At 42.9% G+C, this 53,457-nt stretch overlaps 1 protein-coding gene and 1 non-coding gene across 2 annotated transcripts; one reads left to right on the forward strand and one right to left on the reverse strand.

The window, feature by feature from the left end:
• Positions 1 to 2,162: 2,162 nt before the first annotated feature.
• TBX19 (T-box transcription factor 19) lies at positions 2,163 to 36,377 on the reverse strand. Its single transcript, XM_050784821.1, has 8 exons — positions 32,783 to 36,377; positions 22,610 to 22,874; positions 21,069 to 21,203; positions 16,356 to 16,417; positions 13,748 to 13,809; positions 11,670 to 11,858; positions 7,979 to 8,114; positions 2,163 to 4,174 (listed from the first exon to the last, which is right to left on the reverse strand). The coding sequence occupies exons 1-8, from the start codon at positions 32,983 to 32,985 to the stop codon at positions 3,880 to 3,882; spliced, it is 1,347 nt and encodes a 448-aa protein (XP_050640778.1). The 5' UTR covers positions 32,986 to 36,377; the 3' UTR covers positions 2,163 to 3,879.
• A 14,406-nt stretch (positions 36,378 to 50,783) lies between these two features.
• On the forward strand, positions 50,784 to 50,886 carry LOC126944491 (U6 spliceosomal RNA). Its single transcript, XR_007722072.1, has one exon. It is a non-coding gene; the product is annotated as a U6 spliceosomal RNA (small nuclear RNA).
• The last annotated feature ends 2,571 nt before the right edge of the window (positions 50,887 to 53,457 follow it).

Here is a 53,457-nt window from a genome sequence, read left to right on the forward strand (position 1 = left end):
GAAGGGTGGGGGGTTGGACAGACAACACCATAGATGTGTCTATAATGATGATGATGGAAAAGTTTTGGTGTCTTCAGACCACAAAGGCTGTTCCTTTATATCTTTTTTGGTACCACATATCCCTACCTTAACCTCTGTTCCAGGATGCCCATATTCTCTCTGTTCACCAACCTGGCCAGTAGCCAACAATTGGCTCAGTAAAGTGGGAATGGGTGGAGAAAATAAACAGGAAGGAGTTGAAAGAAGTGCCACCTGAATGCGCCAGTTGCCATCCCCTACTTTGACCCATGATTTCCACAAAACAGAATTCATATTCTTCACAAATGTGATATTTTAAGTTGCTGATATTCACTCAAATCTATTCTAGTCTTGGAGAAAGTGGCGAAGACCTGCCAAGCTTCAAATATCCTTTACTGAGTTTTTTTCTTAATAACTTAGGTGATGAAAACATTCCTTCCCTGATTTGACCACCTTTCAGTTCTGGGGAGTGTCCACCAAGTGGCACGAAGGGAATCAGCAGTTTCCCATAAGCATCTGGCTCAGCATGGTGGGCAGAGGTGGTTGGTAATGACGCTGGTTCATCCAGGGAAGGGAGGGCTGGTGAGTGGGTGTGTGTTTAAGAATCACAGCAGGTTCCAAGCTGAGCATCCTACAAGACTAAGAGACATGATCACCCCAAATTCAGCTAACGCTCATGTTATCACGCTGCAGAGGACCCCATTCACCTGAGCAATATAATTGAAAATATAATGGAGGTTACGAGCTTCTTTCTGTTCTGTGCCCCTGGGCCCCAGGTCTTCTGTCTGCTCCAGGCTAGGGGAGGTGCAGGGAGGGTGAGACTCATGGTGGGTTTTTATTCCCTGATTACACTTGCTGAGTTCTTGGTACAGGACATGCGAAGGACTTGGTGCCAGGACTTGCTGCAGTGACTGGTGAAGAAGCCTTGGACAGACCTGCTGGGGCAATTACAGGCCACAACAGCCTAAAGTTCTAGCAAATTGAGAAATAACCACCTGTTATAACTTACCAAAATACTGTCTTGCAGAGATATGAATATATTCACACCTCAGTGAGCTCTAATGGTATTGTAAAGGGACTGGGACACAGGAACAATGCTGCCTTGGGGGCATGCTGACCAGACAGCTTTCCAAATGCGTGGATGCATTGTGCCTTGGCCACTCACACGCCAACTAGTGGCCCAGAGCTCTGGCCAGGCAACCTGAACTCAGGTAATGTGTCTTCCCTGGACACCACGTAGCTGGAGTAGTTTTGTTTCCTGAGATGCAAAAAAACAGAACAGCACGGAAATATTGGGCAGTGACACCAGCTGTGACACCATAGCATGTTAAAGGGCCTTTTGCTGTCGAAAGAGCCAACAACTCAACAGTGCCATGTTTGGACCCCTCAGACTAAGCCTTGGAGTGTGCTGGGTTTGCACAGGGTGAGCTGGTGGAACAGTGGTGGAAGCAGCTGAGCCAATGCTAGGCTCCAAGTGGAACCTTAGACTCCTCAAGTGGCGGCCCTGAGAAGGGCTGCTTAGTCAGTGCAGTCTAAAGTCGATGTTTGGAGAACTGCTCAACACCCAGGTCTGGAAACCTCGCTCCCAGGGTTATTAGCACATCCAGTAGTAGGTAGAAAAAGAAGAGGAAGACTCATGAAACTGATTCTGCTCACTGGTTACAGCAATGACCTTGGCTTGGGCAGAGGTAAAAACTCATCTGAAATAAGGTTCCTGGAGTATTTATCATTCTATTTCTCTCTTCTAGGCAAGGAGTTTCCAAATCTAGCCCAGGGCCAATGCCTGGAGCTCTTGTTTGAAATGCAGATTCCTGAACACCAGCCCCAAAGATTCTGATCCAACAGGGGTGGGGTATACTCAGGAATCTGTATGTGTATCAAGGGCCCTGTTCCAGGTGATCCTGACTTAGGGGATCCAAGGACCAGCATTTGGGAAAAACCACTCTAACACACCCCATCTCCATATATTATTGTTATTCACTGAGAATTGGTGGTGCCTCAGATGAGGAGCCAGTGTAACAAACAGCCAGCATGTTCCTACACTCCCGCACGGACGCACCTATGTGTCACGGGGCATGCGTCTCTGAGATCTGCCTCCCAGCCACTTCATACCATCCTTGTGGCACACATGCACATTACACCGATTCAGTTCAGCAAATGTTTATTGGGTACCTACAATAGGCAAGGCACAGTACCAGCTGCTGTGGGCTACAAAGACAAGAAGGCTAGGCCTCACCCTCGAGAGGCTTACAGTCTAATAGGGAGAGATACACTCACAGTAACAAAAATACAAGGCAAAATGAGGTGAGCTCTATGGCAGAGGCAAAAACAACGGGAGAACAGCGAGCAGGGATATATCAGACATATCTCAGCCGATCAGATGTTGGATGCAGGGAGTGGTGTTTCCCAGGCCCCGGGAGGTGGGTCGGGTTCACACAGGTGAACTGGAAAAAGAAGCACACTCAGGCACAGGCAACGTATAGAGGTGGGAAAGTGCAATGAAATGCTCAGAGAACAGAGATGCCTGCCTTGACCAAAACACAGGAGGCCAACAGGATAACAGAGGACCTAAGTTGGAGAAGTGGTTTCAGGCCAGATGGTGGGATCGCTCATAGTAGGATTTCATTCTTTTTTTTTTTTTTTTTTGAGATGGAGTCTCACTATGTCGCCCACGTTGGAGTGCAGTGGCACGATCTCGGCTCACTGCAAGCTCTGCCTCCCAGGTTCACGCCACTCTCCTGCCTCAGCCTCCTAAGTAGCTGGGACTACAGGCGCCCGCCACCACGCCTGGCTAATTTTTTTGTATTTTTAGTGGAGATGGGGTTTCACTGTGTTAGCCAGGATGGTCTTGATCTCCTGACCTCGTGATCCGCCCGCCTTGGCCTCCCAAAGTGCTGGGATTACAGGCGTGAGCCACCCTGCCCGTAATTTTTTTTTTTTTTTTTTTTTTAATGAGACAAAGTCTTGATCTACCGCCCAGGCTGGAGTGCAATGCCACAATCATAGTTCACTAGAGCCTCAGCCTCCTGAGATCAAGTGATCCTCCTCCAAGTAGCTGGGACTACAGGCACATGCCACCACACCCAGCTAATTTTGTGTGCATGTGTGCTTTTTGTAGAGACAGGCTCTCACTTTGTTGCACAGGCTGGTCTCAGACTCCTGACCTCACACGATCCTCCTCCCTTGGCCTCCAAAAGGGCTGAGATTATGGGCTTAAGCTACCACACCCAGCTATAGTGAGGAGATCTGACTTCATTCCATTGGTAATGGTGAACCATTGAAGGTTTGTGAGCAGAGGAGTGACACGACTTCATTTCCACAAGTCTGGGCACACTGCTGTGAGTAATACGTGATTAGCTTTATTCTTTTTGTTAACTTTACTCTATGGCTTACACTCATGCCTGGTCTCAAAGCAGAAGTGCAAACCTGAGCCCCGTAACCACACGTACTTTCCAGGCTGCACAAAGCAGGAAGCAGTGGCCTTAGCTAGGTAAACTGTGGGCTCATTTAACAGCTTTGCACCTTCTCCACAGAAAAGGAAGTGAGGCTTTCCAGAACGATTTGAGAGTAAGGGGCAGAGCACAAGGACGGTACTTCACAAACTTCTGTCACCTAAGCATGGCAAGAATAAGCTGCAGAGAAAATGGGAGTGCAGAAGAAAATGGTGGAGAGATGCAATTGATGTAACTAGCATCATCCAAACTGAACCCTTTCCCAGTATGACTTCTGTAATAACTCACCTCCGCCTCCAGCTAGTGGGAAGGGAGATTCCACAGTCTGACTCACTAGATCAGTAGATGGGGTTTCTAAGCGCTCTACACATAGAAGGATCTCTGTGGATAGAGGCTCCTAGGATCCTGCTTAACCATCCAATGAGGAAGGAGAATGGTGCCCACCCGCTCCTGGGCCACCCCAGCCCGCGAAGGGATGCGAGGCCACTGCTGTCCAGGTGGACACAGCAATGCTGGTTAGCGAGGGCTCCCCCAGAACCTCCACACCAGCCGAAGTGGGTGCTTGGGTGGAGAGCACAGAGGGGGGTGAAGTCACAGCTGGGTTTCCGAGGAGAAATGCTCCTGGGGCGCTGGCATGCACCTCCGGGCCTGGCCCAGTGGGGCCTCCGGCACTATTGCTGATGGTCCACAGGCACGGATAGGGGCTGCAGAGACAGAGAAAGAGGGGAAGGGAATGTTCAATGGCACTTCAAGGAAGGAGTGCCGCCTGACAAGCACGCACATAGCACTGAGAAGTTACAAGAGGGCTTCTGGCCATGGCTTGATTTGTAGCTGTGACACAGATTAGTCCTGTTTCTGCAGAAAAGCTAAGAGAAACAGCAAAGTATGGTGGAATGATGATAACATTAAGTAGTACTGGCCCTGCCACCAGTGAGTTATTTGGTTTTAGACACAGAATTTCATTTATCTGGGCTCCCTTGCCCAGATTTCTATTGCCCTGCCTATGTAAAATTGGCAGGGCAATAGAAAAAAGGTATTAAAACTATATGATTGCTGCATCTGATCTCTCCCTGGCCAATGTGGCATAATAACCAGGAAACATCACTGTCAGAAGACTTGAGTTTAAATCCCAGCTCTACCACTTATTAGCTCTGTGGCCTTGGCTAAATTATTTAACATCTCTGAGTGTCAGTTTTCTCATCTTCAAGATGTGGTGTCATAATTTTACCTACCTTACAGAGATTGCTACAAGGATTAAATAGGAGAAGAATATGGTCCTTAGCATGTAGTACTCAGTAAATGGTGGTTGTTATCATTATTTCTTCCATTCCTGGTCTCCACCTGTGATCTCTGGTGCCTGGCAGAAAGGCTGAGAGCTAGAACACTCTCTTTGCCTTCTCTAGTTGTATAGCACTGGTTCACACACATGGTTGCACATTCGGCACACTGGAATCACTCAGGGAGTTTTTAAAAGTAATATTGCTGCCTGGGTCCCACTCTCACCCCACTCCCTTGCCCCAGAGATTCTGATTGAACTGATCTGGCATGCAGCCTGAGTATGAGGATTTTTTTAAGTTTCCCAGGTGATTGTAATTTACAGCCAAGCTTGCACCTTAATATAGATGCAGTTGGAACAGGTGCAATGATCCCAATGTTTTCAGCCTTTAGTCATCACTACATTTCTTACATTTCAGAGTTTCTGCATTGCCCAATAATATTGCTTGAGAATGGGCTTATTATCCAAAGGCAATATTGAATACATTTGTTTTGTTTTGTTTCTAACAAAATATTTATGGAGTCAGGAATTAGTTAAACACACCAACAGAGAAGCCAGAGTTGGCAATGCCATCATTCACCTGGTGCCATTTTTCAGTGCTCCAGGCCTCCTTGGACCATATGAAACCTGCAGTAGCCCATCCTCTGAGCTCTCTCTGAGCTAGCTCAGCTTATGGGGATTCTGGCCCTAATCTTCAGAAGATGCTCTTCTACATTATCTCTTACAGACCCTTTCTGATGCCGCCTGGGCCAGTGGGAGAACCATGGGCTCTGAGCTGTACTGCTTACTGCTCATAGTTGTCTTTGAGTACTACAGATGACTTATATATAGATGACTTATATATATGTAAGTATCCAGTATACAACTTGGCACATGATTATTTAATATCTTCAGGAACCCTCATCTTCATTTTCTTTTTCACTTTCTACCACAGCCCAAATCAATCCTTTTCCCTCAGATCCTCTAGATCAGTGTCAAATACAAATGATGCTCTAGATCAGTGTCAAAATGCAAACCATAAATGCCAGCTGCATATGTAAGTTTAAATTCTCTAGTAGCCACATTTAGAAAAATATTAATAAATTTATTAACATTTTATTTAACCAAAATATTCCAAATATTATCATTTCAACATGCATTTGATGTAAATATATATATTATATATGTATATATTTATATCACAATATTAACATAACATCTATATTTACATATACTATATTTTATATATTTATATATTTTTATATTTTAAATATAATATATATTAAAATATATCTTATATATATAAATTATAAATATATATTAAAATGTATAGTATATATTTTATATATGACATATATAAAATATAAATGATGTTTTTTATATATAATATATAAAACATATACTATATATTTGAATATATTCAACATATATTAATATACATACTATATATTTAAAATATGAAAATATATAAAAATATATAATATAGTAGTATATATTGTATATATATAAAAAATTGGGATATTTATTCTTTGTTTCACACTAAATCTTCAAAATCCTGTGGGTATTACACTCACAATGTATCTCAACTTGGACTAGCTGCATTTCAAGTGTTTGACAACCACAGGTGGCTACTGCACTGGACAGCACAGCTTTATACCCTGCTATATCAGCAACACCCAGGAACTTGGTAGAAATGTAGAATCTCAGGCCCCCACCCAGACCTACCAATCAGATTCTGCATTTTAACAACAACCCCAGGTGATTCTAAGCCATCACATTCTCCTTATTCTAGACTTACAAATCATAAGTCGTCTGATGTCTTCCCAAATCCAATCCTTTTTTTTTTTTTTTTTTGAGACAGAGTTTCACTCTTGTTACCCAAGCTGGAGTGCAGTGCCTCAGCTTAGTGCAACCTCTGCCTCCTGGGTTCAAGTGATTCTCCTGCCTTAGCCTCCCAAGTAGCTGGGATTATAGGCACGCACCATCAAACCGGCTAATTTTTGTATATTTAGTAGAGACGGGATTTTACCATGTTGGTCAGGCTGTTCTCAAATCAGGGGATTCACCTGCCTTGGCCTCCGAAAGGGCTGGGATTACAGGTGTGAGCCACTGCACCCAGCCAAGTCTCATCTTTTAATTTTGATTCCACTTTGGACCTTCTCAAAATTCTGCATAACCATATTGAACATAATAGCTGACATTTACACAGAATGTTACTGCTTACAAAGCATGTTAATGCATTTTCTAATTTCTGCATTTGATGCTCATGGTAACTCTACAAAGTAGGTCATATTATTTCCATGAAAGAAATAAGAAAGCTGAAGCTCAGTAAGGTTAAGAAAATTGCCCAAAGCCACAAAGTCACTACTGAGGTAGAACTGGGACTCAAACCCCTGCCTGTCAGACTCAACGAGGCCTTCTCTTCCCACTTCACCACTCAGATTTCTAGAAGTCAGAACTTAATGCAGGTCGCTGGTGTGAGGACTAAACCATGGGGTCCTCCATGCTACACTTAGCCCTCTTACCAGGGTTGTGAGACCAGGCATCCACAATATGTCCCCCTTTTAGGATGGGTGACTCACGGGAAAGTGGACAATAGTGGTTCTTCACTTCTCAGTGTATGTTTATACTTTTCCTCTTCAATTCCTCTACAGTCAGTATCTATTTGCTACCACCATAGTTTAACGTGTTTCTGACTGGTTTAAGACAAATGATCCCAGGCCATAATGTCTATCCTTTTTTTTTTTTTTCTTTTTGAGACGGAGTTTCACTCTTGTTGCACAAGCTGGAGTGCAATGGCGCGATCTCAGCTCACTGCAACCTCCGCCTCCTAGGTTCAAGCGATTCTCCCGCCTCAGCCTTCCGAGTAGCTAGGATTACAGGCACACACCACCATGCCCAGCTAGTTTTTGTATTTTTAGTAGGGACGGGGGTTTCACTATGTTGGCCAGGCTGGTCTTGAACTGCTGACCTCAGGTGATCCACCTGCCTCAGCCTCCCAAAATGCTGGGATTACAGGCATAAGCCACCATGCCCTGGCTATCCTTTTAAATATAAGAAATGGGATACGACTGAGCTGTTTCTCCAATTATGAAAGAACTCCATCCTGTTGCCACCTTGACTTCTTAGTGGTTTACAAGTCAAGACAATAGGTTAGACCAAGCCACCCTAGGAAATAGAATGAACTTGAGTCCCCAGTGCTAAAGTAAACCCCTAAGACCACCAATGAGCGAGCTGATGGTGTTGGTCTTACCTGGGACCTGGATTGATTGGTCCGTTGGTGTGGGGTACAGACAGGATGCTGGCATGAGGTGTGGAGGATAAGGATGTCCAGCTGTCAGGTCCCGAGAAAACTTGCAGATTATTGCTTGAGCTTTCTATCAAATTCACTTTGGGGAAATAACAATAGTTGAATTGATAGCAAATGTAGAAAACATAAAGATGGTGACCAGTGACATTATCCTAAGGCAAAATATAACCATGGCTTGCACCACAGGCACCAACAGTTTGTTAGTTCTTTCTCAGGGAAATAGAAAATAAAAAGAAACATAGGTTTCTTGAAGGTCGACCATATGCCAGGTGTCATTCATAGTTTAATCTTCACACCAGTGACTCCTTAACTCCATCTTATAGATAAGCCTCAGGGTGGTAGGATTATTTGCCCTGGGTATCACCGATCTGTCTAACTCATTTCACCGCAGTCACTCTCTTTTAAGAAGGGACCATACCAGCCTCCCCTCAAGCTAAGCCTAAGGGCCACCAGTGCCCCAGATGAGATTTCTGAGGTCCAGGAACTTATTCTTCTCAACCATCCCCTAGAAGGTTTAAATATCTCAAGCACAGTGCCTTTTGACCAGGTGTGGTGCTCACACCTGTAATCCTGGCACTTTGGGAGTCCAAGGCAGGGGGATCCCTTGAGCCAGGAATTTGAGAACTTTCTGGGCAACACAGAGAGACACCATCTCTACAATTAAAAAAAAGAAAAAAAACATACCTTTTTATAAAAAGAAGTAGATTGTATGATCTCACTTATATGTGGACTCTAAGATTAAAGTTGAATACATAAAAGCAGAGAGTACAGCAGTGGTTACCAGGGGTGGGAAGCTGGGGAAATGAGATATTGGTCAAAGGATGTAAAATTGCATTTATGTAGGATGAGTAAGTCTAGAGATCTAACTTACAATCTGAAGACTATAGTTAGCAATACTGTACTGTGTACTGGAAATTTGCTAAGAGAGTAGATTTCAGGTGCTTTCATCATGAAAAACAGTAACTATGTGAGGAGATGGACATGTTAATTTGCCTGACAGCAGTAATCACTTCACTATGCATATTATATCAAAACATCATGTTGTACACCTTAAATATACACAGTTTTTATAGAGGAGAAAAAGAAGAATGTCTTCCATTTCTTTGAATCTCTATTTGCATAAATAGTGTATATATAAGAGAGAGGAAGAAGGCAGAGGGAGGGAGGAAGGAAGGGAAAAGGGGGAGAAAGGAGAGAGAGGAGGAAGATTCCAATGTCTATCTCTGGTGCTATGGTTTGAATGTGTCCCCCATCGTTCATGTGTTGGGAACTTAACTCCCAATGCAACAGTGTTGAGAGGTGGGGCCTTCAAGAGGTGATTAGGCCGTGGGGGCTCTACCCTCGTGAATGGGTTAATGCCAATATTGCAGGAGTGGGTTTCTGATAAAAGGATGGGTTTAGCCTCCTGCCCTCTCCCCCTCTCTTTCCCTGACTATCTGTGTGAGGCCTTCTGCAACATTATAATACAGCCAGAAGACCCTTACCATACACTGGCACCTTAATCTTCAACTCCCCAGCCTCCAGGACTATGAGAAAATAAATTTCCACAGCTTATAAATTACCCTATCTCAAGTGTTTTCTTATAGCACCACAAAGGGGACTAGGACACCTGCCCATGTCTCTTCTTTTTACGATCTGGCACTTGCAAGCTCTCCAGCCCTAACTCTTGCATTTTCCATCTGTCCGCACTCCCCCTACATTCTGCTCCAAAGCTATTCTCAGACAACCTAGGGTCTCTCCCCCTTCTGTGTCTTTGCTCAGCCCACTCTCTCTACCTGGAATGTCCTGCGCCTCTGCCTGTGGCACAGGCCATCCTCCACCTTTTACCCCTGCCCACTCTCACTCTGTCCTTTTCTATTCATCTTTCAAGGCTCACTTTAAATGTTAACCCCTCTGGGCAGCCTTTGCTGCCCCACCAGGCATATCCAGCTGCTCTTTTTCCTTCATTCCCATGGCACCCTGACTTGTGTGTTTTGTTGGCTGTTTCTCAAACTCTAGAGCACTTATGAATCCCCTGGAGATCTTGTTAAAATGCAGACCCTGATTCAGGAGTAGAGCCTGAAAGTCTACATTTCTGACAAGTTCCCAGGTGATGCTTCTGCATTATATTAGGATTCGTTATTTACATATTTGTGCAATCCCGAGCTCCTCCAGGGAAGAAGCTATGTCTTTTTTTTTTTTTTTTTTTTTTTTTGAGACGGTATCTTGCTCTTGTTGCCCAGGCTGGAGTGCAGTGGCACGATCTTGGCTCACTGCAGCCTCCACCTCCCAGATTCAAGCGATTCTCCTGCCTCAGCCTCCCAAGTAGCTGGGATTATAGGCACCCGCCACCACGCCTGGCTAATTTTTGTATTTTTAGTACAGACGGGGTTTCGCCATGTTAGCCAGGCTGGTCTCCAACTCCTGACCTTGTGACCTGCCCGCCTCGGCCTCCTAAAGTGCTAGGATTACAGGCGTGAGCCACCACACCCGGCCCTGAAGCTATGTCTTAATCACTTTCCTATCCCACTGCCTAGAAGAACATGGTATGCAGTAGGTGCTCAGAAGATGTGATTTGATGCTGACCACAGGAAAGAACAAGGAAGTAGAGCGAGCCACAGATCAGTTTCTGCTACTGATAAGCTACATAATCCCCCCTCCTGGCAGCAATGGTTGAGGTTGCCAAGGGTAGCAGGCTAAGGGACACAGGGACAGGTAGCTGGTGACCAGGAGGACCCTCTACAAATGCAGAGCTCAGGGTGTCACCGAGGAAGGAAGGAGGCTGGAATCCAAATACTCTCCACTATCTCCCATGCCATGAACTTTGCTTGTTTTATTGAGTGTCAATCTCTTCACATTAGTATAGAATCTCCATACGGGCAGGGCATGTGTCCGTTTCATTCCTGTGCTTGAAACAGAGCCTGGCATATAGTCGATCCTCAATAAATATTTGTTGCATGAATAATTTAATGAAAAAAGTAACCATTGTTTTCATTTCTCCCTTCTTTCTACAAATCTAATAACCAGGCAAGGACTGGGTCTACATAAGACAAAGGTGGAAAAGGCAGTAGTCAATGAGAAAAAAGCACACAAACAATACTGCTAACTTAAAAAAACAGTCGGACAGCAAAAATTATTTTAAAATATTAAGGTTGGGTTTGCATGTCTCCAACTGAATCCATCTAAGGCCTGAACATACAGGGATCCAGCTCCCCAGAGACCTTCCTAGTAGCTCCCTAACACTAGACTCAGTATTCCCTGAACTGAGCCATGAATGCAACCATAGAAAGGAGCCACGTGAAGGTGATGAACTGTGTTTCAGACCCACACAACTTGACGTGGCTTTTAGAGATCTGCCTGAACTGCTCAGAACACCAGTGTCCTGGCCTTTCATGCCCATTAGAAACCAGAAGACTGTGGGTTTTATGAAATAACTAAAAAAAAAAAAAAAAAAACTAAGATTGTTATACCTAGTTAATCAAATATTTGTACATAAAACAACAAAAAAAACCATAAAAACAGTAATATCATAGATGTATATTAGATGAAAAGGGTTCCATCTTTAGCTACTCCTTTTCCTAGCTGTTTATCCATTTCTCCCGGCTGCCCCGGCCCCAGCTCATACCCCAAGAGTTTAATCAGCAGAGTCACAGACCTGAGGGAGAATGGTTTCTATGCATGTATGCAGAAGGGTAGGGAGCCTGCCGGTGTCCTCGGAGGCCCGAATAGTGCTCACAGCCATGGTGGGTGTGGGGAGCAGGCAGAGGCAGAGGAGCGGCATACTGGTAATTGGAGTTTCCTGCTGTGCACACTCCTTCCGGATTGGAAAAGATCCAGCCTCCCACTAAAATAGACAAGAGGAAGACACCAAGACTGAGTCTGTGAACTCCCACACCAAAAATCAGGTGACCAGCTACTTTATACAACTACAATTCTTGTAAATGACACTGATGCTAGCCTGTGTGTTGGTACCATCCCCCGGCTGCCACTGCCCTTGCCCATGAGCAGGTAACTTGGCTTCTCTGGAAATGCGTGACCAGAACCGCTAACTTTGCCACATATAACATACACACGTCAAGAAGTTTGCTGAGAAGATTGCAACACATGAACTTTGAACTCCAGTGGTTCTGCACATGGCCCTAACCTATACAACAAGGTTTTTATTCCAGTTCATTCCACCTAAAGGAAAAAACTGACAGGGAAATGATAAATGAAAAATAGCTCAGAGCAGTCTGAGTTATGTGAGGCATGCAAAATGTATCAGGCCCAGAGGGATGTGAGTGTGAGGAGCACCTTCAGTCAAGGGCACCCCCTGCACCCATGCCCGGGGGCGATTCTTTAAAGGCATTTTTGTTCCTGACTAGCTGCCTCACCCATTATCTTCATGTTCCTGGAATGTGTGATACAAAGAACAATGTATAACCAATCAATAGCTCATGTTACGGTAAACAGTTTATGAATCGTCTCTTCTTTTTCCTTTAAAAACCCACTTGTAACTGCTGCTAACCCAAGCATATATTCAGGGGAACTTGAATCTATGCTCCCAAGTTGTAGTCCTCAAACTTGGCCCAAATAAACTTTCTACTTACATTAATGTTGCCTCAGTTTTTTCATTTAAGTTGACAGTCACTTTTAAAGAGTGCTTTTCGGCCGGGCGCAGTGACTCACGCCTGTAATCCCAGCACTTTGGGAGGCCGCAGCAGGAGGATCACAAGGTCAGGAGTTCAAGACCAGCCTGGCCAATGTGGTGAAACCCCGTCTCTACTCAAAATACAAAAATTAGCCAGGCGTGGTGGCGCGTGCCTGTGGTCCCAGCTGCTCAGGAGGCTGAGGCAGAGGAGTCGCTTCAACCCCGGAGGCAGAGGTTGCGGTGAGCTGAGATTGCGCCATTGCACTCTAGCCTGGGCAACAGTGAGAGTCTGTCTCAAAAAAAAAAAAAAAAAAAGAGTGCTTTTCTGAGAGCTGCTTCTCTTTATGCGGCTATACTCCCAGGTCTGGTATGGAAGGTGCGCTAAGATTGAAGGGAAGGAAGAAGTAAAGAACTCCGCAGCTGGCAAACTGCATAAGGGTTCTTTGCAAGCCAATATAATCCGAATTAAAGAGGGTTTCAGACACCAGGGTTAACTTTCCTACTCTGATGTCACTGACCGTGGGTTGCATTGCAGCTGCAGAGGATTCCCTCCGCCATCCTGGGACATGGACAAGGTAACACGCTGATGGGAACATTCAACACTCCCTGCAGAATCCCAGTGATATGACTTTACCTCTTCCTACAGCCTTCCAGCCCTCAAATAAAGACTTCCCCACGGAGGCTACAGCCTGCGTGACACATTGCTATGGGGACCAACTCCAAAATTAGCAAACACTAAGAACAGCAGAACTCCAAAACACCAGAGTGGCGAGCATAAAGTTAGGAGGCCAGCCAAGGACACACTGTCGAGGCTTCAGCGCCTCACTGACATGAAAACCAGAGTCTAAGAAATCCATCATTTTCATTCTTATCTCCTGCCTAAGATTTTTTTAAGATCCTTAAGCCTAGGACCATTGGCCCTCTCTCTGGAAATTCTGGAAAGGGCATAAATTTGTCCTTAATGGAATAAACAGTGTGTTGAGTTTTGATTTGGAAGAGACCTTAAGCAGTCCTGACAGGCAAAGATTCTGAGTGTGGAGGGAATTGGCTCCAAGTACAGCCCCAAGTACAAGAACCTCCTGCCTCGTGTACACCAAACTCACAGTGAGAACAGGTCACATGCTGGCTTTCAGAGAGAGCCTCCGGTACGTCTCTTAGGTGATTTCTGAAAGAGGAAAGAAAATGCACCACAGTTGTCCAACTTATGTGTGTCCACCATAAAGCATACCCAAAATTCTCCTTGAAGAGCAATCAATTTCTTAGAATAAGAAAACCAAACACCTTTTTCCCTATGCTCCTGTCCTTCCCCATTCTCCTTCCTTCAGGGTGCTGTCTCTACTTGTGCAATTGCTCTTGGAGTTCCAGTTTTACTGTTTACCCCTCTTTACCATATTAACAGCTATCCCTGTTTTTTGTTTCTTGGTTTTTGTTTTTATCTGAATAATTTGGGGATATTGTTCCTGACTGACAAGATTCAAGCAATAATAACAGCACAATTCCAGGGCACAATTACATATGTGATATGCTAGATCCACCAATGACTCTGTGAGGGAAATATTAACATATTTTTCTAATTTTGTAGATTAGAAAAGTGGATCTCGAGGAGGTAAACTGACTTATGCAAGAAGAAACAGCCAGTAAATTACAGAGCAAGGATTCAGTCAGGACCTCTTACTCAAAGTCCCAAATTCTTTGTATTATACCATGCTACTGTCACTTTGAATCTAGATTCTGTCATGTCACATGTCAGTTTATCCTTTAGGCCTTTTGTTAACTGAAAATGTTATAAGCGTGTCTTGTATATCATCATAATTTATTCCAATATTGGAGCTAGGCACAGTAACTCACTCCTGTAATCTCAGCAACTAAAGAGGCGGCGGCAGGAGGATCACTTGAGGCCAGGAGTTTGAGACTGTCTGGTCAACATACTGAGACCCCCGTCTCTTAAAAACAAACAAACAAACAAACAAAAAACAAAACCACATAGCCAGGCATGGTGGCACATGCCTGTAGTCCCCACTACTTCGGAGGCTGAGGCAGGAGGATAGCTTGAGCCCAGGAATTTAAGGCTGCAGTGAGCTATATCACACCACTGTACTCCAGCCTGCATGACAGAGCAAGACCCCATCTCTAAAATAATAATAATAACGTATTCAAATATTGGACAGGACAGGGTCCTGTGATGCATCATTATGAACATCCGTCCATTCATGTAGAGCCTTATCAGAGCCTTTAAGGTGAACAGGAAAGATTAGACAGTTTTTAAACTATTTAAAAGATTTGAAACTCAAGCAATAAAATCTGAACATTAAAAAGATAATCATATTTATACTGTAGGGTTTGTCAATTAAAAAGTCAATGATGAGCACCATAATCTTCTTTTTCCTGGGATGGAAAACACACAGAGGCTGAACATGGTGGCTCAAGCCTATAATCTCAGCAATTTGGGAGGCCAAGGCAGGTGGATCTCCTGAGGTCAGGAATTCAAGACAAAGCCTGGCCAACATGGTGAAACCCTGTCTCCACTGAAAACAAAAAATAAAAAATTAGCTGGGCGTGGTGGTGGGCACCTGTGATCCCAGCTACTAGGGAGGCTGAGACACGAGAATCGCTTGAACCCAGGAAGCAGAAGTTGCAGTGAGCAGAGATAGTGTCACTGCACTCCAGCCTGACTCTGTCTCCAAAAAAAAGATAGAAGGAAGGAATGAAGGAAGGAAGGGAGGGAGGGAGGAAGGAAGGGAGGGAGGGAGGGAGGGAGGGAGGGAGGGAGGGAGGGAGGGAGGGAGGGAGGGAGGGAGGGAGGGAAGGGAAGGGAAGGGAAAGGAAAGGAAGGAAAGGAAGGAAAGGAAGGAAGGAAAGGAAGAAAGAAAGAAAAGATATAGAGATGGCAGGTCGCTGACCCAAAGTAGCAGAGTCATCACTCATACCCCCAGAAGTCTCTGACTCCTTTTCTCAGCACAGGAAATGTGAACCTCTCCCCATTTTTCACTTTTCCTAGGCTAAGTGTAGTTTTTAAAAAGCAATGTATTAAGCCATGCTACTCAGAAGTAATTAGGAAAAAGGCAGAGTGAATTATTATAAATCTAAATCATTTAATTTTTTTAATGTGATTGTGCTACTTTCAAAAATCTGTAGTAAAACAGGTCTTTAAAAAAAAAAAAACACATTGTTAGTTAACAGTTCTCCTGGACCCCTATTATAAGGAATAGATAATTATGATTTGAATTTTCTAGATGTTGTTGAATATTGAATTGAATATTGGAAGCATATTTCTACATTCTTTTTTTTTTTTTTTTTGAGACGGAGTCTGGCTCTGTCACCCAGGCTGGAGTGCAGGGGCACGATCTCGGCTCACTGCAAGCTCCGCCTCCCGGGTTCATGCCATTCTCCTGCCTTGGCCTCCCGAGTAGCTGGCGGCCTACAGGCGCCCGCCACCACACCCGGCTAATTTTTTGTATTTTGAGTAGAGACGGGGTTTCACTGTGTTAGCCAGGATGGTCTCGATCTCCTGACCTCCTGATCCACCCACCTCGGCCTCCCAAAGTGCTGGGATTACAGGCGTGAGCCACCACGCCCGGCCAAGGAAACATATTTCTATCAAAGGTAATGCAAGTGCTACTGGTCTAGTTCCTTTCAAGATAATCATAAATTCCACATTTGTATTTGCATAAACCATTCATTAGAAGATTTCACTAAAATTTCTCTACTTACCTTTCCTTGGCATCCAAGAAGGCTTTGGCAAAAGGATTGTACTTGATTTTGAGAGCTGTTATCTTGCATTTACAAAGACAAGAAGTGTTAGTAAGAGTAGGATACACATAGGCAGACAGAACCCTTTGTCTTCTGTAAAACCAGGTTAATTCCCCCTCTTTTCCTTCCCTTTCCTGCCAGGCATGGTGGCTTATGCCTGTAATCCCAGCACTCTGAGAGGCAGAGGCCCTTTGCACCTTTGCTTACTCCAGCACTTAATCACCATTGCACTGTCTCTGGCAAAGGACATTTTATCATTGCATGTGGTGAAAATGCTAATGCCATGTAAAGTGAGAAAAGAAAGGGCAAAGCACTGGAAATAAGCAAAGCCCTGATGTGTGAAGCCTAGCATTCATTTTTTACTCATTTATTTATTTTTTTCAACAATCCTTGATCCCCTACTACATGTGATTTACTTATCTAGTCACTTGGAACACAGTGGAGAGCAGCACAGGTGTGATCCTGGCCCTCTGGGAAAGTGCCATCTAGCATCGAGTCCCTTATTCATAAATAACAGCTTACACATGGGGCCGTGTCAATGCAAAAAGCAAACTATCACCCCCATTCACTGTCACTCCCTTTATCTGCCTTAGCCTGAGCCTGTTTCATTTCTCATTAGAGACATCTGACATATAGATAGACAGTCATCGTGATAGAGATAAAAGAGATAGAAACAGAGAAATATTTATTTTTCATCTCTCCCCACTGGGATGTAAGTGCCTTGAAGACAGGGTATTCATCTGTTTTATTCATTGCAGTATTTCCAGCATTTAGAACAATATCCAGCATGTATTAAAGCCCAGCAAATATTTGTTGAGTAAATAAATATTTAGAGAATAGATATATATTATATATATATATTTAGATATATATATATATATATATATATATTTTTTTTTTTTTTTTTTTTTTGAGACAGGAGTCTTGCTCTCAGGCTGCAGTGCAGTAGCTCCATCTTGGCTCACTTCAACCTCCGCCACCTGGGTTCAAGTGATTCTCCTGCCTCAGCCTCCCAAGTAGCTGGGATTAGAGGTGCCTGCCACCACACCCAGCTGATTTTTATATTTTTAGTAGAGACAGGGTTTTGCCATTTTGGCCAGGTTGGTCTTGAATTCCCGACCTCAGGTGATCTGCCTGCCTCAGCCTCCCAAAGTACTGGGATTACAGACATGAGCCACCATACCCAGTATACAGAATATTTATATCAGCAAGGATCTGAGACTTGATGGAAGAAGGAAAGCAAAGACAGACCCAGATATGGTTTGGCTATGTCCCCACCCAAATTTCATCTTGAATTGTAGCTCCCATAATTCTCACATGTTGTGGGATGGACCTGGTGGGAGATAATTGAATCATGAGGGCAGTTTCCCCATGTTCTCATGGTAGTGAATAAGTCTCACAAGATCTGATGGTTTTATAAGGGGTTTCCCCTTTCTCTTGGCTCTCATTCTCTTTGCCTGCCGCCATGTAAGATGTGTCTTTTGCCTTCTACCATGATTGTGAGGCCTCCCCAGCCATGTGGAACTGTGAGTCCATTAAACCTCTTTTTCTTTAAAAATTACCCAGTCTCAGGTATGTCTTTATTAGCAGCAGGAAAATGAACTAATACAGCACCCAACTCCTTTTGGCCCAGAACTTGTGAAGAGAAATCAGGAGAAAGAAGAAAAGGAGGTATGGGGTCAGATAGGTACAACCTAGTCTTTCTCTTGGCTTAAACCTGGAGAGGTAGAAAAGCATACATGAAGCTAGCAGGGGGTGCAGAGGAGACATTGGCCTCCTTCACCCACCCCCACACCCACTCGCCACCCGGGATGCGTCTGCGTGGACTTGGCAGGGAAGCTTTGTTGACAGAGGGAGGTGCTGGGGCTAGGCTTTCCAGAGCTTGATTGCCATGGGGCATGTTCAAGACCCAGAAGTAACAAGTCAGGCTGAGAGATTGCTGGATGGGTCAAAAACGACCAGTCAGGTGGTTCAGAGAGAACTGTCCCGCACCTGCAGCCAGGGAAAGCTTCTGAGGGTTCACCAAGTCAGCAGCCAAATGACAAGTTCCGCACACCACCAGCTAAGCCAACAGCACACAAGTGGGCAGGGGCCTTGCCTGAAGACCAGAGGAGGTTAGGACATAGTCTCCAACTCCACATGCACCCCCGACCACCCACTTCCCAGAGTTACAAAGACCCAGTTACAAAGACCCACTTCCCCTCATAGACCCAGATTCCAGCCCAGGGAGAAAAGCTGGGAGAGAGGGCTATCTGCAGAATGGATTTACTTTATCATCAAAAGACTGGTCACCAGTTGAGGGACTGTTTACGTTATTAGCTAGTTCATTTCTGTTCCCATTGGCCAGCTGCAGGGGCTCTGCCAAGAGGCCAGTTTACTTATAGAAATGACATTTTCTCTGCACATCTGTGATGTGAGTTAAATCTGCAACTTCATTTCACCTGTAGGCACTAAGACAGTAGTTTCCAAACCTGGATGCTCAATAGAATCCTCTGGGGAGACTTTAAAATCTACAGATTCTGAGCATCATCCTTGGAGATTCTGACTCAGTTGGCTGGGTGGGTGTCAGGCCAAAATCTGTCTGTAAAGCTTCCAAATAAATACAGATGGAAGCAACAACAAGATCTCTTTTTTTCTTTTTTCTGAGACCAAGTCTTGCTCTGTCACCCACGATGGAATGCAGTGGCACAATCTCAGCTCACCGCAACCTCCACCTCCCAGGTTCAAGCAATTCTCTTGCCTCAGCCTCCCGAGTAGGTGGGATTACAGGTGCCCGCCACTGTGCCCAGCTAATTTTTGTATTGTTAGTGGAGACGGGGTTTCACCAGGTTGGCCAAGCTGATCTGGAACTCTTGATCTCATGATCTGCCTGCCTTGGACTCCCAAAGTGCTGGGATTACAGAAATGAGCCACCACACTCGGCCAAGATCTTATTTTTTTAACCTATCAGAGTGTCAAAGATGACAAAGATTGATAATAGTGTTGATCATGGTGTGGGGGCTATAAATAGAGATGCCGTTTTGAGGGAAGCAATTTGGCCACATCTATCCGTTTCTAGGTATTCACCCAAGCAAGCAAATGACAAATGCACCAGGATATTCATTGCATCATTATTTATAATAGAAAATAAAGGGCTAGGTGTGGTGGTTCACACCTGTAATCCCAACACTTTGGGAAGCCGAGGCAGACGGATCACCTGAGGTCAGGAGTTCAAGACCTGCCTGGCCAACATAGTGAAACCCCGTCTCTACTAAAAATACAAAAATTAACCAGGCATGGTGGTGCACGCCTGTAGTCCCAGCTACTTGGGAGGCTAAGGCAGGAGAATCGCTTGAACCTGGGAAGCGGAGGTTGCAGTGAGCCAAGATCACACCACTGCACTCTAGCCTAGGTGACAGAGCAAGACTCTGACTCAAAAAAAAAAAAAAAAATTAGCCAGGCGTGGTGACAGGTGCCTGTAATCCTAGCTACTCAGGAGGCTGAGGCAGGAGAATCGCTTGAACCCAGAAGGCAGAGGTTGCAGTGAGCCGAGATCACACCGCACAACAAGAGTGAAACTCTGTCTCAAAAAAAAAGAAAAAGAAAAAAAGAAAAGAAAACAGTTGGAAACAACTTAAACGTCCATTGGTGGGGGGCTGATTACGTGAAATAGTGTATTCATACAACAAAATATTCTGCAGGCATTACAGAAAAGGAGATATATGTAAGCATAATTACATAGAAAGGTAATCATAATACACTGTTAAACTGGAGAAAAAGAAATTTGCAGATTAATAATATATACAACATGAGCCAATTTATGTGAGGAAATCTACATTCACATATATATTTACAAATACATAGAACATATATATTTACAAATACATAGAAAATTTGTCAAAAAAACACACTCTAAGTTATTCTTCATCATGTCCATGGGGAGTGAGATTCCAAAACTGAAGAAAACGGTACAGCTACCTTATGGTCTTCATGTTTACTTTATATACTTCTGTACTGTCAGTTTATTATTGTTGTTAAATAAATAAATATTATCTTTAAAGAACATTTTTAAAGTTTAATCAAAAAGAATTCAACCCTCTCTGGGTTCTTCTGATAATCATCAAAGCATGTGAACAGACCCAAAGCAGCTCACAGACAGGCCGGACGCTAACCACTCAGCCCTCACAGCCAGGCGGCTCAAGTCACTGGGCAGCAGCAGACTTAACTGTGCTCAGATATTGAACATTAACAAGCAGGATTGATAGCATAACAAAACCCAAGGGAGGGTGCACGTTTGGATCACTTGCTACAGACTTGCTTCTAGAGCAGGAGATCCGACAGCCCCTGCCCAGTTGTACCCACTCAAGACACACTCAACTCTGCACAGGCCAAGGGCACACAGGGGCCTGACAACAAAGACTCCAGAGTTTCAACAGAACTCAGGCGTTTCATGACAATACACAGCTGTGCCTTGTTGGCATCAGGAGAGCACATGCTGGTGAGCCTTTAGCAAACAGGCAAGAGGGAGGGAGAGCAGCTACTCCATTGTTTAACTTCATGTCTGCTGAGTGTATCCAAATCCTGGAAAACCTACCTTTCATCTAAAAGGACTCCCCCACCTCCCATCTTGCCATGATCTCCCAGGTGACAGTTACACACACACACACACACACACACACACACACACACACTTACCTCCTCATTCTGATAGGCAGTCACGGCTATGAACTGGGTTTCAGGGAAGGAGCAGTTCGTTACCATTCGATGGGCACTTCCAACACGCACTATGTGAACCTGGGGTTCATACTTATGCAGAGAATTCAACATTATCTGTTGAGGCAGGAGAAGAGAAAGAGGAGAAAAGCAAAGCCCCGTGTATCGCAGGTGATAAACAAGCCAGCATCTCCAGTTGGTCCCAAGCTCAGCACCACCCCAGTTAGGGACACACATTTCAAATCCTAGATTTGAAGCCACCTGAGCTGCCACCACACCTCTAAGAATCAAATGAAGGGAATTTTCCAGAAGCTCCAGGAAGCATAACATTGAAGCCTTTACAAGGGTGAGGGGTGGGTTGTCAGAGAGGAGTTATTCTTAAGAGTTTTCCGTTTTCTGACAAAATCTTGGCTTCCTTTTTTCCTTCCCCTATTTTCACACAACAATGTGGATTTCAATCTATCAAAATATATTGTTTGCCTTTTTTTCATTTGAGGAATCCTAATAATTCAAAATGCTGACAATGGGTGCATTTTCCAAGTGACGAAAGAATAGTGAAATCTGACATCTGATGGTTACACTCTCTATGAGTCAAATGAAAGGTGTATGACAGTCTCCTGCTGTGAAATCTGGTAGGCAGTAACAATTCACTGTTCAATTTTCCGTTTTAATAAGGAACTGGAAGCTTCTGAGTACCACACAGACTCAGGTAGTGTTACCTCTGGACACATGAACTCCTTTGGTCCCTGCCATCTAAGCACAGAGATCAGAGAAGGGCCACATGGGCACAGGGTGGGAGGCTAAGGGAAAATCAAACACGCAGGTGGGGAAGAGAAGAATCCAGACCCTTTCCTCCCATCCGTGTCTCCAATCCCCAGAAACCGCCTACATTATAGAAAGTAACTAACAACCTTCCATAGCAGACTAGTATTCACAATCCTAACACAGAAAACAAGACGAAAAAGCCCCAGATGCTTGTTTACTCTAATTGGAGACCTGAAATAAAACCTTCCTTGTTTAAGAAAGGTTTGTTTTGATTTTTTTTTCTGAAAAACCAAAGCTGATTCAATATTCTATTGATAATTATCATAATGCCCAAGTGGAGGTAGTAATTATTTCATTTAGAAGCAGCTTTTTATGAAGGTATTTGTCTATTGCCAGCATGCCACTTATACTAAAAAAGGGGAGAGGGACTAACAAAACCCTAGTACCCACAAACATCTCCCTCTCAGAGCTGGGTAAAAAGCACAGCACACAAGACAAAACTCTGAAAAGGGCCCCAGTGATTAAGTAAACCACTGCTCTCTCACTCTCTTAACATCAGGAAGTCCATTAAAAACTGAAAGCACCAATTAAGAGCTGTTTATTCTTGTTTACATTTGGACTCCAGGGAATAATTGGCTTCTGTGGGAGAAGAGGCTGGTGAGGACACCTCTAATTGCCTAAATGCACCCTTGATATTTCTTGATTGGTGTTGTGGGGAGGCTGGAGCGGGTGGCCAGGCCTGCCCGCCTCATTCATACCTGCCCGCCTCCATTGAGCTTGTTGGTCAGCTTCACTTTGCTGAAGGAGATGGGAGCTTTCATCCAGTGGGCCCCAAAGTTGGGGGAGTCCGGGTGAATGTAGACGCAGCTGTGGCTGGAGACCTCTGGCTTGCCAGCGGGCACCCATTCCCCATTGACATACTTCCAGCGGTGACTGTCCGTAGGGACAAAGTCCAGCAGGAGGGAGTACATGGCATTGGGGTCCAACCCTGTGACACTAATCTTTAGGACTGGAAACATCCGTCTAAAAGGAAAGGGAGAAACTTAGCCACAGGAGGGACGTTAGAGGAACTCTCACCTTGTCCAGGGACCTCTCAATACTGAGGCCTTCCATGGAATGCCCTGTGAGGAGGCCAAACAAACAGGGCCCAAGTCCACAATCCCAATGCTACTGGAGCTTCTTTTTATAAATGAATTTAATACTGAGATTTCACTTTAAAACATGCTCCATTTTAAAGTCTGAAAACCACTGATGGAGTCATTTGACACAACAGGAACCTGAAGCCCAAGATGTATCAAAGGCCACATCCCCACATAAAGCTTTCTTCAAAGATTTCCCACTGGTACACTGATGCCACGGACCAGCCCTTCCCAACCTCATAAAGAACACTATTCCTAAATAATAGTAATCGCATTTGTAGCAAAACATGCCAGCCTGGGCAACATAGTGAGACACCCCCATCTCAAAAAAGAAAAAAATTCGCTGGGTATGGTAGTCCTAGTTATTCGGGAGGCTGAGGTGGGACGATTGCTTGAGCCCAGGAGTTGGAGGCTGCAGTGAGCTGTGATGGTGCCACTGCACTCCAGCCTGGGTGACAAGAGTGAGATCCTGTCTCAAAAAAAACAAAAACAGGGTTACATGGTAAAGTAACTGAGAGGAACTCTTAACTCTACAAAGTGAGACCAGTTCTTTCCTCCAGGATGCCTCAGGGCCTTTAACATCCCCTTGTACACCATGGGACTTTGAAGAAAGTGTGGGAATGTGCATACCCTAAACATGTGTGACAGTGGGATTATCATTTAGCTAAGCATTTTATGAGAATTTGTGTCCAAAGAACACACTTTGAGACATGCAGATCTAGATTCATCGATCCTTCTTCTACATGCTAGAATAATACAAGTTTAATAGTTTCATACAAGAACAATACAACAAGTTTACCCTCACAAATATTTGGAGAAACTATCCAAGTAGCTGGCTTATAAGTCTAGAACATTTTCATCATCCCAAAAAGAAACCCCATGGCCATTAGCAGTTACTCTCTATTCCATTTAGACTTCTTTTTTTTTTTTTTTTTTTCAGACGGAGTCTCTGCTTCCTGGGTTCAAGTGATTCTCTTGCCTCAGCCTCCAGGAGAGTAGCTGGGATTACAGACGTGCGCCACCATGCCTGGCTAATTTCTGTGTTTTTAGTAGAGACAGGGTTTCACCATGTTGGCCAGGCTGGTCTCAAACTCTCAACCTCAGGCAATCCACCCGCCTCAGACTCCCAAAGTGCTGGGATTACAGGTGTGAGCCACGACACCTGGCCTCTATTTAGACTTCCTATCACCAGAAAAAAAAGCAGAGAGAAGTAGTTTCTGCCTGTTAGGCAGGAGAGAGGCAGAGTTGACGTCTTTTGTGCTTCCAACTCTAAAGTCACTGCCTAAGGTAAGATTCTGGAGCCAAAGCAAAGCCAGGCCAGCCGAAGGGCTTGGGTATAATGGTGATACAGCCAACAGTTACAGAGCACTCACTAGGTGCCAGTGGGAATAAGCACTTTACATGAACTAACTCAGTGAGTTCTTCACAACAACTTTATGAGGCTGTGTTGGTGTGTTCAAGGAGAGAAAATTAATTTAAATGGGAGGCTAGGACAAGTATATAAATAAAGTAAAATTTCTAGGGAGAAAAATGCATCAGATGATGCATTCCAAATCCAGGTCTTCACTGAGAACTTCATTATCCACCTCAACACTCCTCGTCCCTTAATGAGATGATTGCACTTTTACATTAACTAAAATGATACGCCTCCTCTAGGGAGGCTGCCTGTGTGATGTAAAATCTTTATGTTGCATTTTCTTTTGTTCTTTCTTCAATAGAAGGATTATTGTCTTATTTTCTACTACTATCAGATTAAACAATTCCCTTTTACGATATATTTTAATGTTTTCAGTTATCTTAATAATATTGGCCAAGTGTAGAAAACAGAAGGATCCTGAGAACACAAATGCCATTTGCAAAGAATCATAAAAGTGAGTATCAGAAATGATGCTAGGGATTCTATAGGGTTCTTCTGACAGCCAGCAGTCAGACCTGTTTATAGGAGGTATACGGAGACACGGTCTCTGTGTTCCGGTCCAGTGCTTCTTCTGAAGTACTAAAGTTTACTTTTTATTTTATTTTAAAGAAAACACAAGAGTGGCATGTGTATAATTGTCATTTTGCATACTAAAGTTAAAAAGTACCAAAGGAGTTTAAGACCAGCCTGGGCAACATGGCAAAACCCCATCTCTATAAAAAATACAAAATTTAGCCAGGCATGGTGGTGCACATCTGTAGTTCCAGCTATTGGAGAGGCTGAAGCAGGAGGATCATTTGAGCATGGGAGATCGAGGCTGCAGTGAGCTATTATCACACCACTGTACTCCAGCTTGGGTGACAGAGTGAGACTGTGTCTCAAAAAAAAAAAAAAAAAGTACCAAAACTTTTCTCAATAAGACTATATGGTACACATAAAAGTAAGAGAAAAAACATATAATGTATTACTCATGCACTAAACTGCCAGAATAATGATGCAATTGTTCAAGCATGAGAGCATGGCTGGTGTCTTCATGATAAGAAATGTCAGGACGTTTCATAAAGTTCTGACTTATGATTTAAGAAATTACTTAATGCAAGACACTTTCATTTGTTTTATTTTTATTTAAAAAGTTTCTGACTGTGTTGCCCAGATTGCTTTCAAATTCCTGGGCTCAACTCCTCCCTCAGCCTCCTAAAGTGCTGGGACTACAGGTGTAAGCCACAGTGCCTAACTGCAAGATTGTTTTTCTAGTGATAATAGTTATCATGTACAGTCAGGCCTCCGCATTCCCACGGTCTGCATCTGTAGATTCAACCAAATGCAAATTGAAAAATTTGAAAAGAAATAATACAGCAATAAAACATAATACAAATAAAAACAATACAGCATAACTATTTACATAACATTAACATTGTATTAGGTATTATAAATAATCCAGAAATAACTTAAGCATATGGGAGGATGTGCATAGGTTATATGCAAAATATTCTAGTTCATTTTATGTAAAGAACTTCAGCATCCTCAGATTTTGATATTTGCAGGGGCCTGGAACCAATCCTCTGTGGATGCCAAGGGATGGCTGTACTGAGTTCTACTCTGCACCTAGGACTTTGCGTAGGTGAATATTTCACTTAAGTGAAATATAACTTAAGTCTTACTTCACCCACAAGGAGGTTATTATGCCAGTTTTATAGATGAGGAAACTGGGACTTAGAAAGCACACATTACGTTACATTCACCACTCCTTTTTTTTTATTTTTAAACTCTGTTTTCCTTTCTTATTAGCTTCTCAAAGGCTAACATGGTTGAGCCACAGTGAAAGGAAAAGTCCCCCTCAATGTTTTCCCAAATCTTAATACCTAATTAGAGATTTATCTGCCCATTTGACAAATGGTTTTTTAGTACCTGCTCTATGCTAGGAACTGTTCTAGGTGGGGATTCAATGAAAAAAATTGCAGACCCAGTATCTTCTTGCTCATGAAGCTTACATTCTAACAAAGAAGTCAGGCAACAAAAATGTCAATAAATTTTTGTTGTTTCTTTAATGTATAAGATCATTTGGGGCTGGGTGTGGTGGCTCATGCCAATAATCCCAGCACTTTGAGAGGCCAAGATGGGAGGATCACTTGAGGCCCAGAGTTCGAGACCAGTCCGGTCAATTTAGCAAGATCCCTATCTCTATTTAAAAAAAAAAAAAAAAAAGATCATTTTAAATTGCAAGAGTGCCATGAAGGAACTAAAATGCATTATGTCACAGAAGGAGACTAAAGGATGAGAAGCTACTTTAGCCTGATCTGAACAGGAAGTGACATTTGAGCTAAGACCTAAATAATGAGAAGGAATGACTCATGCAAAATGTTAGAGGAGGCGCACTTAGAGGCAAAAGAAATAGCAAGTACAGTGGCCCTTAGATTTAAATAGCCCCACTCTATTCAGAAACTAAAAGAGAAGACCAAAGTGGCTGAGGCAAAGTGAAGGGAAAATTCCAATTATTAGACTCACTGCTAATAGGTTAGAGTGCCCTCTTCTTAACTCTCTCAACTATATTATGTGAGGTCTCATAAAGAGTGTAGCATGACTTTTCATTCCAGAATAAGAAAATGTGTAATGGCTTTCCATCTTTCGTGCTATGGTCAGAGCTGTACCTGATATTTCAAAGAAGCCATGATCAATGAAGAGATGCTTAACATCATTAGCCATTAGAGAAATGCAAAACCCAAAGTACAGTGACATGCCACTTCATGGACACTAGGATGACTGCAATACGAAAGGCAGACAATAAAAAGCATTGGTGAAGATGTAGAGAAATTGGAATCCTCATACATTGCTGACAGGAATATAAAATGATGCCGCCACTTTGGAAAATAGTCTGGCAGTTCCTCACCTGGTTAAACATACAGTTTCTCAATAATCCAGCAATTCCACTCCTAGGTATATACACAAGAAAAAATGAAAACATCGTTCCACGCAAACATTTGTACACAGAGGTACATAGCAGCATTATGCATAATAGCCAAAATGTACAAAAACCCAAATGTCCATGGAGTGATGAAGGATAAATAAAATGTGTTATATCCATATAATGGAGTATTTGTCAATAAAAAAGATGAAGTGCTGATACACGCTACAACATTGATGAACCTTGACAACATTACACTAAGTAAAAGAAGTTGTTCACAAAGGACCACGTATTGTATGATTCCCAGGATATCAAATGTCCATAATATGAAATAGGTAACTCTATAGAAACAGAAAGTAGATTAGTGGTTGCCAGGGGCTGAGGAGGTGATGGCTAAGGGCGCAGGGCTTCCTTTTGAAGCAATAAAAATGTTCTAAAATTAATTGTGGAGACGGATGCACAACTCTGTGAATTACTGAGAACCACTAAACTATACACTTCAAATGGATGAGCTGTATGGCATGTGAATTACATCATCATAAAGCTGTTAATAGAAACAAAGAAGTCACAGTGTCTTGTCTCTTAGAAGGAGGACATATCTGGGAAATGGCAGAATGATTAATTGCTCTATTTTCTTTAGTATTCCATTTGCCAAAAACTTTATAATTTTTTTGTTTTTATCACTACATAAATAAACTGAGAAGAGATATGTATTTTTAATCCATTCCCTATTTTAATACATTTTTTAATACGTTCCCTATTATGGCAATGAGGAATAAATAAAAGTCAGTCAACTTGCCTAAGGTCTTGTAACTGGGACTGGAACTAACCCTGCCTCCAAGCCAAGTTCCCCTCCTCCCACCCTACTTTCCCCTCTTTTGTCTCACAATGACAGGGATGCATTATCTAGGGATCCAGTAACTAACTGATCTGTGATTACCACTCATGATCCGGCTTTATTTTCAGGAATGAACTGCACTTCCCATCAAGGTGATTTTTTTCCCCATTGTTTTTCCTAGATGTAACTAACATAGAGAAACCCAGAGTCTGAGGGATAAGAAATATGTAAATCATCCCTAAGTAACAGCATAACTTCGCTTAATCAACCCTGGAGAGAAAGCCTCCTTGGAGACAAAGAGAGGAAAATGTGGCAGGGTAAATAAGCACTCCTCAAGAAAACGACACCTGAAGAACCACAGGTGGTTGGGCTTTGCCCATAAACTGTTTGGCTTTTATTATGGGACCAGCTTTCCAGTTTTATTTCACTGACAGGGAATCTCCAGAAGCCAGTGCTGCTGGAGCAGGCTATGAGAAGTGAGGTTTGCAGGAAGAAAGGGGGGCAGAGATGAGGCAGATTTTACAGGTGGGGGAACAGCAGAGATGGTTAAAAGCAAATTCAAAAAGTTAAACTTGTAAACACTTTCCTCCATCTCTCCACAAAACTCTACTATTTATCAAATACTCATCAGAACTTTGAGGGGTGTGTGTGTGTGTGTGTGTGTGTGTGTGTGTGTGTGAGACACACATGGTGCATGGATGCTGACATTTATATGAAGGTGAGCAGGCATAAAAATAGCAACAGGTGTCAATTAAAGATAAATAAACAAAGGGAAAAAAAGAACAGCATTAGGGAAGCAAGGTGGCCCGGTTAGCGGCAGATTACATAAATGCATATGATCTTCTTGAGTTGTAATTTTAAAGTTCAGAGAAAAATACTCATGGGCTATAGGGACATGGAAATGTATTGGCCTGATGTGCAACCTTACTTTTCTCCTCTCTTGTACTGCCCTTACTGGAGACTATGACCATCAACTCGGTGGCACTGCACCAATACCCCTTAATCACTGAAAATTTAAACTTAGTAATTCCCACCTCTTATTTTATGATAACAAGAAATATAGCATTTTCGCCTTACGTGAAAATGTTACAAGTAAAGAAAACAAAAGCAAGAGATTTGATTTTTTTTTTTTTTTTTTTTTTTTTTTTTTTTTTTTTTTTTGAGACACAGTCTCACTCTGTTGCCCAGGCTCAAGTGCAATGGTGTGATCACTGCAACCTTGACTTCCCCAGGGTCAGGTGATCTCCCACCTCAGCCTCCCAAGTAGCTGGGACTACAGGTAGGTGTCACCATGCCCAGCTAATTTTTTGTATGTTTTGGAGAGACAGGGTTTCTTCATGTTGCCCAGGCTGTTCTAAAACTTCTGAGCTCAAGTGATCCACCTACCTGGGCCTCCTGGCTAATTGTTTAAATTTTCTGTAGAGAAGAGGTCTCCCCACATTGCCCAGTCTGGTCTCAAACTCCTGGGCTCAAGCAGTCTTCCCACTTCAGCCTCCCAAAGTGCTGGGATTACAGACATGAGCTGCCATGCTAGCAAGCAATTTAATTTATTTACCTCTGAAGTCTGAAATGAATTCTTTCTGCAAACTAAAGTATAAGTTTCCAGCTTAAAGGATGGACATGAAAGGAAATACTGGCTGGATACACTAGAGATGACTCAAATGAGCTCTAAGGAGGTCTTATACTTATTACTGTTATATCTAAAGGACTATTAACTACGAATAACTAAAAGTTTTCCATTTTAAAAAGAGAGGGAGGAAGAAAAGGAGGAAAGGGAAAAGAAGTAGTAGAATGGGGGAGGGGAGAGAGAGAAAGAAAAGGAGGAAGGGAGAGAGAGAAAGGAAGGAAAGAAAGGAGGCCAACATCAGGATCCCAGTTTCTGGAGATAATTCCATGTTTATCAGGGAAAAGCTTTTCTCTTTACAGCTTCTGATCAATGTCAGAGGCAAGCTTCCTATTTATATATATGAAAGTAGATCTCCACTTGACAATGAGTCTTGTCACTCATCAGCCCATCTTATGCTATTGCAAGATTTGCTATTTTAATGCAGAACAATGACACCTCAAGTGTACAGGAGTTATCACCCCAAACGATGCTTTTTTAAAAAGTCAAGGTGACAATGTCAATGAAAAAGGGCCCAGGTCACAATGTGAATGAAAAAGGCTAGGACTGGGTAATCATACCAGGAACATTCTTCTCCACAGGGAAGGGCCACAAATCTACCTGCACCAGGCATGGGAGTCGATGTGGAGGGCAAGGATCTGAAGGAGACACAGAGAGTCTATAGATATAGGAGAATGAGTAGAAAGGAGGCATTGAGGAATAAATGATTAGGGAGAAAAGAAAGAAGGAAGAAGGGAGTAAAGAAGATGAAGCAAGAAAGATGTCTATATTCACAAAGGTTAAGTGTGACTAATGGTTTAATCTGAGAAACTAAGAAGTTGGGAGTAATTTCAGACCAAGTTCATTCATTATTAAGTACATCAATTTCTTATGGACTTGTCTTCCCTTCTTTAATCAAAGTATAAAGGGAACTTTCTATCTCCTGGCAAAATCTTGACCCTAAAGGGCTCAGAGAACTTAGGAGAATTTAAGAAAAAGTTTTCATTTACAGAAAGAGGGGGAACACAGCAGGACATCCATAGATAAGAACAACCAAGTTCACCACAATTAGACTTCATTAAACTTCTTCTACAAAGAATATTGTTCATGTAGCTAATATTAAATGACTTTAAAGATGAAGGATTTTGTTTTGCTTTTTAAAGACAGGGTCTCACCATGTTGCCCAGACTGCTCCTAGGCTCAAGGATCCCTTGCCTCAGCCTCCTGCGTAGCTGGGACAACAGGAGCAGACCACCATGCTGGGTTAATGTGAAGTATATTACATTTTAAATATAGTGGAAAATTATATAGGCAATAAAAGGCAAGATAAAATTTTTCTTAAATGGTAAAAGTGCATTCCAATGTAACATATTAAATTGGAATTTATAATGGTTTCAGAAACTTTTATTATTTATTCCTTATTGAAATAGATGAACCATATATTTACTTGGTGATTGTACTTATTTTTACCATAATATATGGCCAATTTGACAGCCAAATCAATAGCATGAGGCTAGGTATTAGTGTAATTAGTATCCAGTAATACAAAGAATAATAAGCAGAATGTTCTACCTATTGTCAGATAAAATAAACTTTTTACAGTTGCATCTCTGCCCATCTTTAAAGGGCAAAAGATTAAATCCAATTAAGATTTGGGGTAATTCTGTGAAATTAAAAATATGTTTTATGTTTTCTTCTATGAAAGAAGCTAAAAATAATGTGTAAATACAGGTCAAGAGAAGGAACAACTATAATTACAATAACAAATATTAAAAGCAATAAATTTATATGAAATAAGTATGGAACCCATTTTGAGAAAGAAAATGTAAAAATCAAGCAAGGTTGATATTCCTGCTACTGGTATAATCGCAATTTCTTGAAATGTCCTAATTCAGGTATGGCTTTCATTTTAGAACACATTTTAATGCCATGTAACAGTTCCTGAGTTCACAACTCTCCAAGATTGACAAGAAATAGTTCATTTTCTATACTGCGCTTCATTAAAATATAGAAAACCAAGATATCAGGAATGGAAGCATTTTGCACAAGGACAAAAGCCTGACAGAAAGAAGTTCAGATGGCCTCGGCTCTTCTTTATTATCAGAATTCTTTCGAGGGTGTCATAATTAGAGTTCAGCCAAAACTAAGCCTACTGAAAATGCCTTTCAGCATTTTGTACTTTTGTGACCATGTGTATGAAAATATATGTGAACATCAGCTGAATGTTGGAGCTAGTTTGGCCAAGCTGCGAGCAGTGAGATTTTGTTTCAAAATATTTGCATCTCCTCTACGAAGTGAAATCTTCTAATATTACCTTGACAGCCCCTTAGCAGACTAGGTTTAATAGAATCTGAGAAATGCCAGCAGAGATCAGTTTCAGTTAATCCCTCAATTTGTTGCACTTAGAGGAAAGAAGGCATCTTCGCTTCTCTAAAGCAGTATAATATGTTTTCATTCACTATTACTGCAACAGCTTTCACATCATCACAAACACACACAATCTCAAATGAACACTCACCACAGACACACACGGGGAAGCAGGTGAAGTGATAGGCAATAGTTTACATTTGCCCGTTTGCTTCCACTCTTCAACTAGTCAAACATTTCTGGCAAGTTTGCTGTACTTAGGAGGAGATCATCCAGCTTCCAAACAAAGTTGTCTTTCACCTTATCTGGACGGAGTTGGGGCTCAGGTCTGTGATAGGGTTTGCAGCTAGTCACAAATTAATATTATTTTCTGACATTTGAGTCCATTTTCCCATCCCAATGGAGCATTCCCCCCACTTTAGGGTAATTCCCCAGAATTTCTCCATTTAAAATGCACATAAGACAGGTGGCTTCATCCTCTGATGATCTCAGAGAAATTAATTAAGTTGGCTGGAGGAAAGCCACTGGAGACAGTCGTTCCTGTAAGCATGTTTAATCAGATCCCGCCGCCTCTGAGTGAAGAGCGGCAACCTCTTCAATATTCAAGGGGTCTCATCTCTCCTGCCAAGCCCTGCCAGCCCACGCAGGGCGGCAGATAAACTCACCTGCCATTCTTGGTCACAATCATCTCATTAGTGACTTCCTTGAATCTCTGCCAGAGAGGTGCATCCTCCAGGATGATCTGAAGTTGCTTCTCCGTAGGGTCGCCTTTTTCCCTCCCTGCCTGAAGCTCGCTCTCCACCACATTGAGCAGATGAGAAACAGTGCCATCGCTGGGCTTCCGAGTGCCCAGCTCACTCATGGCCATAGGCACTTCTCGAACTTTGCCGAGAGCTGTTACCTACCTTGCCTGCTTCTAGCTTCTTCCTTCCCTCACTTGCCTGCTTTTCAAACCCACTTGAACAGGGCTTGGAGGAGTGCAGAGAAGACACCCTGGCTCCTGCCTAAGCTCCTAGGATGGCACCCCTTAAAAGTCTCCACATTATACCACCAACCTGTTAAGCTTTAGTTGGGGAGCGGGGTGGAGGGAGGGGAGAGGTAGGGAAGAAAAAGCCCTCTCTTAATTACTCATTGGATCAGGTGGGAGAGAGCCTGGCTTTCCCATTGGCTGCCGTGCACAGAGTAGACATTTAAGAAGAGTACTCCATCCAAATTATCAGGCTTTTATCTTGTTGTACCTGAAGAGGTCTAATCGGTGTATTGAGGACCATTTTCCCATTAATTAAAATTATTCCAGGCCCAGACTGCACTGTCAGGCAAATCATGTTTGTGCATAAATCATGACATGTGGCACCTATAAAGAAAAGGGTCCTGGGGAGAATCGACAAACTTGATGCCAACCCAGGCTATAAGCTACTCTCCAGCGTCTTAGACGAAGGCTCTGGAGAGAAGCATATATGGAAGGTCCAAGGCACTGTGCCAAGAAACATGACTACTGCACCAGAGAATAAAGGAAGACACTCTGTGTGCCACTGCTCAAGGGTCAGGGCTGGGGAGAAAAGAAAAGAGCTCAGGACCTCTTTCTCCCAGGGTGTCCCCTACTCATCATCTCTCTCCTGAATGTCCCAGACTTGCTCACACCCCACTCATCTCAAGGGCCCTGCTCACCTCCTACAAATGGAGCTTTGAATGCTGTCCCTCCTCCCTAGAGTCTAGAACCCCAGTTTTTTGTTTATCTCTAGCCTTTGCCAGAGGGAGAGAAAAAAAGCAGCTAGTATCATATTAATCTCTCTAAGGAACACTCTGCCCCCAGTCAGTGAAAATAAGCTTTTTACATTATTATGCAGAGCAATTTCTATCTTTGGTCCAAAAAGGCATTATTGTTTTCTCTTTTGACAATTCATCCTTATTTTGGCATTCCAGGATGAATCCCATATTCCCTGGGAAGAAACAGTAGTAGAAAGCTTTTCTTTTGCCCTCAACACACAGTACTAATGGCGAGTGAGTGCGCAGTGGGTGGAAGGGACAAGAGCAGAGGAAGCTCTACCTCCTCTAGTCCCCAGCCTTGAGTAGAGCCTGGGGATTGCGAGTTTTTCTCATTTCAATACAAAGTAAGAAAACAAGAACAAAAGGAAAACGAACCCAAAAAGGTAAGATAAAGTCAGGGTAAGGATGACAGAAAATGTATTCAGGGCCTCCTAGTGCTACATACCTATGAAGCATCACATACAGCAAGGAACAAACAGAAACGGCCTGCACCTTTAGAGAATTAACCATCTGATGGAGAAAATAAATGATATAAAGTAAACAACAACTAAGTAATTATCAGTAGTGATAAGTCTATGAAGACTACATAAAAGGGTGAAGTGGTCGAGAAAAATTTGTGCCCAGCAGGGTAGGGAACTCCAGTTAGGGAAGCTGTGTAGAACAGCTTCTCTGAGGAGGAGAAATTTCAGATGAGACCAAAAGCTCAGCAAGGATGTAGTTGGGGAAGAGTTGGCAGAGTGCCAAGCTGAAGAATAGCATGTGAGAAGCATGGCTTGAGCCAGGTAGAAGTCTCCAGGGAGGCCAGTGTGACCAGAATGTGGTGGTAAAGAGAGTAGAATGAGATGTTCTTTAAGAGAGGGCCAGGTCAGATCACGGGGCCTTAGAAGTCATGATGAAGATTTTGGATTCTCTTCAACATGAGATAGGAAACAATTGGAGAGTATTAAGTAGGAAAACAGCATGATTTGCTTTGTGTTTGCAAAAAATCTAATTGATTTGTGGAGAATAGAGTAGGAAAGGGCAAGAGCTGAAGTAAAGGACAAATTAGAGGCTATGATAGCAGTTCAGGCAAGAGCTGGTGATGGCTTAGCCTAGGGTAGTGGCAGTAGCAAAAAATGAAGTGTATAGGTTCTAGATACACCTTAGAAGTCGATATGACAGAACAACATGAGGGACTGGATGTGGGGGTGAGGGAGAGCAGAGAACCGTGTGTCTGATGGGAACAATTATTAGGTGGCAGGGCCATTTACTGAGATACGGAAGGTGAGGGAGGTGGAAGGGTAGGCAGAGGTACAATTTAGTTAGGAGACTCAAAAATTTCCATTTCATACAGTTAACATTGAAAATAATGTGGTAGGCTGAATAAGCACCCCCAGTAAAAGAGGCCCATTTCCGAATCCCCAGAACCTGTGAGTGTATTACCTCATATGGGAAAAATTGACTTTTCAGATGTGATTCAGTTAAGGATCTTGAGATGGGGAGATTATCCTGGGTTATCTGGTGAGCCCAGTGCAATCACAAAAATAAGAGGGAGGCAGGAGGATCAAAGTCAGAGCAAGAAGATGTAAGGACAGATGCAGAAGTCAGAGGGGAGAGAAGATGCTACACTCCTGGCTTTGAAGATGGAAGAAGGGGCCAGAAGACATGGAATGTAAGAAGTCTCTAGAAGCTGGAAAAGATAAGGAAATAGATTATCCTCTAGAGCCTCCAGAAGGAACATAGTCCTGCCAACACCTTGGTTTTAGCCCAGTGAAACTAATTTTGGGCTTCTGATTCCCCAAACTGTAAGATAATAGGTTTACATTGTTTTAAGCCACTAAGTTTGTGGTAATTTGGTATAGCAGCAATAGGAAACTCATGCAAAGACTATTAGGTATATAAGTGGAGATTTTGAGAAGGCACTGCTTAGAACTGTGATACAATTGTGGCTCTGAGCTTCCAAGCAGCCAATGCAAAGTGGGGGAATATAATCTGGCATACATTAAACTGTGTCCCTAAAATAAAAGCAAGCCTTGACCTGTGAGAAATTTCCCCCATAAGTCTTTATAAAGAAAACACTGTGAGATACAGTGAACAATATCTCCCCAGTCTACCAGTAAGATAAAAATCCTTCCTTCAAATAGTTTTACAATCTAGAAGGGACAGAAAGACATGCTTGAGGAATTCCAATACAGAAATGTGAAGTGTTCTGAAGCACCAGTAGGGGAGAAATGAAGAAAAAACAGAACTAAGACTGGAATATGACAAGGATGACCACTTACACTACTGTTATTCAATATAATACTAGAAGTTCTAGCTGCAGCAATCAGACAAGAGAAAGAAGTAAAAGACATCCAAATTGGAAAGGAGGAGGTCAAATTATCCTTGTTTGCAGATGATATGATCTTATATTTGGAAAAAACTAAAGACTCTAACAAAAAACTATTAGAATTTGTAAACAAATTCAATAAAGTTGCGGGATACAAAATCAACATACAAAAATCAATATAGCACTTCTATAGGCCAACAGTGAACAATCTGAAAAAGATATTTAAAAAGTAATCCCATTGACAATAGCTGAAAATAAAATAAAATATCTAGGAATAAACTTAACCAAAGAGGTGAAAGATCCTGAAAACTATAAAACATTGATGTAAGATATAGAAAAGTACATTAAAAAGTAGGAAGACAGTCCATGTTCATGGATTGGAAGAATCAATATTGTTAAAATGTCCATACCGCCCAAAGCGATCTACAGATTCAATGCAAGCCCAATCAAAATATCAATGACATTCTTCACAGAAATAGAAAAAAATCCTAAAAATGTATATGGAACCATGAAAGATGCAGAATAGCCAAAGCCATCCTGAGCAGAAAGAAAAAAACTGAAGGAATCATATTACCTGACTTCAAATTATACTAAAGTGATATAGTAACCAAAACAGCATGGCACTGGCATAAAAACAGACACATAGACCAATGGAACAGAATAGAGAACCCAGAAATAAATCCTACAGTTAATTCATTTTCGACAGAGGTGCCAAGAACGTACATTGGAGAAAGGACAATCTCTTCAATAGATGGTGCTGACACAAACTGGAAAACCTAAAAGAAATGAATGAATTCCTGAAAACATACAACCTCCCAAGATTGAACCAGGAAGAAATTGAAAGCCTGAATAGATCAATAACAAGTTTCAAAGTTGAATTAATAAAAAAATTTACCAACCAGAAAAAGCCCTGGGCCACATGGATTTACAGCTGATTTCTACCAGACATATAAAGAGCTGGTACCAATCCTACTGAAACTATTTCAAAAAATAGAGGAGGAACTCCTCCCTAACTCATTCTATGAGGCCAGCATCATTCTGATACCAAAACTTGGCAGAAAAAAGAATCTTCAGGCCAATATCCCTGATGAACATACATGCAAATATCCTTAACAAAATACTAGCAAACCAAATCCAATTCACCACAATCAAGAAAGCTTTATTCCTGGGATGCAAGGTTGGTTCAACATACATAAATCAATAAATGTGATTCATCAAATAAACAGAACTAAAAACAAAAACCGCATGATCATCTCAACAGATGCAGAAAAGGCTCTTGAATAAATTCGACCTCCCTTCATGTTAAAAATCCTCAACAAACTAGGTATCAAAAAGGAACACATCTCAAAATAATAGCCATCTATGACAAACCCACAGCCAACATCATACTGTTGGGCAAAAGCTGAAAGCATTTCCGTTGAGAACCAGAACAAGACAAGGATGCCCACTCTCACCACTCCTATTCAGCACAGTACTGGAAGTTTAGCTGGGGTAATCAGGCGAAAGAAAAATAAAAGGTATCCAAATAGGAAGAGAGGAAGTCAAACAATCCTTCTTTGCAGACGATATGATTCTATACCTACAAAACTCCACAGTCTCTGCCCAAAGGCTCCTAGATATGATAAACAAATTCAGCAAAGTTTCAGGACACAAAATTGATATACAAAAGTCATTAGCATTTCTATACACCAACAACATCCAAGTTGACAGCCAAATTATGAATGCAATACCATTCACGATAGCCACAAAAAAAAGAAGACTAAAACACCTAGGAATATGGCTAACCAGGGATGTGAATGATCACAACAAGAATTACAAAACATTGCTAAAAAAAAAAAAGAAAAAATCAAAGATGAATCCAAGCAAATGGAAAAACAGTCTATGCTCACGAATAAGAAGAATCAGTATTGTTAAAATGGCCATACTGCCCAAAGCAATTTACAGATTCAATGCTATTCCTATAAAACTACCCTCATTTTTCACAGATTTTGAAAATATCATTTTAAAATTCATCTGGGACCAAAAAGGAGCCCAAATAGCCAAAGCAATCCTAAGCAAAAAGAACTAAGCTTTAGGCATCATACCACTTAACTTCAAACTATACTACAAGACTACAACAGTAACTACAACAGCATGGTATTGGTACAAAAGTCAACACAGAGATCACTGGTACAGGTTAGAGAACCCAAAAAAATAAACCATATGCCTACAACTATCTGATCTTCAACACAGCTGACAACAGCAAGCAGTGAAGAAAGGACTCCCTCTTCAATAAATGGTACTGAGATAACTGGCTAGTTATCTCAATCTTCTCAGTATGCAGAAGATTGAAACTGGACCACTATTTATCACCAAATATAAAATTCAACTCAAGTTGGATTAAAGACTTAAATGTAAAACCTAAAACTATAAAAACCCTAGAAGAAAACCTAGGAAATATCATTCTGGACATTGGCCCTGTCAAAGACTTCATGATGAAGATTTCAAAAGCAATTGCAACAAAAACAAAACTTGACCAGGTGCAGTGGCTCACACCTGTAATCCCACAACTTTAAGAGGCCAAGGCAGGTGGATCATTTGAGCCCAGGAATTCGAGACCAGCCTGGCCAACATGGTAAAACCCTATCTCTACAAAGAATACAAAAATCAGCTGGGCATGGTGGTACATGTCTGTAGTCCCAGCTGCTCAGGAGGCTCAGGTGAGAGGACTGCTTGAGCCTGGGAGGTGGAGGTTGTAGTGAGTCAAGGTCATGACACTGCACTCCAGCGTGGGTGACATAGCATGACCCTGTCTCAAAAAAAGAACAACAACAACAACAAAAAAGATTAAAAGTAGGACCTAATTAAACTTAAGAGCTTCTACACAGCAAAGAAACTATCAATAGAGTAAACAGGCAACCTACAGAATGGGAAAAAATAATTTGCAAACTATGCTTCTGACAAAGGTCTAATATCCAGCATCTATAAAGAACTTAAATAAATCAACAAGCAAAAAGAAAACTTTATTTAAAAATGGGCAAAGGACATGAACAGACACTTCTCAAAAGAAGACATACAAGCAGCCAACAAGCATATGAAAAAATGCTCAATATCACTAATCATTAGAGAAATGCAAATCAAAACCACAATTAGATACAATTTCACACCAGTCTGAATGGCTATGACTAAAAAGTCAAAAAGTAACAGATGCTAGTGAGTTTGTAGACCAAAGAGAATGCTTATACACTGCTGGTGGGAATTATGTAAATTAGTGTAGCCACTGTGGAAAGCAGTCTAGAGATTTCTCAAAGAACTTAAAATAGAACTACCATTAGACCCAGCAACTTCATTACTGTGTGTATACCAAAAGAAATATAAACCATTCTCCATAAAGACACATGCACACGAATGTTCATCACAGCACTATTCACAATAGCAAAGACATGGAATCAACCCAGATTCCCACCAGTGGTGGACTGGATAAAGAAAATGTGGTACATAGACACCTTGGAATACTATACAGCCATAAGAAACAATGAGATCATGTCTTTTGCAGCAACATAGATGGTCATTATCCTAAGTCAATTAACACAGAACAGAAAATCAGATTCTGCATGTTCTCACTTATAAGAGGGAGCTAAACACTGAGTACACACAGATGCAAAGAAAAGATCAATATACACTGGGGCCTGCTTGAGGCTGGAGGGTGGGAAGAGGGTGGGGCTGACAAACTACTATCAGGTATTATGCTAATTATCTAGGTGACAAAATTAGCTGTACACCAACCCCTGAAACATGCAATTTACCCACATAACAAACCTGCACATGTACCCCTTGAGCCTAAAAGTTGGAAGGAAAAAAAATTAAAAAATAAAATAAAAATTTGGGATCAACAGAAAAGAACGTTATGATAAATAAATAAATAATGCTAAGAAAACTGAATATCCTTATGCAGAAGAATGAAACTAAATCCCTCTCTCTCACCATATACAAAAATCAAATCAAAAGGGATTAAAGACTTAAATCTAAGACCTCAAACTATGAAACTATTAATACTAACAGAAAACATGGGGGAAACTCTCCAGGACATTGAGTTAGAAAAGGAAGGACTCAGCCATACGTGGTGGCTCACGCCTGTAATCCTAGCACTTTGGGAGGCCAAGGTGGGTGGATCACTTGAGGTCAGGAGTTCAAAACCAGCCTGGCCAACATGTTAAAACCCCGTCTCTACTAAAAATACAAAAAAAATTTAGCCTGGCATCATGGCAGGCACCTGTAATCCCAGCTACTCGGGAGGTTGAGGGAGGAGAATAGCTTGAATCCAGAAGTCAGAAGCTGCAGTGAGTCGAGATCATGCCACTGCAACTCCATTCTGGGTGGCAGAGCGAGACTCCATCTCAAAAAAAAAAAAGGAAAGCAAAGATTTCTTGATTTCTTAAGTAATACCACAAAACCACAGACAACCAAAGCAAAAATAGACAAATGAGATCACATCAAGTTATTAATAAAAACCTTCTGCAGAGCAAAGGAAATAATCCACAAAGTGAAGTGACAACCCACAGAATAGGAGAAAATATCTGCAAACCAGAATTATTAAGGGATGAATAGCCAGAATATATCAGGAGCTCAAAAAACTCAATTGGAAAAAAAAAAACTAATTATCTGATTTTAAAATAGGCAAAAGATCTGAATAGCCATTTCTCAAAAGAAGACATATAAATGGCAAATGAAAAGTGTTAAGCACACCACTGATGATCAGAGAAATGAAAATGAAAACTACATGAGATATCATCTCACCACAGTTAAAATGGCTTTTATCCAAAATACAGGCAATAGCAAATGCTGGTGAGGATGCGGAAAAAAGGGAACCCGTACACGCTGTTGGTGTGAATATAAATTAGTGCAACCACTGTGGAGAACAGTATGGAGGTTCCTCAAAAAACTAAAAATAGAATTACCATATGATCCAGCAATCCCACTTCTAGGTATGTACCCCCAAAGAAAAGAAATCAGTTTTTTTAAGACATACCTGCACTCCCATGTTTACTGCAGCACTCTTCACAATAGCCAAGATTTGGAAGCAACCTAAGTGTCCATTAACAGACAAATGGATAAAGAAAATCTGGTACATACACACAATGGAGTACTATTCAGCCACAAAAAAAAATAATAATAATAAAACCCTGTCATCTGCAACAACATGAATGGAACTGGAGGTCATTATGTTAAGTGAACTAAGCCAGGCACAGAAAGAGAAATTTTGCATGTTCTCACTAATGTATGAGAGCTAAAAATTAAAACAATTGAACTTAGAGAGTAGAATGCTGGTTACCAAAGGCTGGGAAGCGTAGTGGGAGAGTAGTAGGAAGTAGAGATGGTTAACGGTTACAAAAATATAATTAGACAGAATGAATAAAATCTAGTTGTATTGTTCACTACAGTCAATAATAATTTATTGTAGATTTTTAAATAACTAAAGGAGTATAATTGAAATGTTTATAACCACAGAGAAATGACAAATGCTTGATTGAGGTGATGGATATCCCATTTATCCTGCTTTGATTTCTATGCGTTATATGCCCATATCAAAATATCTCATGTGCCACATAAATATATATACCTACTAGGTAGCCATAACATTAATTTTTTTTTTTTTTTTTTTGAGACAGAGTCTTACTCTGTCACCCAGGCTGCAGTGCAGTGGCATGATCTTGACTCATAGCAACCTCCACTTCCCAGGTTCAAGCGATTCTCCTGCCTCAGCCTCTCAAGTAGTTGGGATTACAGGTGCTCATCACAATGCCTGGCTAATTTTTGTATTTTTCGTGGAAATAGGGTTTCACCACGTTGGCCAGGCTGGTCTCCAAATCCTCTCCTCAAGTGATCCACCTGCCTCGGCCTCCCAAAGTGCTGGGATTACAGGCGTAAGCCACTGCACCCAGCCTAAAAATAAAATATTTTAAAACAAGTTTTTAAAGTGAAGAAAACGACTGCCTTTTAGCCCTATGAGTAAATAAAACACTAACAAGATTTTATAATCTAATTTTTTAAATTTAACAATATACAAAGAATATTTCCCATGTCACCAAATAATTTTCTACACTATTTTGACATTTGCAAATTATCCCATCTTATAAATGAGCCATTTTTTTAACCAATCTAATATTCACATGTATTTACTATTTTTTTTATAGTTTTAAACAATTAAAATTCCATATAATAAATATTTAGGAACATCCATGATTGTTTTCTTACACTGTATTTTTAGAAGTAGTGTTGACAATAATAAAACATGCTAATCATATTCACATCTCATTTATAACAATCTTATAAGGTAAGTGGTATAATTATACCCATTTTGTAGGTGAGAAACTTGAAGGTCACAGTGGTTAAGTAACTTGACCACAAGTATATAGACAATGACTACTAAGGCAAGTATTTAAGCCCAGGGAGTCCAAACAGACTTCATTTAAACCCTTCTATTTCCAGGAATTCATTCATTCAGTGACAAAATGAGAAAATCAGGAGATTCTAATTGTCTCCATAATATAGATGAAAAAAAACAGGTAAGAAAGGAAAAAAGGACTTGTCCAATATTCAATGAACCAGGAGAAGAGTTAGAAAAGGAATGACTCAGCCATGCACTGTGGCTCACGCCTGTAATCCTAGCACTTTGGGAGGCCAAGGTGGGTGGATCACTTGAGGTCAGGAGTTCAAAATCAGCCTGGCCAACATGGTAAAACCCCGTCTCTACTAAAAATGCAAAAAAAAAAAAAAATTAGCCTGGTGTCGTGGCAGGCACCTGTAATCCCAGCTACTCGGGAGGTTGAGGGAGAATAGCTTTAACCCAGGAAGTAGAGGTTGCAGTGAGCCAAGATCATGCCACTGCACTCCATTCTGGGTGGCAGAGCAAGACTCCATCTCAAAAAAAACAAAAAAGGAATGACTCCCATCCCCAATTAATCTCCATCTGAGCACAGAGTACCAAGGTGTACAAATCATGTCACTTTTAGGGAATTAGCAAGAAAGACTTTCTCACAAGTGATCTCAATTCCCTTGTCAGGCTGGGTGAACAGAAAACTAGCAGGTGGAGCTCCTCCACCCCACTCTACTTCCTTTAACCTTAAAAATTCTTTTCTACCTGTTATACATTGGGCTGCCATGAAGGTTTTGTTATAAAGAAAAAATAAGTGAGAAAGTGTTTTCATATTTTTTAAATTAGATATAAAAGTTTTTTAAAATGTTTCCAAATCTCTGGACTAAATAATGTCTAAGGTATTTCCCAACTCTAACAATCTAGCATTCCCTCTGATATGTATTGACGGTGTAAGGAAAATGGCTGTGCTTCAGTCAGGAGTAGGCTGAGGTAGACATCCAGCACAGCATAACACAGTGGGTTTGGAGTGCAGGCACACAATCCTGTGCATTATATAATCACATGTATGTAGCCATTTGATGTAACTAGTTTGTGTGAGATCATACCTGGCTTTGAGCCATGATTGTCTGTGAGTAGTATAACTACACTGCTGACTCTGTAGGAGAGCAGAGAATAAAGTCATGTCCCAATTGCCTATGGTTCCTTGAGTATTCTTTCAGATACCCGCCACCAGTCCACCAACTCCCCTTGGTCCTCAGCTGGGGTTGGAACCTGACAATTGGCGTAGTCAGCAGGATCCCAAGGTGAGTGAGCCCTTGGCCCCGATGATCCCGGGAAGGCCATGAGGCCCCAGCATGAGTTATGGCACCCGGTGCTGCTAGGATGGGCCCCAGTGGAACGGCGGTGGACAGGTCCCCCCGAGCATGGAGAAGGGGCTGAAGCACCTGGAAGGACAGAGCACCGAGAAGGAGCGTGCTTTAGCCAGCAGAGTTGGATGGGCGTTTTTGACTGTGCTATGGGAAGTGCACGCTCAGTCCCTGCGGGATGCAGCACAGGTAAAGAACCTCCACGCACAAGCAGAGTGCCAGGAGGCCCGGATATACAGCTTGGAATGAGAATTAGCAGCTGCCATTAGTGTGGGCCTGGGCCCACCATCCCAACCAGAGACCCTCGATCATTCTGATACCTAGGAGGAAGAACCCCTGTTTCGGGCTTGCCTAGCTGTCTATCAGAAAATAGAACATGAACAGCTGTTGGAGCCCCAGGGACGGGCACAGGGACCCCCTACTATGATGGAGTACACATCATGCAGTGCTTATACCCCAAATGAGTTGCAGGAATTAGGTAAACAGCTTTGGCAGCGCTTGGGGAACCCCTACCCTCCTGGACGCTTCACCTTTGGGATGAGGTAGCCAACAGTATCGTCTGCTCCACCTCTGAAATGGAAAAGTAGACCTCCATTATGACCCATCTCTCCCTCTGTCGGTGATTGCAGGTGAGCAGGCAGTTAGCACAGGGCAAGGCGACCACACTCTAGTTAAATAGCTGATGGTAGCCCTACAAATGGTATGGAACAATGCCAGACAAACATCAGAAACTATGAGTAAATAGCAGTTGTATACAGATTTGGTGCAAGTAATTCAGGAGATGGGTATGCGGCAGGCTATGTTCAATCTGAATACCCGGGGGCCAGATGATGAATACTTTACCTCCCACAAGAGGGACCCTGTGTTAGGTTCTGCACCCCCAAGTGCCTTCGGCTCCCAGGCCATTGTCCTCACTCCGTATGTGGGGCACTACACACACGAGGTGACTACCACCATGGTGGTCCAGAGGGAAGCAGAGGGCCATCAGTGGGACCAGGGAGTCTGTGCCACAAAGAAGGAGAAGGTACCCATTCCACAGGGGGCCACTTCATGGGACAAAATGGGGCCCCAAAGCGTGACCCACATGCAGATGTGAATTGATTTGATTTGGCTGGGGTTGACCGAGAGAAAATTGATAGGCAACCCAATGAAGTGCTGTTAACTTTGTGGAGGCAACTGTCCCCAGAGCAGCAATTCCAGAGAATGCCCAAGATGAAGAAGAACGATGCTGCTGGACCCAGTCCCACCCAAGGCTCCAGCTCAAGGACTACTTGCAGACCGGCGGAGGTATAGAGCATTTATGTTTGATTAGGAAACTGACTGAGGTGCCTGGCTTGGGGGGACACCAGACAACCAAAGGCCACACGTGAAACAGCCAATCCACTGGTCCCCCACCAATGCACGGTGGGTGATGGCGCTGGTAGACACCAGTGCAGATTGTAGCCTCATCTATGGGAACCGGAATAAATTTCCGGGCAAGGTTGCATATACAGATGGCTATGGAGGCCGGTCAGTGAAAGTGAAACCTATATCTTTGCACATTGGCATCGGCCGCTTAGCTCCCCACTCATAATTGCGTATGTCTCTCCCACACCTGAATACATTCTGGGGGTGGATATTTTACATGGCTTGGCTTTACAAACCACAGTCAGAGAATTCAGACTCCAAGTACATGTGGTTAAGCTGGTACTGTGCGGACATACGCATCACCAGCCCCAGGTCCTGCCATAACCCTGACAAGTTACTTCCACCTGTCAATACCGCTTTCCAGGTGAGCATACGGAGATAACAGAGACCACTAAGAAGTTAGAGGAGGTGCAGATAGTGCATGGCACCCACAGTCCCTACAATGCACTGGTATGACCAGTCAGAAAGCCTGATGGAACCTGGCTGATGATGGTGGATTATTGAGAATTAAATAAAGTAACACTCCCTTTACATCCGGCTGTACTGTCTATCACTGATTTGATGGGCCGCTTGACGACGGAATTGGGACAGTACCCCTATGTGGTAGACTTGCCAGTGCATTCTTCTCAAATGACATTGCTCCAGAGAGCCAGGAACAGTTTGCTTTCACATGGGAAGGGTAACAAGGGACTTTCACAGTGTTGAGGCAGGACTTTGTGCCTAGCCCCAGCCTATGTCATTGTCTCATGGCCACGGATTTAACCACCTAGAAATGTCCAAAGGAGGTCCACCTATTCCATGATATTGATGATATTATGTTAACCTGATTCTCTTGCAGATTTAGAAGCAGCGGCACCCCTCTTGCAATAACATTTGGCAGCATGCAGTTGGGCCATTAACCAATCCAAGGTCCAAGGGCCTGGATTCCAAGGTCCAAGGGTCTACCAAATTATTGGGAGTTATCTGGTGAGGTAAGAAGAAGGACATCCCAGAGGCCACTGATAAAATTCAGGCATATCCCCGCCCCACAATGATGAAGCAGCTACAGACTTTTGTGGGCCTCCGAGGATATTGGCGGGTATTCCTGCCCCATTGAGCTCAGATGATAAAACCATTGTATTAGTTGACAAAAAAAACGGAGCTACCTGGTATTGGGACAATGATGCTGAAATGGTTTTTCTGGCAGCCAAGTGGGCCATACAGCAAGCACAGGCACTACGAGTAATTAACCCAGGGTGCTCATTTGAACTCGATGTGCATGTGACCGCAGATGGTTTTGGCTGGGGCCTATGGCAGCACGTGGAGCACTTTAGAACACGAGTAGGCTTTTGGTCCCAACTTTGGAAGGGAGCTGATCTCTGGTATCTCTCAATAGAGAAGCAATTAGCAGCTGCATATGCTGCCCTTCAGGCTTGTGAGAGTGTGATGGGACAGGCTACAGTCGTCGTGTGGCCGACTTACCCAATAGCAGGGTGGGTACATTCATGGGTAACCACCCCCCGGACTGGGACGGCACAGACATCCACCTTAGCAAAGTGGGGCGTCTACCTAGAACGGCAGAGCACACCGAGTACAAGCCCCTTAGCAGCAGAATTACAAGAACTCTTGGGACCTGCAGTTCCGATGTAAGATATGGTTATGGGTCAGCCTGAGGCACTCTTAAACCCTAAGCCATTACTGTTTAAAGAAGGGCCCCCCCCCCCATTCCTGATGGGGCGTGGTATACGGTTGGGTCCAGCCTAGTACTGAAACCACATGGTTTGATACTGGGTGCAGACAAAGTAGTCAGTGGACGGAACTAAGGGCAGTGTGGATGGTGATCACCAAGGAGGAGACACCTGTGGTAATCTGCACTGATAGCTGGGCAGCATATCGAGGCCTGACCTTGTGGTTAACTACCTAGAAGTTACAGAATTGGCTAGTTGGCCACCTGCCCATTTGGGGCCAGGCCATGTGTCAAAACCTATGGGAAATGGGCCACCAAAAGGATGTAACTATTTATCATGTGTCAGGACGTGTGCTTTTTGCTGTCCCCAGCAATGATGAGGTAGATACCTTGGCCAAGATCCAGTGGTTGGAGTCAGCACTTACACAAGATATAACCCTATGGCTGCACTGAAAATTGGGCCATGCGGAGGGTAAACTAATGCAACAGGTCAGTAAGCACTGGGGTCTATCCTTGCCCACATAGGATATCTGAGAGGCCCACCAGAAGCGCCCAGCATGCGCACAGACATACACCAGACAGAGGCAGCTGCCCAGGGTTACACAAGTGACGGTAGGGTGGATGCCCTTGGCTAGATGGCAAATAGACTACATTGGGCCACTTCCAAGGTCACAGGGGCATGCACATGTTCTGACGGCTGTAGACATGGCCACCAGTCTGTTATTTGCCTACCCTTGCAGGACGGCTGACCAACACCACACCATTCAGGCCCTGCAACACTTCGGTGCCCTATATGGTTGTCCCCTGATCATTGAAAGTGATAGGGGAACACATTTTACTGGACATCAGGTACAACAGGGCACAACAGATGGACATAAAGTGGAGGTCCCATGTTCCACAAGCTGCTGGTATGACTGAATGATATAATGGACTCCTGAAAAATGGGTTATCCTTGCATGTTACTCCCCCATCTTTGTGGGGCTGGAGTTCATGGTTGGACCTAGTGCTCCAAACCTTGAATGAACGGCTACAGAAAGCTGGCCTGGCCCTGGTGGAGGCACTGCTACACCGGGCCACTGCCCCCATCCAGTTACAGATACACACCAGGGATGACCTCCTCCGACCAGGTATGGGGACAAACAGTAACCTGTTGTTGCCTGCCCCAGCACCCCTAAAGTCAGGGGAACAAAGAATCTGGCTTTGGCCATGGACCCTCCAAGCCCCACATTGCCAATGGTTAGCTATTGCAGCCCCTAGGAGGAGGGCCTACAGTATGATTTACATGTCACTCCTTAGGTATTTAATATATGCCCTCCGTGATTGACCGTTCATACAGGAATGGCCAGGGAAGGAATCCTCCTCTGGGGTCCATATGTATTATCTGTGTGACCTATTATGAGCTCCCCAGTGACTTTGGCACAGATACAGGACCCAAAGGAACCATGGGGAGCTGAGAAGGTGTGGTGCCATTGCCTAGGGCAGAAGCCCTTGGTGGCTGCATTGTTATCCAGGAATGAAAGGTTGGCCTGTATTTTGCCCGAGGGGTGTGATTTACCCTGGTTAGTAACTGCCTGCTTTATCGTTTTGACCATAGGTGGACATGCTCCAACGGCATTGTGGACTGGGCCCACACCTACACTGAGGTGACCAGTGTTTCCAACTGCTGAATCTGCACCGCTCTTCCAGCAGCAGCTGTGGATGGCTTGCCCTGGCACATACATCTAGCTTCTATGGAAAACTGGACATGGTTAGACATTTGGGGTCCCATGGCCATTTGGAATGCAACATGACAAGCTTTGGATAGAGGATCCCACAAAACCCATAGCATGCCTGCCCCCTGGCTGACCCATAGTGACTATGATGGATGGGGCTGGTTAGTGGGAGAACATGTGGTGCCCCTACCACAGGTACCACAATGTATAGAGCAGCACTGGGGCAAGGCCACCATGGGGCGGCTACCTGCCATAGCCTGCACAAATATAACATATGTCACCACACCAAAGGTGCAGTGGAATAGGCGGCCTCATCAACGCTGGGCCCCAGTGGACTTAGTGCCCCCCTGGAAATTTATAGACCTATGAAGACACAGGATGGTCATCTTTGCCAGTGAAATGGACTGGCTGCTGTACCTAGGGGGAACCTTACGTGCCTGCCGCTGTTATTCCCACATTACCTAGATGCCCAAATAACTGGGAGGCACTACGTTCCCAGTTTTTGTGAGTGCGACAAACCCCCTGGTGGCTCTGCCCCTTAGCATTAACCATCCCTGAAGCAGGTGTCACCTGTAGAAACGCAAGTTACCGCCCTTGCAGAGCACACTGCTTGAGCCTTGAATTACACCCAAGTTGCCCTCCTTCTATTGACAGATGAGGTTGATCAAACCAGGAAGGTGGTACTGCAGAACTGGGTGGCCCTCAACATATTAACTGCTGCCCAAGGTGGCACCTGTGCTCTTTTGGGAACGCAATGTTGTGCCTTCATCCCTGACAATGAACAAAACATAACAGCAGTTTTGCAAGAGTTTCCCAGGAAATCAAGGCAGTTGACAGCCTTACTGATGACCCCCTACAGACATGGTGAGCATCTTTAGGCTCTGGCCTATGCTGGACCCTAATAATTATGGGCAGCATAGCAGGAATATTAGTAGTGAGTTGTTGCTCCCTATATTGCTGCTGTGGCCTATGAGTCCAAAGTTCCACCCTGTGGGCACGTCTCCCCACTACAAGGACTCCCTCGGCCTACAGGGTGGATTACTGTGCTGCAATCAGGAGTAGGCTGAGGTAGACATCTGGTACAGTCTGACACAGCAGGTTTGGAGCATAGGTGCACAACCCCGTGCAATATGTAATCACATTTATGTCGCCATTTGATGTAACCTGCTTGTGTGAGCTCATATGAGGCTTTAAGCCATTATCGTCTGTAATATAACTGCACTGCTGACTCTGTAGGAGCAGAGAGAATAAAGCCATGTCCCAACTGCGTATGATCCCTCAAGTGTTCTTTCCATTACCCTCCACCTGTCCACAAATTCCCTTCAGACCCCAGCTCAGGTTGGAACCTGACAGATGGTACTACATGACTGTTGCCATTTCACTTATTAGTGAGGGGCTAATTCTTGTGTGTGTATATTTTTTTAAGTGGGCAAGGCATGGTGGGTCACACCTATAATCTTATCACTTTGGGAGGATGTGAGCCCTGGAGTTCAAGATCAGCCTGGGCAACATAGCAAGATCCCATCACTACAGAAAAATTAAAAATTAACTGGGCACGGTGGCATGTGCCTGTAGTTCTAGCTTCTTGGGAGCTTGAGGCAGGAGGACCACTTGAGCCCAGGAGTTTGAGGCTACAGTGAACTATGATCACACAACTGCATTCTAGCCTGGGCAAAAGACCAAGACCCTGTCTCAAAGTCTCAACAAACAAAAGCTTATAACATTTCATGGAAGCCTCATCTTCCTCAGATATGATATTCTGGCTTTCTATTATAGTGGGTTACCGGCTTTCTGAATTGTTTTCTAAGAGCTTCACATTTGTGTTCCTGGCATATTTTGTAAGTAGGTCCTGGCCAAGCTTCTTAGAGAACAAGTCACTCATTTTTTTCTCTCTTCAGGTGTCTTTGCAGCACAGTACTTCCGTGAAATGCAAAGTTAAATCTTAGACAATGTGCTATACAATATATCTTCAGTATTTGAAAATAGAGACTCATATCTGCATCTTAGGATTAAATCACTAAATTGTTTTACCTACAGTATAATAAGCCCATATTACTTTTAACCGTAAGACCCAACAGCTATGCGTGCTTTGGCAGCACATTTACTAAAACTGGAATGATACAGAGAAGATTAGCGTGGTCCCTGTACAAGGATGACATGCAAATTCATGAAGTGCTCCATATTTAAAAAAAAAAAAAAAAGATCTAGTAGCTGGCACAGAGTAGGTCCTTTATTATTATTGCTTGGTTTATTATTAATCTATCAAGGTGTAATGAGGCAAAAATTGATATTAAGAAAAAAATTAATAACATTTGGAAGCATCATATTTATTGAGGCATTTTTAAGAGAAAACTGATATTTCATAAAGTTTTTTTCAAGAACATTTTTATGTTTAAATATTTTGGGGCCAGGCACAGTGGCTCACCCCTGTAATCTAAACACTTTGAAAGGCCAAGGCGGGAGCATCACTTGAGGAATTCAAGACCAGTGTGGGCAACATAGTGAGACCTTGTCTCTACAAAAAATTAAAGAAAAATTAGCTATTTATAGTGGTGCATACCTATAGTCCCAGCTACTTGAGAGGCTGAGTGGAAAGGATCCCTTGCGCTCAGTAGTTGGAGGTTAGAGTGAGCTATGATTGTACCACTATACTCCAGCCTGAGCAATGAAGCAAGATTCTATCTCTGAAAAAAATAATTATGCATCTTTGCTGTATTTGAGATAGTCCAAATGTGAAAACATTAAAAGATAACTTCCCATTCAGAAATCAGAAAACATTTTTCAATAACAAATAATAAGACTATTATGTTTTCAGTCAAATGTTACATGCTTCTTCTCAGATTCTGGGAATGTTGCACTTTCAACAAAGTGTCCAATCAAAAAAACCCAGACACACAGACATCTCCCCTCAAAAAATCAATGCAATTAAAAAAATACTGACATGCCATCTATGAAGACTATGAAGAAGCTATGCCCTGGTGATTTAATATTAGGATGGAGATGGAAGAACTGAGATGTCATGCAAAACTATGAGTACCTTAAAATTGTGGCTTGAATGAAGCATTGCAGCAGAAGGAGAAGCAGAGGGAAGTCTTCACTTGGGAAGGCCCCAAGAATGATCTACATGAGTGAATCAAATAGCCAGGCACAAAGAGGTCTAGAACTGCTTTTCTCCCAGCACAAGCATGTCTGAGTCTCACGTTAGACAGCTGAGTTTTATTCCTATAGAAGTCTAGCTATTTATGCAAATGTCTGAGATGCGTTTTCAGTTGCTTACGCAGGGAGCTCCAGCTTGCAAGTGGAAGGGTCACGCGGGAGCCCAGGCAGGAACCCCACTCACCTGAGACTTTCTCCTCAGCGTGGGGCCTGCAGGTGCCCACCTTCCCCATGTGGGCCACCTTATCAGAAGGAGTCTAAAATGTTGAAGTCCACAGGAAACAGTAAAAGAATGAGGGTTCTAGATTCTGCCACAAATAATCCTGTGTCCGCAGGCAATTAATTTTGCTGTACCTTTTTCTTCACATACTAGAAAGAGCTGAAAAGAAATCTTTGAGATCTCCCAAACATCCTCTGATTTTAGAGATGGGACTCATGATAACAAGGATAGGAGTGACTTTCCTGGCATCATTTCACCCATTCATTCACCCACTGAGTGTTTACTTTGTGCCAGGCATATTGGACCTCAGGGAGCTTACAGTGAGGAGACCAACAAGTTTCCTGCAGCGGAAGTTTGGAAGAAAGCATAGAACAGAGAAAGCCTGCCATTCTCTGCAGGAACCAGGGACACCTTCACAGAGGAGGGAACATATAAGCTCAGTTTTGAAGTAGGCATTTGCCTTCGGCCAGGGAGGAACTACATTCCAGGAAAACAAGACTATTCCATGACAAGCTCAGGAGGTATTAACACATTGAGTATTCAAATAGCAGCAAGTTCAGCCAGTGGAATATCAGACTAGAGAGGAAATGATTAAGGGCTTGGAATGTTCCGTATTTCCACAAGGAAATAATTTTAGTTGGCATATGAACTAACATTTGTTACTATAATAGTTATAGCAGAGAAATGCAACTAGAATTTGAAACCTATGCCTTTAAGGAGAATGTTGCTTAGAACAAGAGTAAAACTAAACAGAGAGTAGTGTGAAATGCCTGTAAAGCAATAGTGGTGGTAAAACTTGAAAACAACAAAAGGTGGAAGATGAAAGGGGGAGGGAGGAAGGGAAGGCGCGGGGCAGAGGTTGAAAAACTATCAATTACTATGCTCAATACCTGGGTGACGGATCAATCATACCTCAAACCTCAGCACCATGCAAGGAACAGGCAGGTGCAATGCAGGAAAGGGCATAGCAGATGTGAGAGCTATTTAGAAGGTAGAATCCATAGGAAATGGCCATTACTGGATATGGCTATTAACGGAGACGGTATCCAGGATGATTGTTCAGCTATCCATTTGGACAACGGGGCAAATGGCAGGACCATTCTCCAGGACAGAGAACACAAGAAGAGTCAGGAGGAATGATGTTGCATGTTCACCACGAGCAGGGGCATTAATTTCAACCAACAGTCTGTAGTTCACAGGCTGGCTATAAACATACCCGTGGATACCAACTTGAATATTGGGAACGGGGACCCGGGGAAAGGAGATGCCCAGTGCTGTGACCTCTGGACTGGAACCCTGCTGAAATGATTAGGAGGGCTAAATGTTTCTCTTCTGCTTAATAACGTAAGTTCTGTCTCACAGGCTCAGCAGCTGCCCTGTAG

The sequence above is a fragment of the Macaca thibetana genome, chromosome 1 (assembly GCF_024542745.1).
Source record: "Macaca thibetana thibetana isolate TM-01 chromosome 1, ASM2454274v1, whole genome shotgun sequence".
NCBI lineage: Eukaryota > Metazoa > Chordata > Mammalia > Primates > Cercopithecidae > Macaca > Macaca thibetana.

Coding starts and splice junctions, on each gene's coding strand:
- TBX19 (XM_050784821.1), bottom strand. CDS start 32,985: ATGGCCATGAGTGAGCTGGGCACTCGGAAGCCCAGCGATGGCACTGTT. Junction 22,875..32,782: donor ATTGTGACCAAGAATGGCAG/GTGAGTTTATCT, acceptor CTTTCCTTTTAG/ACGGATGTTTCCAGTCCTAA. Junction 21,204..22,609: donor AGCTCAATGGAGGCGGGCAG/GTATGAATGAGG, acceptor CTGCCTCAACAG/ATAATGTTGAATTCTCTGCA.